General features: G+C 35.7%; 1 protein-coding gene across 2 annotated transcripts; it reads left to right on the top strand.

The window, feature by feature from the left end:
• Nucleotides 1-2,437: 2,437 nt before the first annotated feature.
• Nucleotides 2,438-53,013, top strand: LOC126967581 (clavesin-1-like). 2 transcript variants are annotated; one of them, XM_050812115.1, is made up of 6 exons: nucleotides 2,438-2,601; nucleotides 33,768-33,933; nucleotides 35,704-35,798; nucleotides 46,429-46,573; nucleotides 47,596-47,789; nucleotides 48,658-53,013. In XM_050812115.1, the coding sequence occupies exons 2-6, from the start codon at nucleotides 33,780-33,782 to the stop codon at nucleotides 48,955-48,957; spliced, it is 888 nt and encodes a 295-aa protein (XP_050668072.1). In that variant the 5' UTR covers nucleotides 2,438-2,601; nucleotides 33,768-33,779; the 3' UTR covers nucleotides 48,958-53,013. The 2 variants fall into 2 exon arrangements, with proteins under 2 accessions (XP_050668072.1, XP_050668073.1); XM_050812116.1 differs by lacking the exon at nucleotides 2,438-2,601 and adding an exon at nucleotides 7,181-7,315.
• Nucleotides 53,014-53,883: the final 870 nt, after the last annotated feature.

The following is a 53,883-nucleotide window of genomic DNA, read 5'->3' as shown; positions in this document are numbered from 1 at the left end:
AGCACTTGCACTTGCATCTGCACCTGCACTTGCACCTGCACCTGCACCTCCACCTGCACCTGCACATGCACCTGCACCTGCACCTGCACTTGCTTTTATTTATTAGTTTACTTGATGATTTTGAAGTACTTGTCGAAGAAGTTGTCGAAGTACTTGTCAATAACAATAACAAATACGATGATAACGGCGAAGTACTTGTAAAGTACTTGGCGAACACTTGGCGTAGTACTCGGCAAAGTACTTGGCAAAATACTCGGCGAAGTACTCGGCGAATTACTGAGCGAAGTACTTGGCGAAGTACTTGTCGAAGACTTTCCGATGTACTTATCGAAGAACTTGTCGAAGTACTTGTTGAGGTACTTGTCGAAGTACTTGTCGTAAACAATAACAAATACGAAGAACTCGGTGAAGTGCTTGGCGTAGTACTCGGAAAAGTACTTGGCAAAATACTTGGCAAAGTACTCGGCTAAGTACTTCGCGAAGTACTTATTAAAAATAAATAATATTATTATATTTTTAAGAATTGATTGCATGAAATAAACTAATATCTACAAGTTAGTTATTAAAAATCAAGATCACACATACATTTGCAAAGTATTTCAACTGAAGTTAAAAATGTTAAATAAACTGCAATTATAAGTATAATCTATTATATCATGTTAAATGTTATTTATAACATGCGACGAGTGTAGTACACGGTAAAATCCGAATGGGTTTATATTTGTACTTAAATTTAAGTTAATTTGAAAAATACTTTTTTTTTGTGTGTAAAAAAAATAAAAAAAAATGATGTTAGCCGCTGGTGTAGGCATCGGCTACCGTAATCGTTATTATTTACCGTACGTCAAGGCTAATAGACGCAAACAACACATTAAATGGTTTAACTATAGTTAGCGCAATAGTTAACAGTAACGTGTCTGTAGTAAAAAATTCTATTGCAAATAATTTTTATCACTTTTACAGTGTGTTAGTTTAATATAAAACGAAATATAAAACAATACAAATATCAAAAGCTTATTCGAACTGGTCTCTATTGGATGCAATACAGTCCTTTAAACGTTGAGAATAGTTAACAATAGAAGCACACACTCTTTCCATGGGAAAATTCTTCACTTCCAATCGTACGGATTGTTTTAGGGACTCCAAATTATGATGGCGTTTAGAGCAAGCCGTACTCTCTAAAACTGACCATAAATCATAATCCAGCGGATTAAGATCGGGTATAGTCCCGATCGATCAGAATCTGATCAGTAAAAACCAAGACTGCGTAGACTGAGCTTTATGACCCGGCGCCTAGTCTTGCTGGAAGGACCATTCTTGGTTATTGAACATGGTGTTGTTAAGGGACTACACTACCTTCTCAAGAATGGTATCTTGATACACTTGAGCCCATGTTTTGATACCTTTCACAAAAGTATGGCTCAGTCACTCCTTCATAGCTAATAACCCCACAAAACCATCACTGAAGTTTGATAGTGCCCACGTTGCACTCTGACGACTAATTGAGAAGCTTCCTTAGAGTTATGAGCATAAATACAACCATTTTGTTTGTTAAAATGTTGCTCAGTTGTAAAAAGTTTCTCATCAGTAAACAAAATTTTTCTGCGTCCCTTCTCTTCAGTAGTTGTTTCGATTTTACCACCCTATTCATTTTCAAATTATCAATTAAGAAATGACCAGTACGTCTCTTATAGACTGCAAGTCCTGAGTCATGCGCGACATGGTTCTAGGTGCTGTCTTCATCTCCCGATATAAAATCTTTTGCTTTCGGACAGGATTTCTTCGAATTCTTTCCCTTAATCCTTTGACCACCTTTTTTTCGTACGAACACTACATGGACGGCCAGATCTTTTCTGTCACAAACAAAGGAGGTCTTATTGTACCTATTAATAGCCCGGTACACAAACTTTTTACTAACACCAAGTGTATGGAGAGTTTTAAAAATTGCACTTGGCTCCACACCTACTTCGTGTAATGCAATCACAGCGATTAATCTTTAACACTCCACTCCATTTTAATATCGCAAAATATTGTACAATGTATTGGCGCCAAAATGAGAAACTCAATGAACAATCATATAAAAATGAATAATTCCAAATTCAAATGTAATATTTAGTTTATTTTTAATTGTAACAGTATTTATGGCCAGACTTTTTTTGCAAAGTGATGCAAATTAATAATCAAAAGTTCGAACGTAGTAAGCTTAACAATTATAAATATAAAATGTATAAATCTGCAAGAGTAGATGCAATTAAAGCGGGAATTTAAACGAGCAGCCTCCGAAAGTATTCCTTAAACCTTTAGACCAAGGTTTGTTATTGATTGGATGCAAATAACGAAGACTTAGTTGTCAAATAATATTATATGTATCTCCTCTAAGTATTACCATGTTAACTGTTTTATATTCGCTGTGCGTACAGTGTTCGATGGTGAGCTCTGTTACGCGTACGCTAACATTGTTCTGTGACTAATAATATAAGTGGTCGTGTGATAACTAATCGAATCTTTGGTCATAAATAGTTTTAACAATTATTATTCAGTGTTAGGCCGTGACTATCTGGTATACAGTGTCAGTTACTCTATTTAGTTCCAAAACAACAGGTTTGTAATTTTTTTTTTAATAATTAGTTTTAAAATTGGGGTAGGTATCTAAAAAAATGCTTAGATATATGAAAACAATCACGATAAACAGTTGAACCATGGTTTTATAACGTTTTTGATGTCATTTATTTATTTAAAACATGTTTGAAAAAGTTCTCGTTGACAGGATCGTCCACACCTAATTTAGCTGTACTGGATATTACTATTTTACTATCTACTACTAGTCAGGATTTTTGTTTAATATATAAAAGGTACCTCCATAGACTACCGGTGGGAGGCTCCTTTGCACAGGATGCCGGCTAGGTTATGGGTACCACAACGGCGCCTATTTCTGCCTTGAAGCCGTAATGTGTAAGCCTTATTGTGTTTCGGTCTTAAGGGCGCCGTAGCTAGTGAAATAACTGGGCAAATGAGACCTAATCTTATGTCTCAACGTGATGAGTCCCTTATTGTCATAAAAATATCAATAATAAATTATTACTTTTTGAGTAAAAACGCACATTTTTGCAAAATACACACACACGCACACTCACTCACGCCTTAATCCCGTCAGGGTAGGCAGAGACAACAGAATGCCACTTGCTTCTATCCTTACAAACCTATTCCTATATACATGCTGGCCGATTTCAGGTGCTTCGGACTTTTCCTTTTCTCAAAACGTCTCAAATTTGACGAATGTTCTACGAGATCTGCCGCAACCGTCTTGTCTTATTTTATATTTGAGAAGTCATTCTATTATCACTCATTCGCTTGAAATAATTAATGTTCTATGATAATAGTTGACCTTATATTACAGCAACGGAAACTTAAATCATTGTTATACATTTTGGTTAATATAAAATGATAATTATAATTATATTGAACAAAAAAATTAGGAATATCTAATTTATTTGTTATTTGGACCATATTCAGTATAAGTAAATTTAGCACTTTTTGTCGTACATCAAAACTCACCTACGTTGTTATTAAGGAACAAATGAAATTAGTAAAAACATAATTCTAATAACAATATATATATATATATACCGCACCGCACCGAGTATTCCGTATTAACCCCGCGCGTTCGTAATGGGATTGGCTCCCATCTTAGTGACTTCATACTGACAATTTTTTTTACAATAATAAGAGACGAAACGAGCAGGACGATGATAATTGATACGCCCTGCCCATTACATTGCAGGGCCGCTCAGGATTCTTGAAAAGCCCAAAACATCTGAGCGACACTACAGTAATTACGCTCGTCACCTTGACGCATAATATGTTAAGTTTCATTTGCCCAGTAATTTCACTAGCTACGGCACCCTTCAGACCGAAACACAGTAATGCTTACATATTACTGCTTCACGGCAGAAAAAGGCGCCGTTGTGACAACTGTGTGAAAACAAAAATAAACTTCAAAAATGACCAATCAAAAGTACCGTAAGCAAGCTGACGTTGGCCTGCTGACGTCACGCAGGAGCTAATATGACTTTGTGTGACGCTTATAAGATCGGCAATGGCCTTGTGACTCGATGATGTGTCGTGGGTCTGTATTTCGTAGACAGCAGCAATTGGCTAATTGCAAAACAACTGCGACGTAAATTAAAAAAAAATGTTTCTTGTACAAAAGTACTTATTCAAAAATTACATAGATTGCAATAGAATAGATTACAATTTTTAATCTTATAGATCCACAAGCATCTGATTTTTTTTCATATTATATTATTAATTCCTCTGGTATTGCAAGAGAAAAAGTTGGAACAGCAAAGTCCTCGAATGGCGACCACGTACCGGAAGACGCAGTGTTGGTAAGCAAGATGGAATGATGATCTGGTCCATTTTGCCGGAATAGGTTGGATGAGGGCAGCGTAGGAACGATCGTCATGGAGATCTTTGGGGGAGGCCTTTGTGCAGCGGTGAGCGTCTTCCGACTGATATGATGATGATTTTTGCAAGAGAATCTAGGTGACGGTGATCACTTAACAGCAGGCGTTCCGTACCCTTGTTTGTCCTCACTTCCATAAAAATACTTCGGTAAATAGTAAAAGTATATAATATGTTGAGTTACTTGCGCCCGATCTTGTCAGGTCTGTGGTATAAATTTTCGAATGGGTGGTAGTTTTTGACGTTCATTATGTGATGTTTAATACTGACACGAGAGTGGGTCAGGGTTGCTACGCGACAATACTATTTTGAATTAAAAAATATGAATTTGATTTTGAAAAACGGCCAGCTAGTCTGTTGTTTATTTTATAAAAAAGCAAGTGTAGTGTAACTTATGCGCGGTTCTTATCGAACATCGATTATCCGTAAATCTGGTTAAATATCGTATTTTAAAGATATTATATCGTACAAATTACAATCTTGATATTATTATCATGGTTAATTGTTGAATTCTAATAATAATGTTTCTTGTCGTTGTCACCATATGACTTAAAATTATAATAATGTGTTGTAAATGATATAAAATCAATTACTTCCAGTTGTAAAAAAACAAAACTAATGGGTTTATTATGTGAGGCCGAATTTGCGACTTATAAAAACGCAGACGGTGGCTCTAGAGAAGTGACTAGTCACAATATTGTTTGTTGTTTGTTGTTGGTGAGTCAGCAGTGACATCTGATGTCCAGCGAAAAAGAATCTACCTTCACAGCTACGATGAAAAAAAAATCCGCATCTCATTTAAGTGTACCGACCATAGTGCACATAGGCAGTGGTCCAACGACCCCAAAGGAGGGTCAACGGTGTATGATCTACTGGAAGTAAGGTCCAATAACGACTATGGAACCTATACAGGCATAGGTAGATTCGCGGATGGTCATTAAAGTCTTAACCCAGCCAGAGAATGGATAGATCCTTTCCTTTCAGGATATTCAAGCGTCAAGAGTAGACATCTCCCCTGATATATCCACTGACCAGCCCCGGGTACAACATTTCAGCCAGAGAGGGTATGAAAGCTTTGGTCAAAAAGAGAAAGGCTCGCTTTGTTGTCGCCATGTGGATGTTGACGGCATTTAGATTAAATTCTAGCTCCCTGATATAACAGGTCTTCAGCGATTTATGAAGCGTTGCTGTCACTTTTCTCTGGGGAAAGGGGGTAGGTTACCAGATATTTAATATGAGCTGCTTGTGATAATCGTACGCAGAGTGTACGTAATCGGCGTTCGTATATATCTTTCAGACGTATACTATCGCATTAGTTCACTGCTCAAAATATTCAAATCAAATTAAGAAATCAATAACACGTATTGAGGACTATAATATGAATAAGACGTTATCGACAATCTACTTTTCTTCAATTTCATTAAGTTCTTTATGGAATTTGGAAGATGAACTGATGGTGTATGATATATATATATTTATGACATATGCGTTCGCTAGTTCTCCCTTGCAACACCAAATCGTTGCCGACCTTATACGTCGAATCATCGACCTGCTGCTCGCAAGGCAGACTACCGTCACAGCTCTCGCGATCACCTTGAATTGTCTTGGTCGCACGTGAGCGACGAACGAAACTGTTGTCAAAATATAATAATTTTTAATTACAATAATTAAGCCCATTAGGGCAGCTCAGCACTCTACCCGAGCCGCTTCCTAGCTTGTTGTCCATTCATTATCGAGTCTGTCAGCGATTGGCTCTAGGTATTTTATTGGTGTCCCTTTTGGTCAAGTAGATTAAAGGTAGCCGCCATTAAAAAGACAAATATGGCCACAATTTATTATTATTTAATCAACATATTCTAACAAGGAGCCAAGAAATTTTTGTATATTATTTTTTTGTATTTCGTAACGAAAGAGCTCGATTTTCTCTATATGTAATTTTATTTTCAATATGAAATTGTCATAACCATAATCTTAACAACAGGAACAAACATAAACTTATTATGCATACTACTCGGGTGAACGCCTTTAGAGGCAATATGGCGATGATACATAGTTGAAATACGTACACTTTCAATACGGATTCTTCATCCCATAAATCAGCTAAACTCAAGCGATCATCACGTTAAATGCAAAAAACGGATTAAAAAATACATCTTGAATCACCTATTTCGGATTACGATTGAATATGGTAGTCGGCTTTCAGTGAGCGTATAACTTCATCTAAATAACATTAAGGCTTTGGACCAAGCCGATGGCCTTGAGGAATCGACCGGAGCTAATTTAGCTGTCTGGCACAAGAACGCCATAGTTTTAATTGCGAATTAGAAGAATTTTCATCATGAAATTTCAACATTATACAATTTTCTTAACAATAGTTACAAAACTATGTCATGTTAAATAGTATTGGTGTACAATTAATAAATTTTCGTACAATTGTAAAAGTTAGGGGTACTTTGGTGATTTTTTTTCGTCCTGTCTATAAAAAATGTAAAAAAAATGAATTTTCTTCTCATATTCTGTAGATATATAAATTGGGAAAAATGTGAGCTTTATATAAACTGTCAAGAAATGGTTTCAATTGTGCGCTATTTTGGCGATTTCTGGATAGCGGCCTTAACCGCACGGTTCGAGCGAGTTGATCTAGTGAGGTATGACCTTAAATCATATTAGCACTCGTAGTGCGTACAGTATCGAATGGTGAGCACTGTTGTGACTACACTGTTCTGTGGCTGCTGTGAGTTGTTCCGATAAAGTTTATCATTATTCAATTGTTTGTAAATAGTTAAATATTATTAAGTGTTAAGGCGTGACTTTATGTGAGTCGATTTTAAATGGTGTTTTATAATAACAAGTAAGTTTAAATTTGTTTTTATTTTTAGAGTTTCATAGCAAAAGGGAATTTATTACCAGGATTTCCGTCCGTCCTTCTGTCTGTCCGGCTATGTCATAAGCCGCAGTGTTTTTTTTAATGAAAATAAGGGACGAGACGAGCAGGATGTTTAGCTGATGGTAACTGATACGCTCTGCTCACTGCAAGGCCACTCAAGATTATTGAGAAACCCAAAAATTCTGAGTGGCACTACAACTACGCTCGTCACCTTGAGACATAAGATGTCAAGTCTCATTTGCCCTGTAATTTCACTAGGTACGGCCTACGACGCCCTTCAGCCCAAAACACATTGTATTGCTATTTTCACTGCAATAAAATATAAGATGACAAAAAGGAGTTATATCAGGAACGATCACACGAATCCTTTCTTTTATTGAGTTTAATCTTTGCCACAAAGGAATAGAGTTCTTCTACTATGTTGTAACGCTTCGTTTTAAAGGGTGACATATGCAATGTGATGTGATCGAATTAGTATTGTGATACGCTACGCCTTAGCTTGTCTTGTTAGGCGTTACGACTTATATAAAACCGTATCTGCAAGGCTACAGGCTATTTCTTTCGATCATCTATGTTTGATACTTAAATCCATATAATATTTTATTATTGATAAATAAACTACCAATATCGATACAAATATTCAGTGGGAGGCTCCTTAGCACAGGATGCCGGCTAGATTATGGGTACCACAACGGCGCCTATTTCTGCCGTCAAGCAGTAATGTGTAAACATTACTGTGTTACGGTCTGAAGGGCGCCGTAGCTAGTGAAATTACTAGGCAAATGAGACTTGACATCTTATCTCTCAAGGTGACGAGAGCAGTTGTAGTGCCGCTCAGAATTTTTGGGTCTTTCAATAATCTTGAGCGGCACTGCATTGTAATGGGCAGGGCGTCTCAATTACCATCAGCTGCTCCTGTTCGTCTCGTCCCTTATTTACATTTAAAAAAATATTACAAGTAATTTAAATAACACAACAATCCTTACTGGTATATAAGGCTTTCAATAAATCAATGTAGTCCAATTTTTTGGAAGAGGAAGACAAACGGTTATAAAATATATTAGGTCACCTTCTCATCACCGCAGCCCCGATTATCTTGTAACACCAGAGTTATCAAACCGACAGTATAAATAAATAGAAGACGAAGGTTTTCAACCAATGTGTGTTGAGTGTGACTTACTGTACGCAGACGTGGTCACTAACTATGGGTCTTAAGAGAAAGCTCATGGTCGCTCAGAGGGCAATGGAGAGGGCTATACTCGTTTCCCTGCGAATCTGAAATGAGGAGATCCGTAGGAGAACCAAAGTCACGGAAATAGCCCAAATGATTGCGAAACGGAAGTGGCAGTGGGCAGGGCACATAGTTCGACGGACAGATGGCCGTTGGGGCAGTAAAGACCTCGAATAGCGACCACGTACCGGAAGATGGAATTGTAGTTAGCCTACGCCGGTGGGACTCTATTGTAGTAAATAGGATGAAATTATAGTATATGTAGGAAATAGGATGAAACCGGAGTTCACAGGAAACAAACATTAGGACACTGGATTAATACGTAATTAGATTTTAAGAACTTTTAAAATCGACTAAGTAGATTTTCATTTAATTTTTGACATACAAAACTACAAGCAATATATAATACTAATATCATACGTAAGACCATAATAATAATAAGTATAGGTCTTCTGTTAACTAATTTTTGTTTATGATTTTATTTCTCAATATTTCAATCAGTTGATTATTGTGATTAGAATATGAGGGTATTTGGATAAATAAACGGACACGTATTTGCTCAATTGGTAAAAAATAATTTCATATATTTGTTTATTGTGTAAGAAGTGTTTGAAATGGTTTTTTTTAAAGCGTGTGTGACACATTTAAGGCGACACTAAATACTCGCGACCTTGAGCGATATGAGTAACATGGCTGCCGGCCGGCATCTATGTAACAAAGCCAACATTTTCAAAATTCTTGCGTGGAAATCGTAATATTTTAACAGGCGCAAACAGTTTATATGCTTACAATTTTCATTATTGATTACTAATCTGAATAAATGTACCTACACAAAAAAAAGGACAAGCTATATAAATACCTTTTCTGAGAATAGTACTAAACAAATGCGTCATGCCGAGAAAAAACTTGTTTTACTGCAATGAAAAGTGGTAGTTCAAAATAGCTCTAGAGTGTTAACTTATAACCAACAGCAAACATTAGAAACTTATAAATAAGCCTTAAGGGTATGCGTTATATGATAAAATAGTGTTCATAACTCCAAATGGTGTAATTTCACTAATAAACTTGTCTAAAAATGCCTTGTTTGCGTGTTTTCTGCTTACCCTTCGCCTTAAGTAAACCACCACTTTTTAAACTACTAAAACGCCTGTTATTGTAACCGTTTTTTTATGCAAAATCTAATGTTAAAACATACTCGCGTTGTAATCCTTTAATAAGTGTTTTATTAAAAAAAAAACATTATAGTTAAAGTTGAGCAACACCTTCCTTGATTGTTAGTTTATCTGCAAGGTAAAAAGCAATAATTCGTATTAATTAAAACGTGTTTTATTTATTTTAATAGCTCACGTGTACGTAGATATATTTGATGTAGTCGTGATTCAGTCAAGTATCAATATTATTTTCATGTGACCAATGACGTTCTATGTATAGACGTTCTATACATTGAACTTCAATGATTGTCACACAACAACAACATTGTCTATTGTTAGCTATGCAATTTTAAGCATAATAGTTTATACGTAGCTATACATCTATGGGTTATTTGTTTTAATGCCAGTTTTTCCAGTACTTCTTTTGGCACGTTAGGTAAAAAAAAAATATTGAAGTAGGCGTTACTTTGCGGAAATCCATAATTATATAAATGATTTGAGTTTTCTTTAGTGTTAATTCCGCCAGTATTTGTCTTTAAACAATTCGACACGTGTTTCGCCAGTACACGAGGCACCCTCAGGACGTGTTGTCTCGCCAAAATCTGGCACGAGACTGAGAGAAGAATGAAATATTTCGCCTGTTCGGCTATACCTGCCGATTTAAGAAAATTTATTGAAGTAGGCGTTACTTTGCGGAAATCCATAATTATATAAATGATTTGAGTTTTCTTTAGTGTTAATTCCTCCAATATTTGTCTTTAAACAATTCGTCACGTGTTTCGCCTCTACACAAGGCATCCTCAGGACGTGTTGTCGCGCCAAAATCTGGCACGAGACTGATGTTAGATAAAAAATTTTCAGAGTGCATAGAGGATGTAAATACTAAATACTACGTAATAACAGGCGGGTCTGCCTAGGTAAAAATTGAAAAGTAGCTTAGTATTACGTGTGCTGTCATTTGACATAAGTTTGAAATAGTAGTAACTACAGTATCGCGATTGGCTACGAAGTATAATCCGGCTAAGTTTGAAAGCAAACAGTTTCTTATAACGTAGTGGATTTCAGCTATCTTCTTTTTTTACAAGATTATAAATGGCGTCATCTGTCAATCTATCAATGACTGGACGTTTCACGAGTGAATCGCTTTTTACACGCTTTTTAATAGCTTCACGTTTATGTATGTTTGTTTGTAACCGACTCATTTGGGCGCGAATTTGACTCAAACCAAACGGCCAGATTTTGTTCAAACTTCGTTATTTTATCGAGGACCGATGGCAATAAATTAATTTGATAAAATTATTCCATTTTACAATTTGCAGAATAAGATTTTTGTTACTTTATATAATTTTTTCATCTTTGGTCGATAAGGCAGGAATTGATGTTCACTTTAAATTTCAATTATTATCTTTTCAACCAAAATGTGTTTTTTACATTTTTTTTATACTATTATTTTTCTTAGAGAATTTCGCCAGGCTGTCAGAGTGAATTTTTACGATGCCCGCTCACACCGCACCCATATTGGACACCCTAACGTTAGATGGTCAACTAGACCATTTGTATCATACTTAAGCTAACATAAGCCTCTTGTACCTCTTATCACTCACATTTATTAAACAAAGTCTTCCGCCGCGTCTGTCTGTCTCTCCGTTCACGATAAACTTAAAAAATACTGCACCGATTTTAATGTAAATTTCATTAATGGATAGCGTAGTTCTTGAGGAAGGTTTAAGTATATCCCACCAGTGGGGGGCTCCTTTACACCGGATGCCGGCTAGATTATAGGTACCACAACGGTGCCTATTTCTACCGTGAAGCAGTAATGTGTAAGCATTACTGTGTTTTAGGTCTGAAGGACACCGTAGCTAGTGAAATTACCGGGTAAATGTGATTTAACATCTTATGTCTCAAGGTGACGAACGCAATTGTAGTGCCGCTCAGAATTTTTGGGTCTTTCAATAATCCTGAGCGGCACTGCATTGTAATGGGCAGGATGTGTCAATTACCATCAGCTCAACGTCCTGCTCGTCTCGTCTCTTATTTTCATAAAAAAAATATTTTCATAAATATAGTTTGTTAAGTTATTGTATACATTAACTGTATTTGTTGGAGGTGTCGGAAAATAAGCCGTCTGGAAGCTTTTAACGAAAACGCTGTATAAACCCTTCGTGATATAACAAAATAATGTATGGTGGAATTATGTGTCTTATATAGGTCTACAGAAGAGTCCGCGATGGTATATGTCTATCGTTTAAGGATCGTATACTTTATCCTTTATAATACTTTAAAGAATTGGCATTTATATTGCGGTAATGTAAAGGTTGTTTACACAAACATCTGGATGTGTGGCGGTCCTCCACAGTGCGGTTTTCAAGGAGCTTTCTTCCGCGTACTACAACGCTGTGGAATGAGCTTCCTTGTGCGGTGTTTCTGGGACGATACGACATGGGTACCTTCAAAAAAAGCGCGTACACCTTCCTTAAAGGCCGGCAACGCTCTTGTGATTCCTCTGGTGTTGCAAGAGAATGTGGGCGGCGGTGATCACTTAACACCAGGTGACCCGTACGCTCGTCTGTCCTCCTATTCCATAAAAAAAAAACTTTATTAATCCTCAGATATAATTTTTAATGCCACATATTACAAATCATTTAGAAATATGTTTGTTGTTTAATTTTTATCTCATTAACTTTGATTACACATTTCCGATGACGCAGACTACATTATTCCCGAATATTTGCATGATTTATATTGACAAAACAGCATCTGTCGGGTCAGCTAGTGTATAGGTACTAAATCACAACCAATGGACGAGCATTAAATAAACTTCAATATATGTATAGCTATTAAGTTGTAAAATAAAATATAATTTCTTTCTAATTGTATGAAAATATTTAATGATATTTAAGTAATCGTTATTTAGCTAAATTTTGCGGTATAATAATACTTTCATTGATTGTATTAAATACCTTCTTATTTACTATATTGTTCTTTCTACAAACATAAAATAGCACGAGGAGTTACTTTTTTAAGGATTGTTGTTTTGCTACGCCAAAGAAGTGTAAGTTCTTGATATTTTGATACGGGGAGATAAGGAACTTCCAGCCCATCTCATTATACAATGTTAGGTGGCCTGCGCAGACAAGAACCATACCAACCTTATTTAGTAAGCTTTCTTTGCCAAAGATGCTTTCATATATTTCTTGAATTTGTGCTCAGTGAGTCCTAGTATACTCTTCTCTTCTATACTCTTCGTTTTTGTTACTTCATCAGCACAAGAATCCTTGGTGAGCCAACTGCCTGCCTTTCTATGTATACTCTCTGGTTACATGTGCAGATTCGATGGTACAGGGTGGACCAAAAGTCCGTTTATAATTGGAATGATGATTAAAAAAAAACTAATTACAGTAGATCAAAATTGTTTTCGATAGTAAACAAAAGGGAAATTTTTTTCTTAATAATCGCATCATCGAAATTTTCGATAACAGCTTTACATGTTTCTGTTGAGATGTTTTGGATTTCTGTGCGAATACGATCCTTTAATTCGTCAAGAGTTACTGGGTTGGTGTCGTAAACTTTAGCCTTAAGATATCCCCAAAGAAAAAAATCCATTGGTCATAGATCCGGGCTACGAGGCGGCCAGGCGGCCCCTCTTTTCGATATCACATTTGGGCCAAAAATGTCTCGAGCTGCCCTTAACAAGTCATGAATGACAAGTGGCTCCATCTTGCTGAAACCATGAGCGCTGATTAAAACCAACAAAATCTTGCAGCGGGGGAGCGAAAATGTTTTGTAACATGGTGATATATCGCTCGGAATTCACTGTAACCGCACGTCCCCCAAAAGTCTTCAAAAAAGTATGGACCAATAATGCCTCTTGCTGATAAAGCAGCCCATACTGTGACTTTGGGTGAATGCAGGGGTTTTTGATGCTTTAATTTCGGATTAGTGTCACTCCAATAACGACAATTTTGTCTATTAACATGCCCATTTAGGTGGAAGTGTGCGTCACCTGAGAAAAAAATGTTTGTAAAACTGGTGAATCGCTTTACCATTTCGTTCGCAAACTGCAACCTAGTGGCATGGTCCTGAGGCCTTAATTCCTGCACCATTTGGATTTTATAGGGATGTAGACTTAAATCTTTCTTGAGACTGCGGTTTAATGATGTTCTTGGCACGTTAAGGACAGCAGACCGCTCTCGAGTTGAAAGTCCAGGTTGGTCACGAACAGACGATTTTACTCGCTCCACGTTTTCGGGGTCCCTCGACAGATCGAGGTAAATCCATTGTTGAACCCGTCTTCTCAAACTTGAGCACCTATTTTTTAATAAACACACCTGATGGAGCTAAATTTTTGTGTCGTATCTTGCAATGATTGCAAAACTTTCGTTGGGCTAAGGTCGCAGAATCGTTGTTTCGATAGTACTCGCGTACACAAAACGCACGTTGACTACCGCTGAACGACGCCATTGCTCTAAATTCCCATTGGCCACTCTTGCAATGAGTAATCCCCCCCCCCCCCCCGCCGCCGCTGCTAGACACGGCAACCGATTCAAATGTTAACGGACTTTTGGTCCACCCTGTATTACTTTCATAAGAACACTTTTATATTAAACATTTTTTCCTCCTAAACGAACCTAGTGTTCTTTGCCGAATATAAACGAAAAAATAAATGGAAGCTTCATAATATTTAATGAATTAAGTTTATATGTTACGTAATAAAACCATGAAAAAGAAATAAAAGTCGCAATTAAATTAGTTGATTTTAATAACGAGGTCCGGATTGTGAAACGGCAATATCTTTTATCACACGGTCGTTCTTATCACGGACACAGCGTGGACTTGAGGTCATACTATCAGTTAGTGCACTTGTTTTCATTAGTAAATGATTTGAGATACTTATGTTGATGTAAAACATTATTAGAGTTAGCCGCAGTAAGGCGAAGAGTAAGCAGAAAACTCGCAAACATGGTGTTTTTAGACAAGTTTTGTGGTGAAAGTATAGCATTTCGAGCTACACTACTTAATCCTGTTACACATATCCTTAAGTCTTATTTGTAGGTTGCTAATGCTTGCTGTTGGTTAAAGTTAACACTGCCGACCCTTTTTGAACTACCACATTTCTTTGAAGTTAAACAAGTTTTTTGGCATGGCGTGACGCTTTTTTTGGTACTTCTCTAAGAAAAGTTATTCTTCTAGCTTGTACTTTTATGTGTAGGTTCATTTATTCGGATTAGTAGTGAATAACGAGGATTGTAAGCATATAAACTGTTTTCCACGCAAGAATTTTGAAATTATTGGCTTTGTTACATAGATGGCGGGCCGGCAGCCGTTAACTCATATCGCTCAAGGTCGCTGGCATTTAGTGTCGCCTTAAGTTTTTTTTTTGTGGGAATTGAAAGTGAGCTGGCACGGTCAGCTATTTGACGCTCGTTCGGGTAAAGTCGGCTCAAATAAGAGATTTTTTTGGAGCTCAACCGTGAAGGTAAATGATCACCGTTGCACACATTCTCCTGCAACACCAGAGGAAGCACAGGAGCGTTGCCGGTCTTTTAGAAAAGCAACGCGCTTTTATTGGTGGTTCTGTGCCCTCAGAGAGTGCTAATTTCAACATAGTGACCGTACCAGTGCAAGACGGCAAGATTATGCGCAAGTTATTAATGTTTCTAAATTATATTATTAACTAGCTGACCCGGCAGACGTTGTTTTGCCATATAAAGTATAATTCACGCGATAGTTTTATAAGTAATAAAATATTGCCTATATTATAGCCTGTACATCATTTTGTACCAGAGATTAGCGCGTTCAAACAAACAAACAAACACTGCAGCTTTATATATTAAGTATAGATTATTTACATACAATACAGGGAGCAAAGACAGCTAAACTAGTGTAAACTGTGTTTCAGCTGTCAGTGTATGTGCTATGTCAATGGTGAGGAACTCGAAAATATTTTTGAAGTAAAACTTATTTTTGAAATAACGCTCAGTACTTAAAGCCAGTTGAACAATTTTATTAAACCGTTATATTTTAGCGGTTGTAAAAATATGTTTTAAATTGCTCAGTAATAATTTTTGAAAATCTCCAAGTGTATTTGTTTATTTATTATTACTTTTATAATAAATAAAAGTTTTGAGAAATTTTCGGACGTTTGATATATTTGTTAATTTTTTTTTGGTTTCTTAGTCCATTAGTGCACAGGCAAAGGGTTCGAGCCCGTACAGCCATATTCGGTCTTAATCTATAACAAATTTAAATTGACTTGTGTAAATAATCTCTCCTTCCTTCCTTCCGTTCGTATTTCCAATTATTTTATTTAATGAGTGAAAACTTTAATATGTGAAAGTGGTATTGATGAAGTTTATATATATAGAATATAAAATGAAAATAATAATCAGTTTATTGAAATGGCAGAGTCCCAGGAACATGTGTCTCTTTCATCAATTAATAAAGGAAAAAACAAGAACCTTATAATTATTACTTGACCTCTAAAAAACGTTAGTGTTTATTTTTTAATGAATGTCAATATAACATTACAATTAATTATAAAATTATAATATTTTTTTTAAGTGATATTCCTCACTTCTGGGATTAATTAAATTAAATTTGTAACCAAAATTTACGAACGCCGGGCTAGACTCGTTTCACTTCTACCACGTGTGAAACACATGTTTTTTTTTAATTCTAGGCAGAGAAAATGCCAACCCTGAACAAACGATAGGGTTATAACGTCTGCGTTTGCGAGAAAAAAAATAGCTAACGCGAAATAGCGAATCTAACAATGCTCTTAGCTCCCCAGGAATAATGTGAGGGTTTAGGGTTTGGAAACACGGCTTTTATTAAAAATAATGTAATGAGCCTTACACCAATGTATATATTTATTGATAGATATAAATTAATTCTTCTTATCTTTCAACTATTTATGAATAATTTTAACTAAATATATATATTAATAAATCTACTATCGGAATAAAGTTAATTATTATAAAGTTAAACAATATGTTGTTTTTAAAGTGGTAACCCTCACTTCTAGGATTAATACACAAATAAAATTGAAAAACAACATTTTATGAACGATGCGGTACTCGAACCCGACCTCCGGCGTTCCGTGCCGGTGCTCTAACCAACTGAGCTAACCGTTCGAGTACCGCCTCGTTATAAAATTCTGTTTGCTTTGTTCAACTCTCAGGTTGTGGCTTCATCTACAGGATTATATTATTATTATAAAGTTATACTTCAATCGCGAGTAAAATTTACACGCACACACCCTTTTTGGTGATTTCGTTGTTGTAAAATAAATGAAAGCTATGCTCAAATGAGTCAAGGTCCATGTTCGTCCATTTTTACCTGTTATTGTCGTTGAAATCACACGTGAAATAATAGGTTGAGGGTCTGATATTCTTGGTTAGTGATTTCCAGGATGAATGACAAGAACGTCTTGTTCGTTGTCGTCTTCTTATTTTGTCTTGTGACGACAACTAATATTTTTTGAAGTGAAACTTCTTTAGAATCGTTGTGGTTTGAAACCCGATGAAACGAAAAAGCGAGACGATAGAGACACAATCAGGTAAATGGAGGATTCAGCCGGCGAGAGAATGAGATAAATACTACAAGTTAATTATTATTTTTCATCAAATATATTTTAATATTTATTTTAAGCATTATGCAGTATTTTGTTTTGGTACCAGGCGATCATAGTTGAAGAAGTGATAATAATATATTCTGACGTCATGCGCACTACGACATAGACACCAGGAGGACATAAATATAGCAGCGGTTATAGTAATATCTTTCATAGCGGTTGAAATCACGTGTCATCCTAGCAACATGTATCAGGACTTCATGTGCAGTTTAGAGGTTCAATGTAAATTTTGTTTCGGATACAGCGATTCCGTTGATTGAGTTTTTGGACGCGAAATTTAATTTTAAAATGTACAGCAGTCGCACTGTATCAACAACAAGATCGAAAACAGCAATTGACACAGTATTTCAAAGATATATGAAAAAATATTTTATTAATAATTTAGTTGCCACCTCTTGATTTCCTCCCATTTATCAAATATGTAAGCTCTGAGATATATAATATTACATATACAGATTTATTCAGACAGAACAAAAAAAAATGTAAAATAATTATCAAACTTTGTATCACTACTAAAATCGACAATTATCCTCTTCTCGAAATTTTAAATTCGTCTCAATATCTTGAAGGCAAACTTTGTGAAGGTTTCACTACCACGTGTGAATTACACATATTTTTTTTGCTTTGTTATACAGTCTGCTGTAGCAATAAGAAGAAAAAGTTTGTATATTTATTAATAAATCATGAATTGGAGATTTCCACATAATTTGGTATTCATCCATGAGAAGTCAATGATGAATATTGAACAGCTTAGTTTCGATGCAATAAAAAGTGTTTAGACAAATTTGAAATATATGTCTTTTGTGTCTATTGCTATGATATTAAATCTTAATTTTATATATATATTATTGAATTTATTTAAAGTATCTCTTAGATATCCATTTTGCAATGCGAATGTCGTTCAATGACTTACTCGAGAAGCACTACATATTATAAAACAAAGACCTCCGCCGCGTCTGTCTGTTCGCGATAAACTCAAAAACTACTGCACCGGTAGTCATGTTGTTTCCACCAATACATAGCGTGATTCTTGAGGAAGGTTTAAGTATATATTTTTTTTAGGTTTTGTAGATATTTTTGTATACATTAACGATATTTGTTTGAGATGTCGGAAAAACAAAAGACGTCTGGGAGATTCAACGAAAACACTGTCTAAGCCCTTTAAGATATAATAAAATAATGAATAGTGGAATTGTGTATCTTATACAGTTGTACAGAGAAGTTCGTGATGGCATATGTCAATCTCTTAAGGCTAACATACTAAATCCATTTATATACTTTAAATATTGCCAATTATAAAGCTGTTTATTACAGAACACTGGCTTAGGAAATATGAGCTCATTTTTAACTCCAGTGGTCATCAGATGCCAAGTGTGTTCAGCAGAGAAACTCGGCTACACGTCGGGGCTCTCTTATATTTATAAGTAAATCATATAAAATCAATTACCGTAAAGATATTGTGGGCCTCTCTGAAATAAATGAGTGTAATTTTTGATTAAAAACGTCAAAAACCTCCGACTAAACAGATCTTGATCAGAAAATAGGGAGACTGACAAACGTAAAAACTTATAACAACACTCTTTTTGGTCTGGGCTTAAAAAAAGTGTGTGCGTGTAGTTTTTACGCGCGGTTGAAGTAAAACTTAACAATAATTAACTTTAGGAATAATTAACAGATGCATTAATATATTACATTAAATAAAGCCGTGTTACCAACTAAGTACTCACGTATTACTGAAGAGCTGGAAGCATTGTTAGATTTTTTGCTATTTTTTTTCTCGGAAAAACTGACGATATAACTTCATCTTTTGAGCAAAGTTGGCATTTTCTCTACCAAAAATAAAAAAATGTCTGTATTAATATTATTTTATCAAGTGAGATTTTATATATTTTACAAAGAATGATATAATGTTATATTTTGATATTATTATTCATCAGAATATAAACACTTACACTTTCTACAGGTCATTATCAGGTTCTTGATAAACAATAAAAACACTTGGAGATTTTTAAAAAGTATGGGCACTTTGAAATATTTTCTAAAACCATTAAATTATAACGGCTTAAAAATTCTTTCAATTGACTTTTGTGCTGAGCGTTACTTCTGTCAGAAAAAAAATCTGAGTTACCCCCAAGTCGCGCCTAAAGAAGTTTTTCAAAAATACCTAAATGCTACTCCACTGATGTCACTGTCCAAATAGGGTTCTAAATACAAAATACGCAGTTTTATTAATATTCTAGAAACAATTTATGGTTCGGTCCTAGATCTAGGCGATACTCGATTGCCTTCGCTGTTAGATAACGAGCGCCTACCTTGTAAGGTGCTAATGTCATTGTAGTCTCATGCTGTCCTAGTAATGCTTATGTAATTTAAGTAAGCAAAAATGTATGTAACTGAACTTTAATATAAATATTTCCTCCCAGCACTGTCTTATACAAGCTCTTATATACCTAATCTTGCCATAAATAATGAAATAAAAAAATCTATTGCAAATAACATTTATTGCTTTTACAATGTGTTAGTTTAATACATAAATATAAAACAATTATAAATATAAAAAGCTTATTCGAAGTGGTCTCCATTGGCTGCAATACAGTCCTTTAAATGTTGAGGCTAGTTATCAATAGAAGCACGCGCCCTTTCCATGGAAAAAGTCTTCACTTTCAATTCCTTTAGGGACTCCAAATTATCATTGCGTTAAGAGCAAGCCGTACTCTCTAAAACTGACCATGAATCATTATCTGGGATATACGACAGCCAGACACCTCTGATGAAGTTCGAAACGTTTGTTTCGAACCAAGACTGTGTAGACCGAGCTTTATGACCCGGCGCCGGTCTTGCTGGAAATAACATTCTTGGTTATTGAACATGGTGTGGTTCAGGGGCTTCACCAGCTTCTCAAGAATGGTATATTGATACGCTTGTATTGATGTTTAGATTATCCTTCCTCCTTCATAGCTAATACACAACCAAACCATCACTGAAGTCGGATAGTGCCCACGTTGCACTCCGTCGACTAACTGGGAAGCTTTCTTAGAGCTTTGAGCATAAATACGGTCATTTTGGTTGTTAAAATGTTGCTCCATTGTAAAAAAAATCTCATCTGTAAGTAAAAAAAATCTGTGACCTAACTTTGCGTGCTGCTTCAGTAGTTGTTTTGAATTTACCACCCTCTTCTTTTTTAAATTATCAGTTAAGAAATGACCAGTACGTCTCTTATATGTCCTAAGTCATCTTTTAAAATACGCGACATGGTTCTAGGTGCTATCTAGATCTCCGGTCATCATAAAATCTTTTCCTTTCGGACAGGATTTCATCGAATTCTTTCCCTTACTGCTGTGACTACCTTTTTCATACAAACATTACGTGGAATGCCAGATCTTTTTCTGTCACAAACAGAGGAGATAGCCCGGTACACATTTTACTAATGCCAAGCGTATGGACATTTTTAAGAATTGCATTTGGCTCCATACCTACTTTGCGTAATGCAATCACAGCGATTCGGTTACCTTTATCACCCCACTCCATTTTAATATCGCAAAATATTCTACAATGTATTGGCGCCAAAATGAAAGAAAACTCAACAATCGTATTAAAATGACAGATTCCAAATTCAAATGTAATGTTTTTTTTATTTTTTATTGATGCGCTTGACCGGCGACTGTAAGCCTATATTCGATCTACACGGTGGGCTATAGAGTTAAATTAAGATTAAATTAACAATATTTACACATTTAAATTATACACATTGCCGGTTTAATTATACTTTAAACTCTTTGCCTTGACAGTAACGCGGGATCAGTGCTTTTACACTTAAGAAAACGACAATAGGTTGTAAGAATAATATGCATTGAAAAAGGTCGATGTAAGTTACCCTTGGAGTCGATGCACTCACTACCTTGGCATTTAGCGAAAGGGCAAAGCCCTAATCGGATGAACCGTGCGGGGGCTTAAGTTAACCTGTTATGGTAACATGATACCAACTTTACTATACTTGTGCATTTACACCTTTGCTAGTTCAACAGTCAGGTCAAGGAGATCTTATGAATAAACCTCTTTTAACTGTAAGAAGGCCTATCTCAATACCGAATGGTGTCCAATATATATAAATGTAGTAACGTACACATTAATATATATTATGAAGAGTACAGGGGGCAAAAGAAAAGTCACAAAAACAGATTTTGGTGTAATTAACATTTTAATATTTGAATGTATTTTTTCTTATTTATGAAAATAAATATGATTATTGAAAAACCCAAGCGGCAGTACAACTGCGCTGGTCACCTTGTGACATAAGCTGTAAAGTATTATTTGCCCAGTAATTTTACTAGCTACTGCGCCCTTCAGACCGAAACAGTAATTTTTACACATTACTGCTATATTATATAACATGCCATATAAAAATGTAAACGCCGTTAAAGCTAATTTCAGACCAAATATTTTAATAAAGCTAAATTAATTTTACCAATATTTCATTTTATGACTTTCGTTTTCGTTTTTCTTTGCCGAGGCAAAATCACTAACGGTCGATCGTATTTTTTTTTCCCAAATATAATATTGCGTATCCGAATACAAGGTAATTTTTTATCGCTTTATGAATTTAATTTTAATTATGATAAAGTAGTTAATTAATATTTTATTATAATATACACATAATTTATTTATTTATTGTCCAATAATCACGGCTGTGCACTGACACTAATTAAGTACTCGCCAAGTAGCTAAGTAGTTTAGAAACTAGGGAAGTTCACCCATCATTGAATGGGTCCCATTGAGCATTTTTGTCCCCAAGAGTGATCTAATAATAATAATGAATTACTGATAGATAGATAGTGGAATCTTTCAACAAAAATGGAATATTGCTTATGGATGCCACATATTCAAATAAGGGAAAATTATAATAAACTAGTGGACCCAACAGACGTTGTCCTGCACACACGTCTTAAATTTGAAAAATCGGTCCAGCCGTTAAGGAGGTAGTTTAATTGAGAATCTTAACCATTCTCGAATTCACCTGAAGACACACACCAATCTCAAATTCACTGGAACACACAAAAATATCATCAAAATCGGTCCAGCCGTTTAGGAGGTAGTTCAATTGTGAATCTAAACCATCCTCGAATCCCCTTGAACTCACACAAAAAATTTCATCAAAATCGGTCCAACCGTCTAGGAGGAGTTCAGTGACATACACACGCACACAAGAAATATATATATAAGATTTGTGACATGTGCGACGTCTCTGTGTATTGCCATAATCCCCGACATAATAAAAACCATCACAAAGATCATATGCACGTTTTGCTAACGATCTAGCCACTGCCGCTAGATGTACGGGATGGTGATACGTGGTGCCCTGAAGGTATATAGGTACGTGCCTGTAAGACGAGTTTCTAGTGCGACATTCAATAATGCCAATCTCCCTTTGTTCTCTTGTTCGCAAGTCGGTATTGACGTGTGTTTTGTGAATACATTTTATCTACACCCATGCTTTAGTTCCTCTATTAAAGATTCTGAAACAGTTAGCTTATTGCCAACATTAAAACACCCAATGTTCTAATAACCATTACATCATCCAAACGAGTGTTGTAATGTTGTACAGAATTTCATAACAACACTCCTATTTTTTTTTCAATCCCTTCATGCTCAAAGAGTTTTAACAGACAGCCACATTCTTAATGCTCGATGCGAGGTATCTATATGAATTTCAAAAAAAGAACATTTTCGTTTACGCGCGTTCCACACTACCAGAACGTCGCGCGCCGTAAAAAAAAGTAGGTTATTCGGATCCACGCCATTTTTCTTCGATATTTTTATTGTTTTGTTTACAAAAAATGAGCGATTCATTTTATACGCTGCAAGAGAATGAAATATTCAAGTGAATTTTAATTATTGCACTATACAAAATGTTAATTACTACTAAAATAAACAATTATTTCATTAATAAGTACTTAGTTTATTTGTATATAATCAAAATATTAGGTTACTACTAGGACTGGCTGTTTTAATGTTAGCAGTAAGCTAACAGTTTCAGAATCTTTTAAAGGATTCATATTATGGATGTAGATAAAGTTTTGTATGCAACTGTTGATAATTAGGTATTAAAACACTCATGTGATACTATTATCACACTCTGCTTCGCCTCGTGAGATAAATCCACATTCGTGTTTTAATACCCCTTATGTTGTGTAACAGTTGCATAAAAAACTATTACCTGAGGCCGTCTTCCTTTAACTATGGCCAAAAACGTCATGAATATATCAAGGATATAAACATATACTTCGAGGCCAATCATACCGGTGAACTGTTGAACTCTTTTTCTAATGGCATTCGGTTTATATTAATTAGAAATTTGAATATAAATTGAGATTTTTCACATCTTTCATCATTAGCAGAAAAATCATCAGTATCATTAAAAGAAAAATTTAAAGAAATTAACATTTTAACTGTTGCATCTCAACCAATAAATTTTTGATAATGTTATGTATGTTCATAAGCACGTTAGCGAATTTACTAGAATCTGTGATGTGTGTGTGTGTGTGAATCAATATGAGAACACTAAGAACAAATACAACCTTATTATGACGTAAAGGTAAACTATAAAATAAATCACTTTAGAAACCCAAAGTGGTATCACCACAGATTTGGTATTGAGCCACCGCCTTCAAGCTTTTTAATAATAAATTTTATTGTACGATATTGAATTTGAAACCATAGTTTCTTAGAAAAAAGCCCTCTGAGTTTCTTGTGCACAATCTTCTCGGGTCGTTTTCGAATGGGTGGCAGATTTTTTGGGTTCAATAAATGTTTTTAAATCATATTTAGAATAAAATTATTTGAATTTGAATTTCACACATATTTTACGAGTTCCTGTGGGAGCGTGACGCCTACGCATATTACTATTATGTGTCGATTTTTTTATAATTATACTTGTTATCCGGACAGGCCAAAGCTATGAAATTATTGTATCGTCATCGATCTTTTTGCAGAATATACAAATTTATTAATATTAATAAAAATACCACGTTTAACAGATTAACCGTTTCCATTAACCATTTCCGTACAAGTACGTAACGGTTACGGAATCAGTCAATCGGAATTAGTTTGCGTAATGGCTATATTAATAAAAATATACTCGAAAGGCATAAAAGGCATTTATTTTCTCAAAATTGATTCCTTTAGAATTCTTTTTGATGTCATTTCTAATAACTACTAGATACTACTACCGCTTCGGAAACAAATGGCGCTCTGACAGAGAAGAAGCGGCGCAAGAAACTCTCCCAGCATTTTTTTTATGCGCTCTTTTCAATAAAAATATTCAATATTGTACAGTCGCTATAAAATAATCACAATCTAGTCCCAGGCTGTCCGATCATTTAGATATTCAGCAGTGGAGTAATAGGATTTACGACACAGCCATTTTTTTATACAACATTTAAATTTATTTATAGATAATGCCTGAACAGTGGCTGGGACTTTATTATAATACTGTATACATTTACCCTTAAAGCTATTATGTATCTTATGAAGCCTACTAGAATTAGTTAGAAGCATCCCTTATTTCTAGTGTTATAATAATGAAAATCACTATTAAGAGCAAAAAAATTGGAATTTTCCATCTCAAAGATTTTTACATCTTTCGTAAACAGACATGAGGACATCAACATTTCTTTCGTTATGTAAGCAATGACCTTTGTGCCTTATACTGTGACCTTAGTATTTGATGTCAACTGTAATAATGGACGTATAAATATAACGGGTTTAAGCACCTACATATCGAGAAAAAGGTCGCGAGTTTGATCCCCGTTCGAGTAATTTCATATTCTTTCTGTGTGTGGGTTTTTATAATGTTATGTTTAATGCAGTGAGTATAATTAGTATGTAACATTTAATTGATCAATTTGAACCGGCAATGAACCGCAGTTCACGAATGTTTAAGAGCGTATTCGATTCGCGACGAAAACTACATGTTTATGAGTTTTTGCCAGATTTGTATCATAACGATGTGAGCAGATTATTGAAGATTATTGCGATTTTACAAAGGTTGAGTCTTGAATCAGTGCACTACATAGTCTTACTAATATTATAAATGTGAAAGTGTGTATGTCTGGATGTATGTTTGAACTTCTTTAACGCAAGATCTACTGAATAGATTTTGATGAAACTTTACAATAATATAGCTTACACACCAGAATAACAAATAGGCTATAATTTATAAAACTATAGTGTGAATTATACAAATTATAAAAGAAGTGTGATTGTTACTAATGAATACAACTAGCGCCATCTCTTATCAACTAGCAAGGAAGATATCAATACAATTTATATGGCAAAACAACGTTTGCCGGGTCAGCTAGTAAAAATATAATATCAACACTTGTAATACTAATACCTTATGGAGATGGCTGAAAAACAGTGCAGCGCTTATTTCAAGCAGCATAAGCTGAGCTGAAAGACCTAGAGAGTAAAGCTAGGTCTAGAGCTTTTTACTATAAAATTTATTGAAGTAGGCGTTACTTTGCGGAAATCCATAATTATACAAATGATTCGAGCATTCTTCAGTGTTAATTCTGCCAATATCTGCCCCAAACAATTCGACACGTGCCTCGCTTCTACACGAGGCATCCTCAGGACGTGTTGTCTCGCCAAAATCTGGCATTTGAGTCTCGTGCCAGATTGGGGACAGATATTGGCGGAATTAGCACTGAAGAAAGCTCGAATCATTTGTACTTTTTACTATAGTAACCTTTACCACATAAATATTTTTTAACAATTCTTTTGAATTTCGTAACACCAATTTTACCAGTGGAAGGCTCCTTTGCGCAAGATGTCGGCTAGATTTTGGGTACCACAACGGCACCTATTTCTGAAGCAGTCATGTGTAAGCGTAAGTGTGTTTCGGTCTAAAGGGCACCGTAGCTAGTGAATTTACTAAGCAAATAACACTTAACATCATATTATGTTTCAAGGTGACGAGCGCAATTGTAATGCCGCTCAGATTTTTTTTATGGAATAGGAGGACAAACGAGCGTACGGGTCACCTGTTGTTAAGTGATCACCGCCGCCCACAATCTCTTGCAACACCAGAGGAATCACAGGAGCGTTGCCGGCCTTTAAGGAAGGTGTACGCGCTTGTTTTAAAGGTATCCATGTCGTATCGTCCCGGAAACACCGCACAAGGAAGTTCATTCCACAGCTTTGTAGTACGTGGAAGAAAGCTCATTGGAAACCGCACTGTGGAGGACCGCCACACAGCCAGATGGTGGGGATGATTTGCTAACGAATTTGTGGGTTTTTCAAGAATCCTAAGCGGCAATGCATTGTAATGGGTAGGGAATATCAATTACCATCAGCTGAACGTCCTGCTCGTCTCGTCCCTTATTTTCATTAAAAAAATACTCAATAACTTTTGTATTAATTTACATTTAATTTTTTGACTTAGGTACTCGTGTAAGATATTGACTATTTGACGTTTGAGTGTGTCTGTTGCATCATTTTACATTTTACATAATATTTGGTCCTTACATATGAAATTGGCGTATTTCGTACTAGCCACTTTAATCACGATTTTTTCCTCTTCTTTGGTATGGAATTCCAAATTCAAATTTGTACAGCTATTTACTCATGTATTTGTGCTTCGATGACCGTCATTCATTTGTTTTTTTCTTCTGTTTTTTTCTGTTTGCGTCACTCATTTTACAAAATGGAAAACTTAGAGTATCGCATTATTTACGAGTACGAGTTCCGCAGTGGCACTAGTGCTGCGGAAACGACTCGAAGGGTAAATGATGTGTATGGCGGTCATGTTGCAAAAGAAAACACAGTTCGTTTTTGGTTCCAACGTTTTCGTTCTGGAAATTACGACCTGCAGAACAAGCCCCGTGGACGGCCTGAGACCCAAGTTGATAATGAAGTATTGAAGGCTATTGTGGAAGCGGATCCATCGCAAACCACGTCCGAGTTAGCTGCAGGCTGCGTTGTTAGTGATAAAACTGTTTAGTGTTTTAATTCACTTGAAGCAAATTGGGAAGATTAAAAAGCTTGAAATGTTACCCACATTTCATACCCTCACGAATTGACTGAAGCAAACTGGCAAACGCGCGTCGACTGCTGCGTTACATTACTGAACCAGCACAATAATGAAGGTATTTTAAACCGAATTATTACATGTGATGAAAAATGGTTTCTTTACGATAATCGGAAGTGCTCAGCGCAATGGTTGGATCCTGGCCAGCCAGCCAAATCCTTCCCCAAGCGAAAACTAAACCCCAAAAAAGTTACTTTAAAGCGTTTGGTGGACTAGTGCCGGTATTGTTCATTCCAGTTTTCTCAAATCTGGCCAGACTATTACGGCTGATGTCTATTCTCAGCAATTGCAAACCATGATGGAAAAGCTAACGGCTAAACAACCTAGGCTGGTCAATCGCTCCACGCCACTGCTACTTCACGACAACGCTAGACCACACACTGCACAACAGACGGCTACCAAATTAGAAGAGCTTCAATTGGAATGTCTAAGACATCCTCCGTACTCCCCGGAACTTGCTCCAACAGTTTACCATTTTGTTCGAAATTTGGACAACTTCTTGCAAGGGAAAAATTTAACTCTGATGGGGCAGTCCAAATCGCCTTCACAGATTTTATTGATTCCCGTCCGACTGGTTTTTTTAGTAAAAGGATCAATGAACTACCTATGAGATGGCAAAAGTGCATAGAAAACAATGGTTCATACTTTGATTCATTAAATATATTATATTTAAATATATTCGACTTTTTGTTCCTCCCATACAAAATGCCAATTTCATATGTAAGGACCTAATATTATATTGTAATTTGAAATGATTTGTAAATCTATGTACATAAATGTAAATCTTGATATAAAAGAGTGGCAATGAGTTTCTTGCTACTTCTTCTCATTAGCTCAACCCTTTACGAAGTAGCGGTAGATTCAATAAGAAAAAAATTTTTTTTTTTTTGACATTCATAAGTGTCATATCCGTGACCTACGTGAGTAAACTGATTTTGATTTGATTTTTCTTTATACTCATAATATTTAGTAAAACACGGTCTGGTATATCAATGTGGGAATGGCGGAGAGAATAGTTATTAAGAATAGAATTATTTTTTATTTATTGTTGAGAGTTCTATAAATAAGCACACACTTATGAGTTTTATTCAGACTTCATTAATTCATAAAAAGTGCATTTTTATTTGCCCTGTATATTTGTATATACAGGGCGTCCCAAAGTTATGGGACATGAAGGGAAAGTACCTTAAATATCGTAGATAGGGTATTTTACTGAATGAAGACTTTATATTATTTTTAAAAGTTAATAACTCTGCATTCAAAGATTTTCTAAAAATTACTTGCCTCTTCTGGGAATCGAACCGACTTAAATGTAAAAAAAAACCCCCTACTTTTATGATGCCAATGGAAAGAATAGCCAAAAACTAATAACTCTTCTTAAGTAAAATAGTATTTTAAAAGAATGTTTGTTATAAATGTTTGTCTGTCAGGATATTTTACGCTATACCATGTTTTTGACCATTCTTTCGATAGGTATCATAAAAGTAGGGGTGTTTATTTACATTTAAGTCGGTTCGATTCCGAAACGAGGCAAGTAATTTTTAGAAAATCTTTGAATGCAGAATTACTAACTTTTAAAAATAACATAAAGTCTTCTTTCAGTAAAATACCCTATCTACGATATTTAAGGTACTTTCCCTTCATGTCCCATAACTTTTGGACACCTGTATACATTAGTATTACTTTTCTATCATCCTATTTCCTATTTTTTATTTTCTATTGTATTTACTTACGTTTAAATTGTACACGAATTCAGAACGACACTGCATTGAAATAGGCAGAGCTTATTACTAACTATGGACGGCTTGCAAAAATTCTTAAAACCTGACAGTTGCAACTTTAGCCTTCTCTCAGGTTTTTTATTCCGAGTTTTCCTACTGTTTTAACATATAGTAGAATAAAAAATCTACTATGCAAGTGATAATATATACTAATTTCTATATTTATAGTATGAAGTTTAAAAGAGAAATTAATTGTTAATTGTACCGTCTGATTTTCTTAACATTGTATGACATCATTTTATCAGCACCGAGAAAAAGAATAGCTAATAAATCAAAAAGTTTTGATTTCAATCGCGCGTAAAGAAAAAACACACACATTTTTTGATTTGAATAATCTGATTTGGGGGAAATGTGTGTTGATGTATAGTTTTAGTTCATAGCCATAGATTGATTAGTAGGACATTGAGAATATACACAAATAAATTTTAAAAACAACAAAGTTTTAAGAACGATGTCGTGCCGGTGTCGTGGAACGCCGGTCGCCGGGTTCGAGTCCCGCATCGTTCATAAAATTTTGTTGTTTTTCAAATTTTATTTGTGTATTAATCCTAGAAGTGAGGGTTATCACTTTAAAAACATAACAAATCATTGAGAATATTATTATTATACCTGATACTCATTATGGCCACAAGTTGTCCCACTTTTGGTGTTAATACGATATATCGATACGTATTCTTTGGTTTGATGCAATTTCGCATGTTGTATTGTTTCCGTTCCTGCAATCTATATGTCTGTATGGTTGTGTGGTAAGACGTTAACTTACAAGTTTTATTTAAATAAAATACTTTGTGTACTTACGCGCGTAGGTAAGTGTTTAAGTTCGTAAGTAAATACCTGTAGGTAAGGAGTTATACTTCTTTGTCATATCAAAATAAAATTAAAACCAAAACTTTTGTGTCTGATTGACAAGACAAGATGCTTCTCCAGACTTGTTGCGACAACGCAAATCTTAAAGACTAAGACCCCAACGCATGATTCTGCAGGTAAGTGGTTTTTTGATCACAATAATTTTAAATGAACGTTTGGGGAGTATGCAATGTTTGAGCGATAGGTTACCAGTTAAAAAATGGCCACAAGCAGAGGTTGTCATGATTTCAATAAACGACTCTCGCTCCAATATTTGTTTTTTAATCAACTTTACGTAATTTTAAAGAAAATTATGTAAGGAATTAAAAAAAAGGATAGCCAGGTGTAAACAAGTACATTTTTGTTGATAATTTACAGTCATCTTTTTTTTTTTAATTTTAATACAAAATTGAAGTTTTAAATTTACTATATATGATAAACCATGGTTGCCAGTTAAAAAATGGCCGCAAGCAGAGATTGTCATGATTTCAATAAACAATTCTCGCTCCAGTTAAATGTGAGCAAGTGTATGTTTTTTCATCAATTTTACGTAGTTTTAAAGGAATTTATGTAAGGAATTGAAAAAAGTGGTTGCCAGCTAACAGTTAGCCACAACGTGTCGGGGAACCAGTGCTCTGTGAACGGATCGATCACCTGGCTTTGCATAGAGACGTCGCTTCATTGTGTGTCATCTACCGCATTTATCACGGGGAGTGTTCTTAAGAGCTGTTTCACCTTATTCCTGTCGCCGGATATCACCTTCGCATGACACACCACATACCATGCGGTGATCACTTAACACCAGGTGACCTGTTCGCTCGTTTGTACTCCTTTTGCATAAAAAACACTTACCTGGAGCAAGAATCGTTTATTGAAATAGTGGCAACCGCTCCTTGCGGCCATTTTTTTATTGGCAACCATGGTTTATCGTAAATAGTGAATATAAAACTGTAATGTTGTATTAAAATTAAAAAATAACAGATAACTGTAAATTATCAACAAAAATGTACCTGTTTACACTTGGCAACCCTTATGTTGAGGCTGAATGATAGCTGAGAACTGCAACCATATTTTTTTCAATTCTTTTCATAATTTCCTTTACAATGACGTACAATTTACGAAACGGTCTAGCTGGGCCCATTTTGACGGGACTCTTATTGGCAGGTAGCTGATGTAAAAAGGAGTAAATAAGGCTACGTTTATATTAGAAAAATTATTTTATTTTAGAAAATTAATGTAATGTTGCAATGTCCGAGAAACGGTCTAACTTTAAAAATAATTTATATGACAAAGCAACGTTTGCCGGTTCAGCTAGTCTTGCGTAAATTCATGTATTTCGGTGAAAAATACCGTTTATTAAGTTACTTTACCTTTGAAATCATTGTGTAAAATTGATTTTGAAAACATTATGCATAAATCTAATATTATTTATTTTAAATTATTAATTTACTATTCAAAATTCAAAATGTATTTATTTGACCCATTTTAATTAGATTAAAGTTGTAAGCCTCTCCAAAGAGGATGTAATTATAGTACGTATAAGAGGCGAGACTGCCTAAGAAAAACTTTTAATTTAGTTTAGTATCAAACATGCAGTCATTTGGCATAAGTTTGATATAGTAGTAATTACAGTATGGCGATTAGCGACGCAGTATAATCTGGCTGAGTTTGTAAGTGAATATGCTTTACAAGATTATAGCCGGCATCTGTCAATCTGTCAGTGACTGCACGTTTCATATAATCGAGTGAATTGCTTTTATCTTAGAGAGTTTCAATAGCCTGGGCATGGCGAAGAGTAAGCAGAATACACGCAAACATGGTGTTCTTAGACAAGTTTTGTGGTGAAAGTATAGCCTTTCGAGCTATGAACAGTACTTAATCCTGTTACACATATCCTTAAGTCTTATTTGTAGGTTGCTTATGCTTGCTATTGGTTATAGTTAACACTGTCGAGCCTTTTTGGACTACCACTTTTCTTTGAAGTTAAACAAGTTTTTTGGCATGGCGTGACGCATTTTTTTTTACTTCTCTCAGAAAAGTTATTCTAATAGCTTGTACTATTTTGTGTAGGTTCATTTATTCAGATTAGTAGTTAATAACGAGGATTGTAAGCATATAAAATGTTTCCCACCCAAGAATTTTGAAAATATTGGCTTTGTTACATAGATAGCGGCCGGCAGCCGTGAACTCATATCGCTCAAGGTCGCTGGCATTTAGTGTCGCCTTAAGTTCGCAGAACGTGAGTTAGGGAATGCCGCTTTTTTCATCGGGTAAAAATGCTGATAGACTTGAAAGTAAAATAAACTAAACTTATTAACTATTATTATTAAATTAACTAAGCTCAATAGTATAAATGTAACAACTATACACATATATAACAAAAACAATATTCATGAGGCAATTTCAACACTTGATATATTATATAGTATGTATTAATGCAATTTATAATTATACTTAACTTGGGTAATTAAAAACTCGTTAAAGTAAATACTTAGTGGTATATCTTAATTAATAAATGCTGCCAGTATTCTTGCTGTTCGTCCCCGTAACGATAACATTAATTTAATGTAGTCATACTATTGTAAATATAGTTATGAGATATAATTGTCACACTACGAGGGCTTATTACATGATTAAGATATTGTTAATAGTTATAGTAGGTACTAAAATTAATCACTGCTTATGATATACCAAGGTAGATTTACTAGTAGAAGGCTCCTTTGCACAGGTGCCAGATTATGGGTACCACAACGGCGCCTATTTCTGCCGTGAAGCAGTAATATATACATTATTGTGTTTTGGTCTGAAGGGCGCCGTAGCTAATGAAATTACTGGGAAAATGAGACTTACCATCTTATGTCTCAAGGACACTCAGCGCAATTGTATTGCCGCTCAGTAATTTTGGGTTTTTCAAGAATCCTGAGCGGCAATGCATTGTAATGGACAGGGCGTATAAATACCATGAACGTCCTGTACGTTTCGTCCTTTATTGTCATAAAAAAGGGTGTGTACACCAAGACAGATAGTATATACAGCGTTGGTACATTTTACTGAGTAGTAATATATAGTAATAATAATCCTGTCAGATTTACATGTACTATACATTATCTTAATAATGTATAAAAATTACGTGACACGTTGTTTGTCCTCGATGGAATCCTAAACTAATGAACGGATTTTAATGGGGATTACTCCATGGAGTGCAGTTTGGTCCAACTTGAGAGATAGGATAGTTTTTATTTCGATTTGGGACCCATAATTATTTTCTTTTTCAATATTTGATTTGTATGGACATATTTTCTATGAGAAAATTTATTGACGTACGGTTTGACAGTTCTGCTGTGAAACAATTTCAATAAAACAATATTTTATGAAATAATTTTTGATGTTATGCAATATTATTGACAAATTCACAAAAAAACTGTTTTTAATTTGTTATGTACAGAACAACGAATAAAACATACATCCATCTAAATACCAAAAAGGGACCCAACGCACACTGACTATCAATGACGAAAAAAAAAGATTGATATCTTCTACAAATATTTACAAATCCCTTATTTTCATATCAACACACTCACTGCAAATAACTTGTTGCATGTTTATAATATAATCCTAGTAAATTTATTTATTTATTTAGTTTTGCAGAGATATCAAAAGGGTGAACCTCAAATAATATTTCAGGACTAGGAGATCATGACGATGTACGACTGTTTTCTCGAGATTGCATTCGAAGCAGAGCTGGACACAAAGGAAGATCCGGAGCTACTGGAAATATCTTCAAGAATATGTAACGAGAACTTAAGTACCAGGGCTACAGCTATCACAGAATTGAGGAAGATGATTTTCGGTATGTATTTTATGTAAAAGTATTATTGTTATATCCTAAGAAATGAAACACAGAAAGAGGATCATCTATACGTTGGCCTCTCGGTAGGCCTTAAAGTGTTTTGCAATAAATAATGTTGAAATTTTATTTAGCATAATAAATCAATTTATAGACACTTTTATTTGTGTATATTGTTAACTTTTGCCGGCAACTTCCATAGATATTATAATTAATTTGTGAACCGATTAAAATAAAATAATTATTGTTCTTACAAGCTTACTCAAATACATCGAAATTGCATCCAAATCGACCAAGCCATTTCTGAATATTGCTATAAAATTTGAAAAAGATAAACAGACTAATATTCAAAACATATACGAGTATAAATATTTAATATCTTTTATGAATAGTGATAGTCTATAACTTAATATAATATTGACAAATTTTAGGCAAATAAAGAGAATGATTGAAAATGGCTGTCGTCTACATTGCACGATAACGGTAACGACACGATACCAATATCGTATCAAACACATACGATATCACCATACAACCAGATCCGATACAACGATATCGTACGACTAAGCCGGTATGCGTTGCGCCAACGAAATCTTATACTGCCGTGCGATATTTGAGGTACCGGGATTGCAGCAGTAAACGTAAAAGTCGGATATACTTAATTTTAATTATCTTTATTAAAATAAATTTGATATTAATACTATGTAATTTTTATCAGTGGAACGCTCCTTTCCACATAATGCCGGCTAGTTTATGGGAACCAAAACGGCGCCTATTTCTGCCGTGAAGCAGTAATGTGTAAACATTTCTGTGTTTCGGTCTGAAGGGCACCGTAGCTAGTGAAATTACTAGGCAAATGAGACTTAATATCTTATCTCTCAAGGTGACGAGTGCAATTGTTGGGTTTTTCAAGAATCCTGAGCGGCACTGCGTTGTAATGGGCAATGCGTATCAATTACCCACATTGTATCGTCCGCCCTGCATGATTGCTGTCGGTAAATATTTTCGTGGCGATAACGATGCAGTGTGAAACCGTTCGTTACAAAAATGTAAGAAATAATCAGTCCGACGATATGTTTTCGTTACCATTATCGCCCAATGTGAAAACGCCCAATAGTGACACTTCTATTTAGGGTGACGTTCTAAACAGAGTCTAGACACATTGATCGACGGCTTTTTCACTTTGCCGATTGAAAATTAACACACTAGGTACTTGTACTATTAAAATTAATAACTGGACGACCGAGCCTTACTTGGATTTTCGGAAAACTACATCTGTATTCAAACTGGGGTCTCCAGCTTTCCATCCCATCATCAATTGAAATTTACCTTTTTATTCAGCTTTGAAGTAGTAGAACTTACAACAGAGTCATTTTTAAAAAAACATTTAAATTCATTTATAGATAATGTCTCAGACATTATTATAAAAGTATATAATATATATTTTACCTTATAGCTTAATTATGCGTATCCTATTAAGCCTACTTGAGTTAGATACAAGCAATCCCTTATTTCTAGTGTTATAATAATGAAAATCACTTGCGTATTAAAGTAATATTATGTACAAAGGAGCTAATGTCAAGCGTGGCTGACTGTTTACGACTTGTCAATCAAAATAATTGGTAACAATAGATTCGTTTTCCTTTTCTATCTTTCTGTATCTACGTTAGAGATGTCTCGTCGTCGAAGAGAAGACTCTTGCACGCTTTGTTCGGCTAGTATAAGTGTATGTATGTATGTATTCTCAGATATTTAGTTCTCTATTTGTAACAGATCGCGGCGAGTGTGAGCCGCGTCGAACAGATGACGAGTACTTGTTACGGTTCCTTCGATGTAAAGACTTCATCGTACCGCGGGCGCACAGGCTGGTTAGTATTGATAATAATGTTATCTTTATGTAAACTATAACATTAAGAGGAAACTACTGGACCGATATCAAAGATTCTTTCACCATTAGAAAGCTGCATCTTCACTGATTGACATAGGATATATAACATTTGAAAAAAAAATAGGGATCCACATTAATGACGCAATAATATAACCCAAGGTGTGTAAAAATTTGTCTTAAAAAATCTGTCATTCCGTGCGCTGCGTAAACTATTGATGATAGGACAAAAAACTGTTCTACAGTATTATAGATAGTATACAACCGACTTCAAAAAGGCGGTGTCAGCCAAGATAAGTCTGTAACTACATTCATAGTTATAGGTGAGATGTGCTTGAGTCGTGAGGAGGCGAGAGACGAGAGCGGGTCGCGGCGGAAGGACACCGATTTCAAAAATTACAATAATCGTAACTAGAATTTGATTAATTAATTAGATTGTACAATAATACACAATTATTTTTATACTTTTTAGTGCATATTATCTGTTGTTTTGGAATAGTGTTTTTGAAGTCGGTTGTTTTTTTGTTAAAATTTTTTTTCATATAGATTCTAGGTCAAGGAAATGACACTTGTGAATGGCAATAGTTATTTGTCCAACAAGTGACCAAAGTTATTTTTTGCTGCGAGTGCTGACTTTAAATCACGAATTGGCGAAGTAGTCTAGAATTGAATCACGAGCGTAGCGAGTCATTCTAATATATACTAATGAGGTAGTGAGTGATTTAAAGGAACGAGACAAAAAAAATTTGCTCTCGTGTGAAATATACAACTTTTCACCTCTACTAGTGAGAAAAGTGTTATAGGTTAGGTAAGAGAAACAATTAAGATAATATTTAACAATTATGATAAATAAAGACGGTTTCGGAACGCATCGGATCGCATTGTTTATTTTTTAAACGCGGAGTAATTCCCGGATGTATGGTCACGTGGGGTTCGAAATTTAAATCACTTTGTCTCACGCTCGCTTTTAGTTTTTACGTATCAATAGCGCCCTTTTCGTGCTGGAGAGGTGAAAAAGTATTTTTCTTATTACCAGTTACCACCACCAATTTGAAAATGGTTATGAGTTAATGAGAAGAAAAAGCAATAAACTCACTGCCAGTGTTTTAATTCAGCACTTACAGTTTCATCGTTTTAAAAATTATATTAATTACACTGTAAGTAAAGTGATGCAACAAAAATACTCCAACGTCAAATACTCAATGACGAAAACATTCTAATATTCTATAAAGTACTTTTTCGCATTCGGTATTACTTGCAGGGCCCAGCAAGATAACATTTTTTTTAAAACAAAATCAATATACTTTTTTTACGTTGCTGCGATTTTCAATTCTAATAAGGATCCTGAGCGTCTTTGCATTTTTATAGGCAGGACAAATCACCAACTTTCCGATGAAGGCTAATCACCGTTCTTACCTAAAAAAAAGTACCTTTGCATACGAAATACTAAAAAACATTGTTGATTTAGAATATAATGCACAAGTGCTGACCCGATAAGAAAACGATCGTCATTTTGAAAAAGTCCAAAACCTGTTTCTGTTTTTTGGTCTTGTATTCGGAAATGCAAAGGACTGTTAATTGGATGAGTGTCTGTTAATTCACATCACCTTACACGAAATTCAAAAAATAAATGTAAATTAATAAATAATAACACTAGAGTGCAGGTAGATGCATCAATTCACATATGATATGCATGCATATGCATCAAGCTATCCCCTTGGTTAGTCATAGAAGTGTATAATTTATTTATTATAGATAGATAGATACACTTTTTTGCGTACCGTACAAACTTAAAAATAAAATCTATAATAAAGATAAGCTAATTACAGTCATAGGTACACAATGGGCGGTCTTATCGCTTGGAGCGATTTCTTCCAGCCTGTCTTTCATCTATTTCTTATTATAATTTATTTCAAAATTAGAACTATTGTTATTTTATAGCTTTATGTTTTAGCAGTGCCTATGACTGTCTATTTTTTGTCTGTCTATACAGTACATAACGCTACACTGTTGTATCACAAAAACCGATTAATACCGTAGTCGATGAACTTTGAAACTGCTTTGTTCTTAAGACCGAGATACGTGTGGCAGTGGCACGTTAGTCAGAGTATTTTTCCGTCAATTATTATTATTCGACCTCATAACCTATTCTGCTATCTGTACGTCAAAACTCAAATGTAAATTTATTAGTTTACTAGCTGTTAGCCGCGACTTCGTCCGCATTCACCAATGCTACCTTATTGGTGTTTCAATGCTGCCACATGCATAATAAATAAAACGGCAGCTTTCGTAAGAAACGTTTTAGTTCGATCGTTTTTCTCAGAATTACCTTGCAAATTGGAATACCACGAAAAATTCTTTTCATTTTTCGTGTAAATATATAATATAGCCTATGTGCCTAATATATCTTTACGTAAAGGTTTAATGTAACAATAGATCGAAAATTTAAATATATTTTATACACAATATTCACTCACAAATGATGTGGTTTTCTATTGATAGTAGAATTTACAAAAGTACTTCAGTAGATACTGAATTACCCCTTGCAAACTTTACCTTTTTTATAGTAATAGTATAGATTATTATTTATTAGTAGCTAATCACTATCGTCCTTAAATGTCTTGAGCGCTAGAGAAACAAAAGAGTCCATAATTGCGTTGCCGGCTGTCATGTGAAGTGAACGCACTTTTAAAGAACTATGAAGATGTCATCGACGATCAAGTTCTCTTCGATTGGGTTGACTCTTTGATGTGGCGTAGAGGGGTCATATTTTTATCACATGCTTCAAAACTTACATCATTAATTATACGCCATGGTAGACTGTGGCAGCTCTGAAGACAACGAAATATTAAGGTTGACATTTAACCTCTATTTTGAGCAATGCACGCACTCAAAAGTGATATAGTGACTACATATCGCGAGTGTAAGACGTAGCTTGTCACGCATACTCAAGTAATAAACCTGGCCTGTTTTCATCGGTTGTCTAACAGCAAGAGGATATAGAGCCTAGACTGTAGACGTGTAAATTATCTGAGCTTTACATTTGTTTGAATTAATAACAGCTAATGTGTTCCGCTAGAAAATATAGCGTTAAAAATCGTACATTTCATGCCGGTTTCGTAATAATGACGTATTAATATAAACACACGGTCTTTCTTCTTCCTCCTAGACCTTTTTCCATTTACTTGGGGTCGGCCTTCCTTGTCCTTTTTTCCATTCGGCACGGTTTTGGCCATATCAGCTATTAAATGAGCTTCTTTCAAGTCTTTTTGGACCGTCGTCAACCAGGTGGCAGGGGGTCTTCCACGCGTACGCTTTGTTATTGGCATGTCTAGGGCAAGCTTCACCATATGATTGTCTGGGCGCCTTTGAATGTGACCGAACCACCTTAAGCGTTTCTCTTTGACCTTCTCGACTATTGGGGCAACTTTAAAACTTCCTCTGATGTACTCTTTTCGGATTTTGTCTAGAAGTGTGACACCCGCAGACTTTCTGTCGTGTGCAGTTTATTTAGGTGGTGCTTGTTGGTCGCCCAACACTCTGATCCGTACAAAACAGCAGGTCTTATAGCTGTTTTGTACAACTGCCCTTTGACTTTAAGCGGTATCTTTGTGTCACACATGACGCCTGTGAGTCATCTCCACTTCATTCATCCAGTTGTTGTTCTGAGTGACATGGGGCAGTACCATGCTTCCTATAGAAATGTGTATATTGTCTGCATCTGTAACGTCATCAAAAACGCACGACATGTGTTCTGTCTTGCTTATACTAATTTTGAGGCCGTTTGACTCGAGTGCATCTATCCAGGAGTTGAAATTATTCTGGAGCTCGTTTATATTATCTGAGATCAGAACCACATCGTCTGCATAGAGAATGTTCCAAGGCAGAACCCTTTGACAGTGCTTTGTGACGTAATCTATAGTTGTGTTGAAAAGCAATGGGCTAAGTGTAGATCCCTGATGAACCCCGACTTCAAGTTCAAACGCTTCGCCTTTTCCTGCTGGGCTCAGGACTTGAGTGGTAACAGATTTGTACATGTCTTGTATGAGATAAATATAATATTCTGGTACAGATTGTTGCCTCAGTGATTCCCAGATGAGGTCACGTGGGACATGATCAAATGCCTTTTCAAGGTCAATAAAAACCATATGGAGATTAGATTTATTTGATTTGGCCTTTTCAAGTAGTATGCGAACCGTTTGAATAGCATCTGGGGAGCTTCTCTCTGATACAAAACCACACTGATTTGGCGTTACGTTTATTAAATGTTTCAATCTATTGTACATCACTCTTTCCCAAAGTTTTAGTGTGTGTGACATTAGTTTTATGGCCCGATAGTTACTGCATTCTCTAACATCTCCCTTCCCCTTGTAAAATGGTATGAGATAGCTATTACGCCATGAGTCTGGCATGGGGTATCCCCGAATCAGCTTGGTAAATAGTTGTTGTAGCCAAACTATTCCATCATCTCTTAGCTGCTTCCAGACTTCTGCTGGTATTTCATCTGGCCCAGGAGCTTTGTTATTTTTCATTTGCTGCACTGCCAACTTTACCTCTACGGCTGATATTTCTAGAGGTGGCCCCTGTCATTCTCTTATATTGTACTTTCATATTTTAAGGACAAGGAAAGTGAAGTGGCTATGTAGTTTTACGGCCGGTTGCCGGACGCCAAGACACTAATCCTGCTTAGGACTGTGAGCGCTGCCGTTGGACCCAAGGGTCTTATCCGCTGCCGACTCTTTTAAATTACCGTGCCTGGTGCTGTAACTCCAACATGACCCTTATCACCCCAATATGTGGAGTTGGCTCACTGTTGGGTATGCCTCTTCCACCTGCTTCGCCGTTCCAATGCACTGCAGTTCCGCCTTCGCAGCCGTTGAGGACTTCACCCGTATCCCTGGGCAAGGGTTCCGCGTTATACGTTATAAGTATTTAATGTTTTTTTTTTATGGAATAGGAGGACAAACGAGCGTACGGGTCACCTGGTGTTAAGTGATCACAACATAATTATCAAGTGAGCGTTGCTGGCCTTTAAGGAAGGTGTACGCGCTTTTTTTGAAGGTACCCATGTCATATCGTCCCGGAAACATCGCACAAGGAAGCTCATTCCACATCTTCGTAGTACGAGGAAGAAAGCTCCTTGAAAACCGCACTGAGGAGGACCGCCACACATCCAGATGGTGGTGATGGAATCCTAACTTGTGACATGTCGCGCGAAGGTGAAAATGTGGTGGAATGGGTTGAAAACAAAATGCGTTAGTTATAAATTATAACTAATTAATTTATCTCTAAATAACACGCATAATTAAATCAAGGGAGACTCATGAAAACTAACAATTCGTTTTTTTCCATCCTGTATGTAGCTTGGCGTCATACGCCTGTCATCGGCATGATATGTACGCTCCCTGATCATCAGTCTGTTTGGAATCAGCTTCAAGTGACGGTGTTTCCAAATAATATTATTCAAGCCTCAACTTAAAAGCATTTTCTTAACTGAAAACCCGATTATGTCAGGAGTAATAAAGTGTAATATTTTTTTTGAAGTTATTTAATTTTTAAAAACAAAAAAATTTATGTAGGTACATATTTTCTCTCAAGTGTCAGTAATTAATAAAAAATCATTTGGAATGACCACTTATGGCTTCAATACAAATCTTTATTTTGTTTGGCTAGGATTTTATGGATTCCCTGTTTCTATCGGAAAATTAGTCACTGCTTCTTTCTAAATGTGTTCCAGATTTGAATACGGAACAAAAAAAAAATAAAAACCAAGAAGTTATAAAATTAGTAACAATATTATTACAATGTTCTTGAGAGAAGAACAAGAATTAATTTACATGTAACAAAAAACGAATGAATGATTTATTATTATACTTGATAATTATGTTTTTTAATATATTTAATAACACACAATAATGTGTCCGGTGTATATGATCAAAGATATTTAATATTTACAGTTTTTATTCATTTCAATTTACTTAACTTTTTTGCTTGTAACTTACTTGCATAAAACAACCACTTAATAATATAAATATTATGGAGACTTTATAAAAAAAAATCAAATTACAAATTTCTTTATTTACTCTTAAATAATTACATAAACGCTTACTATTTAATTATATAAGCAATTAACAATTTAGGCTTTATATGTAGGTATCAGGAAACTTATTTCTATAACTTAATCTACGAGTTGGGAGATCAGACTTTGATCAGACAGAATTGTCGGGGACCCAGCGCTCTGTGAACGGCTGGATCACTTGGCGTTGTGTAGAGACGTCGCTTCATTGTGTGTCTCCTACTGCATTTATCATGGGGAGTGTTCCGAAGAGCTGTTTAACCTGATTCCTGCCGCCGAATTCCACCTTCGCACGACACGCCACAAGTTAGGATATCATCCCCACCATCTGGATGTGTGGCGGTCCTTCACAGTGCGGTTTTCAAGGATCTTTCCTCCACGTACTACAAAGCTGTGGAATGAACTTCCTTGTGCGGACAAACGAGCGTACGGGTCACCTGTTGTTAAGTGATCACCGCCGCCAACAATCTCTTGCAACACCAGAGGAATCACAGGCACGTTGCCGGCCTTTAAGGAAGGAGTATGCGCTTTTTTTGTAGGTACCCATGTCGTATCGTCGCGGAAAAACCGCATAAGGAAGCCCATTCCACAGCTTTGTAGTACGTGGAAGAAAGCTCCTTGAAAACCGCACTGTGGAGGACCGCCACACATCCAGATGGTGGGGATGATATCCTAACTTGTGCGAAGGTGGAATTCGGCGGCAGGATTAATGATAAACAGCTCTTCCGAGAGTGTCCCCGTGATAAATGCGGTAGAAGACACACAATGAAGCGACATCTCTACGCAACGCGAATCTCTCTCTCTCTACTTAAATACATAATCATTATGAAAAGTGAGTGAGGGGTGATGTGGGGAAATGGAGGGAGAATGGAGGAAACTTTATGGCACTGGTGGCACCCTAAATAGGTAAAACATGATTCTCACCATGGAGCCTCCAATTCGATACCGCACCCCACTTACCAATGTGTTATCGGTTTTCAAATTCGCATATACGTTTATTTTTATTATGACAATAAGGGACGAGACGAGCACGAAGTTCAGCTGTTGGTAATTGATACGCCCTGCCCATTACAATGCAGTTCTCAGGATTCTTGAAAGACCCAAAAATTCTGAGCGGCACCACAATTGCGCTAGTCACCTTGAGACATAAGATGTTAAGTCTCATTTGCCCAGTAAATTCACTAGCTACGGCGCCCTTCAGACCAAGAACAGTAATATTTATACAATAATGCTTTACGACAGAAATAGGCGCCGTTGTGGTAGCTACCTATAATCTAGCCGGTATCCTGTGCAAAGGAGCCTCCCACTGGTAAGCATTGGACGTCTGGTGTTATAAGTTACCAAACCGCGGTGATAAAATGCCATCAGGTGACCCTTATCATATGTTCGTGTGTCCTACTCTTCTATAAAAATAAAAAAGGTTCCAACAATAGTGATCAGCATTCGATTCGATTTCGTTTATTAAATTAGTGCGCGCAGCAGACGAACCGAGTAACTGACAAAAACTCTAAACACCTTTTTAGCCGCGGTTACATGAATATCATAAAACAATCTTTGCAATCATTTATACCAACGTTTGTTTCCGAGTCATGGATGTTTATATGTATTTATATATGTTTAAGTATATTGTATTAAATATATCGTACCAGTACCGTTTGGGGCAATAATTTGTCTAAAAGTGTGTTAAAATTATAAAAAAAATCTGTATAATTGTTATAAGTAAAAAAATAAAGAATTTCGTTGGAGCGAAAATTTATTCTCGACAATCTGTGTACAAATAAATACGGACAAATTGGCAAAAAAAAAATGTTCGCTGTCACAGAAGTTAATTCTAATTTATTGCTTTAACATAACAGTTATTCGAGCTAGATTCATGAAGATTTGCGGTTATGTTGAGTTATAAAAGTTACAAAGAGGCTTTGTAAATATCTATGTATAAGAATAACAAAGTTATCTAACTAAGTAATTCTAAAGCTGCATATGCTAAGTGCAATAATCTATATATATAAAAATGGATTGCTGTTTTTTAGTCTCGCTAAAACTCGAGAACGGCTGGACCGATTTGGCAAATTTAGGTCTTGAATTATTTGTGGAAGTCCAGAGAAGGTTTAAAAGGTGAATAAATTGGAAAATGCTGCTAAATTAAATAAACACAACAAATTTGTTTTTCCTTTGATGTGTCCATACATAATTTCTATGAGAGAATTTTTTGACGCACGGTTTGACAGTTCTGCTGTGAAACAATTTCATTATGACGGCAGGGTGCATATTATACGAAGTAATTTTTGAATTTATGATATATTATTGACAAATTCATATAAAAACATTATTTTATTTATTATATACAGGACAACGTCTGTCAGGTCAGCTAGTGTATCATAATAAAAATGCAAGCAAAATGCAAGTCGAGGAGGCTCCTTTGCACAGGATGCCGGCTAGATTACCCAACGTCGTCTATTTCTTCCGTGAAGCAGTAATGTGTAAACATTACTGTGTTTCGGTCTGAAGGGCGCCGTAGCTAGTGAAATTACTGGGTAAATGAGACTTAACATATTATGTCTCAAGTTGACGAGTGCAGTTGTAGTGCCGCTCAGAATTTTTGAGGTTTTTCAAGAATCCTGAGCGGCACTGCAATGGGCAGGCGCATCAATTACCATCAGCTGAACGTCCTGCTCGACTGGTTTTCATAAAAAAAATGTTAATTTATTTGAAACCCAGTTTAATGGAACTGAATATTCTTAAAATCTGTTTAGAAAAGTTGAGCTTTAATGAGAAATGGTGGCAAGAAACTTAATGATTATAACTACATAGTTATTGAGTTTTTAGAAAAGACTAATTGATAATAATAATTGACATAACAATAATAATAGGAGACATAGACTATAATATTGATAGGCCTAGCATTACATTACAGAATTTATACATTACAAATTTTTAATAACCAAAATTAATACCGGACAAATAGTTTATATCATTTAAAGAGGACTCATATATTGGATGCAGCACCTTACAAACTAATTTGTTATGTATATTACAGCCATTGTAAATTACTCTATTTGATTGAAATGAGTGGCCGTTGAGTTTCTTATATGTTCTTCTCACAAGATTAACTTTTTACGATCGGGAGAGCTTGGCTCTTGAACTTTGAATAGAACTTGAGAGATCGTAAACATCGACATTGGAGTTGCGTTGCGACGTCGCTTCATTGTGTGCCAGAGTGCGGTTTTCAAGGAACATCCATCTAAGCTGTGGAAAGAGCTTCCTTGTACATTGTTTCCAGAACGATAGGACATGTTACACCACCAAAAAAGCGCATATAGCATTCTAAAAGGGCGGCAACGCTCCTGTAATTCCTCTGGTGATGCAAGAGAATGTGGGCGGCGGTGATCACTTAACATCAGGTGACCCGTACGCTCTATAGAGGTAAACGCGCAAACTTGAGTCTTCTGGGGTTTAAATTGGACAAGGTTCAATTTACCCCATTCCGCGACCTTCTCAAGAGAGGACTCGATAGAAGACACAAGTTTCTCCCGGCACTGGTCGACGATTTCCCGAGAGAGACCTCCATGGCCCGTGTATACGGCATCACCAGTGCTGTCGTCTGCATAGCAATGAATGTTGGAGGTGTCCAATATATCATTGATATGCAGAAGAAACAGCGTAGGAGATAACACACAGCCTTGGGGTACTCCAGCATTCACGGGCTTCGGGTTCGAGCAATGTCCGTCGAAAACGACCTGTATGCTGCGCCCAGTGAGGAAGCTAGAGGTCCACTTCCACAAGCTCTCGGGAAGCCCAAATGATGGAAGTTTTGAGAGGAGCGCCTTGTGCCATACACGATCAAAGGCCATCACTATATCCAGGCTAACTGCCAGGCCTTCCCCCTTTCTTTCAATAGCCGCAGCCCATCTATGTGTTAGGTATACCATAAGATCCATCCGCCGACCGACCATGGCGAATATCAATTTTATCAACGATACGTCACTCGAACGATTAGCTCAGGTGAAAAGAGCGCTCGCACGGAACGTGAGAGGTCGCGGGTGCGAGTACCGCATAGTTCATCTTTTTTTTTTCATTTTTTTTGTGTATCTTTTTAACCGCGTATGCAGCAAAACTAAGTCTATAAGCCCATGCTTCAATATCGAAGTCTCATTGTTATTTGGAATCAAGATAAATTTTATATAATAAATCATAAACAGCGTCCAACATCATATCATTGAGGAAGCAATTGTTTGGTAAAGGTTACTATAGCATAAATGATACCACGCCAGAATGAAGCGATTACCCCAGACTATATCATCACCTCAGTCGAAAGACGTCCACATGTCCACGCTGGACAAAGTCCTCAAAGATCGAAGAACGATCGGTCCTCTGCTACCCTCGTCCAACCTATTCCGGATATCTTGACCAGATCGATCTTTATTTTTTACACTTTCTTACACTGCGTCTTCCGGGACATGGTCACCTTTTGAGGACATAACTACCATATGCCATTAATCCTTCGAATTATGTGTCAGTAAAAAGCGTTTTGTTTCAGTTGGTAAGATACTGCAGGTTCAGGGAGGATCACCCTCATCTCTACCAGGATGTGGATCTGTGGAGCCTCATGAAGGTTGGCAACATATACGAATGCTGTTTGCACGACAAACCTGGAGTTGGGCGGCTCTCCATCGTGAGGCTTGGTGAGGGATTGATTTTTTACGACCATAATGTTAAGTCTCATAAATCCAGTAATTTCATTCGCTATGGCGACCTTCAAACGTTGTCTTTTAGAACGACCAATATAATAACTAAAAGACTTACCCTTACCGCCAGATTGCACTCGAAAAACAAAGAAAAATGGAGGGAAGGACAGGACACAAAACAATTAATATTTGGTTTATAAAGTTCGTATGTATTATTAAGTTGTCGGCTTTGACCTGGTACATGGTTGACGGAAGTATTATACTTTATATGATATTACACTTTCGTCAACTTCCTGAACAGTGAGCAGAGTAGAGCAAGGCTAATCTACCTTGTGGCTATAAAGTTTCATCGAAATGTATTCCTGGAATAGTTCGAATAAGTGAGTATTTTCCCCAGCGGGGATTAAACCGGAGATCCGTTCTTCGACAGATTTGTAGATTTATCTCTATTATTATTTAAAAAATAATTATACTATTAAAATCAATTAATTACAAATATAAATTTCATGAAGATCGTAGTTGGCAGGTAAGGTGCCCATAAAGCTGACAACGTTGCCTCTTTGTATTGCCAAACGTATCGTCTGACAGAGGTACGTACCAGCCCTTGAGCCACCCAACTAATCGGTGAGACCACAGAAGGTTAGATGATCTTACTACAGTAGGTGATATTGATAGATATGTAGAGTTCTCCTTTATGCAGAACTTTCATAGTTCTATTACAAAATACACTTGAACACGGATTACGTATGCAGGCGGCATCTGGAATGCGAAACTAAGATTTACAATATTAACGTGTGTATTTCAAAAGAGGTCTTGAAATTTAAGAATACTCTCCCTGTCCCCAATGCATGACCCGTCTATCTCATCGAATATCTAACTATTAAGTAACAATAAAGCAAAGAAACGCTTTTTATAGCAACCCTAAATGAAAAATGAATAATAATTTAGTAAAAAATTCATTTACGTACTTCTTAGTCCAATTCCATTACGAAGCATAAAGCTGATTGTTCATTTTTTAGGTAAATATGATACCACGGAAATTGCAGTGGAAGATTTATTACGAACAGCTCTTGTGGTCATGGAAATTGGTCTCAGACAACCGAAGAACCAAGTTCTTGGAGGCACAATCATTGTGGACTTAGAAGGGCTTAGTTTAAAACAAATATCAACATTGACACCTTCTATTGCTTACCAGATAGTCTCCATACTTGGGGTATGTACCAAAGAAATAATACATAAAGATCTGTCCATTCTAACTGCGTAGGAAAAATAAAAGAGGCAAAAGACCCCTTAAGACATTCATACATGTAAACTAATGCGGCACGAACTGTTTCACTTCAATCAGTAAAAAATATGGACAACCCTACGTGAAAAGTGAAATAATACGCACATATATATGTTTTTTGTGCAGGAGTGTTTCAGTCACCTGTAGTTAAGTGATTACCGCTGCCCCCAACCCGTAGGAATCACATGAGCGTTGCTGGCCTTTAAGTAAAGTGTACGGGTCATTTTTGTCACCAATGTAGTATCGTCCTGGAAACACGTGGAAGCTTGGTTGTACGTGGCGAAGAGTTCCTTGAAATTGAACGGCAGGAATTAGGTCTAACAGCTCTTCAGAACACTTCCATGTTTATTATGGGGTAGAAGACACACATTGTAACGTCAGATCCACGCAACGCCAATTGATGGATTGACATTGATTTGCCCACAATTCGGGCACCCTTACGTTGCACGCGGTCAAATGGTTCAAGCTGATTCTGGAGTGCATCAGACCTGAGATTAGAGCAGAACTCCAAAATATTGTAGCTGGCTTGAAGCTTTATTGTCTTTAAGGAAATTTGGCCAATTCTAAGCGGAGCCAACAAATAAAGAAAACAAAATGGCGGATTACAAAATGGTGGCCATTTTGTTATTCGCCATTTTGTTTTACGCAGCATTACATACAAAAATATAGATAAAGTTATATCTTGCACGATGGTTTGAAGTTTTTGCGAGTGTGAATGGCACTTAAATGCTTTTTATATCGTTATGGATCCTGAGCATGGATCATAGCTATCATTAATATTAATCTTTATATACAGGGAGCAACACCAGCGAGGCTTAACTCACTCCACCTGATAAATTACACCTGGCTGCTGAACACGTTCTTCTACATCTTCAAGAAGTTCATCCCTCAGAATGCTTGGGACAGAATACATTTCCATGGCAGTGATCTGAAGTCACTGCATAAAATTGTCGACCTCGAATGTCTTCCAGCCAGATACGGAGGCACTTGCAATAGTGTGGTTTCTGTTTCGAAGTGGTTACAGAAGATTAAGAAGTACAGAGATGGAAACTTCGACAGGGAAATGAAAGAACTTGGGTACTTAATAAAGGAATAGAAACTTATGATAAGGTCTGGTGTGTTGAATGAGGTCTAGGAACTTGTAGCGTTTTTAACGGTAAATAGCATTATGGGAAATAATAGACTTAAATGTGCCTTTGAATTTAATGGTAATAATATTTAAATTATTTGTAGATTTTACAATCACTGCGTTTTATGAAGACCGCTTTGTAATGATTGAAAATTTGCTTTATTGTGCACTATAGACTAATTATTATTCATATCAATAAGAAAATATTTCAAAATTAAGTGACTTCAAACGTGATAAATCAGAAACTGTTAATCATGTGTTAATATATGCATGAATATTAAGTTATATGGTCACAAATAAATTATGACAATATCATTAATTATAACTTACACATTATTTATTACTCGCGGTATTTTAAGCCAAATAAATCTAGGTCAAATATCGAATCGATGTATGTAATTTGTAAACTTAGATTAAGGACTAATCTCCGCTGCGCACCCATTAGATACCGCAGGCGTAGCCGCCAAGTGCGGCAAGTACTATTGCGCCCAAGTTGGTGCACTACAACCAGTCTCGTTGTTAATTATTTAAACTAAAATACCGGGTTGCATAGTACAACTTTATAAAATAATACTACAAGATATAAGAAAGACACTGGTATCACATATCATTAGTAAATCGAAGCGTATATAAGTTACAAAGTTTGAAAGATGCCATTGAGTGTCAAGATGCCATGCATACCGTAATAATAAAGCTATTGTTCTTAAGTAGTGCGGTATCTAGTTGGAGCGCATCGGAAACCAATCCTTAATCTTAGATTGTAAGATAGTTTTTAAGAAAAAAACTATTTAAATTTTTTAATCTCATCTTGATATTTTAATATGGTTGTTCAAAATTTAAGAAGAGCAATGTAAGAATTAGTTTTTAGGGAATTACCTTTTCTAATGATTGTAGATTCCCTCTGTATATATTTATATATTATATCTCTGTATATTTAGAACAATAGATTATGGTTTAAGGCGAAGAGTAAGCAGAAAACACGCAAACATGGTGTTTTAGACAAGTTTAGTGGTGAAAATATAGCATTTCGAGCTATGAACACTACTTAATCCTGTTACACATATCTTTAAGTCTTGTTTGTAGGTTGCTAATGCTTGCTGTTGGTTATAGTTAACACTGCCGAGCCTTTTTGAACTACCACATTTCTTTGAAGTTAAACAAGTTTTTTGGCATGGCGTGACGCATTCTCAGAAAAGTTATTCTTATAGCTTGTATTTTTTGCGAACGTTCATTTTTTCAGATTAGTAGTGAATAACGAGGATTGTAAGCATATAAACTGTTTTCCACGCAATAATTTTGAAAATATTGGCTTTGTTACATAGATGGCGGGCCGGCAGCCGTGAACTCATATCGCTCAAGGTCGCTGGCATTTAGTGTCGCCTTAAGTTTTTAAAACGATCAGCTAATTGCGATATCATTAGGAATGTAAGGCCGATTACTTCAAAAAGCAGGGAAGAACGGTACAGATCGGATTTAAAACATCTGTTTTCTTAATCTTCAGTGGGTTTAATGAATTAATACAAATTGCAAGATCAGTATTAGCAAAGACATAAACGCAATTACCTTTAAGATACATGAAAATGTTATTACTGTATATTAATACATGTTACCAATATAAATATAGCATACTAGCTGACCCGGCAGACTTCGTACTGCCTCAACCGATAAATAAAAGACCTAAACTTTTGCATTAAATAAACTTAAAACAACAAAAGGAATCCTTTTTTTAACTGTTACTATACGTGTTTTAAGGAAGTTAATTTTTTACTTCCTTAGAAACGACCGCGACGGGGGACACGTCGAAGGAAAATCAAAATAATTTTTTATTTAATTCCGAGTATTTTACTATTTATTCTACCTTTTAAACCTTCTCTGGACTTCCACAAATAATTCAAGACCAAAATTAGCAAAATCGGTTCAGCCGTTCTCGAGTTTTAGCGAGACTAACGAACAGCAATTAATTTTTATATATATTGAAGATTATGTATTCGCTCAAGCATTCAGTAATTTAAAAAAAATACCATCTCAAAATAAAGTTAAAATAAAGTTATCAAATCGAATATATGTATAAGTTTAAGCGAGGTCAATGAACGATTTAAATTTAGTGTTGCAACAATTGTTAACACTAAAATATTAAATATTGGCATTCAAAAGTAACATTTTTGATGTGGCAACACTTTCAAGGTAAAATTTAATAGCATTGTTTCATTCTTTTCATTTAAAATAAATTTGATAAATCCAAATAAAAGTCTAAGTTATGTGTTAGAGCTAATTAATGATTAAGTATTTATTATTAATAGTTTTTAGTCAAAAGCATAAATAACAAACTGCATGTTATTAATAAGAGAGAATTAAACGTCGCAGCATTTTTTAATAGTAGACATTTGTGTAACAAGAGCTCAAATTGATATTTTATTCGTCAAGAGCGTTATTTTGAATTTAGAGCGAAGTGATGTTAGCTTGTTGAATTATAAAGTAGAATCCTGATAGTAGTCGGCTAATAGCGTGGAAAACAATATTATGCCGCCCTAGTACAAAATATTTTGGACCCCTAGGTAACACTCATCAAAACCTATAAGAAAAAACTTAAGAGTTCCTAGGTAGGCACTCTTGTGATCTAATTTGATATTTAATTTTGGTGCCGTACACTACCAAGGCTAGTCAAACTTTTAATTCGCTGTGATGAGAACTATTTAAATAAAATTAGTAATTTATTATGTTCCTCATAAATTAAGATTAATTACCAGTGGGAGGCTCCTTACCAGTGCGAGCCCCCTTTGCACAGGATGCCGGCTAGATTATGGGCGCGCCTATTTCTGCCGTGAAACAGTAATGTATAAGAATTACTGTCTTTCGGTCTGAAAGGCACCGTAGCTAGTGAAATTACTGGGCAAATGAGACTAAACATCTTATGTCGCAGGGTGACGAGCGCAATTGTAGTGCTGCTCAGAGTTTTTGGGTACTTTAATAATCCTGAGTGGCACTGCATTGTAATTGGCAGGGTGTATCAATTACCATCAGTTGCTCGTCTGACTGATTTTTTTTTACTATCCCGTATGGGCATAGTAAAAAAAATTTAGAATAGATATGCGACAACCGCATGTAACTGCTGTAAATAAGTCACTCGTCCCAACACTGAAGAGAAGGTAACTATTTTTTCGCTCAAGAAACGAGCAACAGATATAGATCCCGTGGAAGCAAAAGAGATAAATATAGTTATAGTCATAGACTTAGTATTTACTAATCTATAGACTACCAGACAGATCGCCTTCTCGAATACAGAGGGAACAAAAGTCTGCGACAGGCAAACAGTGACTTCAGTGGAATATTATCAATATTTTTGTCTTTTTTCTGTGTATATTTTCGATATTTTTTTGTCTTTATGGGATATCTTTTTTAAATTAATACAGCTTGGATATCAGGGCTGCATAACATTAAAGCAGTCATGCATCAATTGTGACTCACTGCTCCTGGTAGTTAGGTGCAAGTTGCATGAAATCTTGCCGCTGCGGTCGAAAACCAAACAAAAATCTTTTATATATTATAGCCGCGACGTTTACTTAAATGTGCTTTAAATGTGCTCTCAAGCAAATTACGAATACATGTAAAATAAAGGCAATGAATATGAGTTTTTTAGTTGTTCAGCATTGTTTGAGTTTTGCATAGAGGCTGCCAGTCACGTGCAACTTCTACTGCGATATCGTCCTATTTCAACATATTACTCAAAATTCTTACATCTCCGCTTCAGTGATCAGGCTGCCTAAATGCATTCTACAGTGGGTTCGATATTCTAAGTTACTTCATTATGTATCGGTCTTGCGAGATAGGAATTGTATTCTCGAAGCAAAAGTGTACTAAGTTTATAATTCTACGATAAGTTCCTACGTACATTATATTGTGGCCTTCTAAGTTCCAGTTTATAAGTGTTGTGTGGATACTTCTAGTCTAATGTGATTATATAATTATTATTGTCAAGGCTTATTGAAATTGTAATGCTGTGAATTTAATAAACTAATTAAAATATATTGTTTCTTATTAAGTACACTTGAATCGCTATTCCACCAGTGGGAGGCTCCTTTGTACATAATGCCCGCTATATTAAGGGTACCACAACGGCACCTATTTCTGCCATGAAGCAGTAATGTGTAAGTGTTACTGTGTTTCGGTCCGAAGGGAAACTAGTGAAATTACTGGGCCAATAAGACTTGACATTTTATGTCTCAAGGTGACGAGCGCAGTTTTGGGTATTTCAAGAATCCTGAGCGGCACTGCATTGGAATGGGCAGAGCGTATCAATTACCATCAGCTGAATATCCTGCTCGTCTCGACCCCTTTTTTCATACAAAAATCATCAAAAGTTTTTTATATCTTTAACAATATATCGATGATTTAACTCATTAAGTATATATAGTCCTTCTGTTAAGGATTCCAAGAATTTTCTTTTATGGTGATGTCAAAACTTCCTTGGACGCTGAGCTAATTTATTATTAGAGTATTGAATTAGACTAAGCTATCACGCTCGGCTTAAATAGCTGATACCGGGTAAAGTCGGCTAGACTCGACTAATGTGGCTGAGTCAATCAGTTTTTGTGTATGTCATCAAAACCAACCAGATACAGATACTATAGCCAAAGAGGTGTTAATACGAAATTATACTTACAATATCCTTAAAACACTTTTCCCCGACCTATTAAATTTATATATTAATCTTACATTTCAATGCATTAAAACGAATTTGTAATTTGTGAATTTCTCTAACTACCCTCCATTTAGAATAATCTCACTGCATGCATGTGCTTCATATATTTTATGGAATAAATTAAGTCTACGTGGAACGCATTACAGATGTGAAAATTTACGTACGTAAATTATAGTTTATTAAATTTTGCATAT

This window comes from Leptidea sinapis, chromosome 13 (genome assembly GCF_905404315.1).
Source record: "Leptidea sinapis chromosome 13, ilLepSina1.1, whole genome shotgun sequence".
In the NCBI taxonomy this organism is placed as follows: domain Eukaryota; kingdom Metazoa; phylum Arthropoda; class Insecta; order Lepidoptera; family Pieridae; genus Leptidea; species Leptidea sinapis.
This window is presented reverse-complemented; position numbering and strand designations above follow the sequence as displayed.

What these genes read in the sequence shown, in the direction of transcription:
- LOC126967581 (XM_050812115.1), top strand. Translation starts at nt 33,780, where the DNA reads ATGACGATGTACGACTGTTTTCTCGAGATTGCATTCGAAGCAGAGCTG. An exon ending in ATTGAGGAAGATGATTTTCG is followed by an intron (nt 33,934 to 35,703) that starts GTATGTATTTTA and finishes TATTTGTAACAG; the next exon opens with ATCGCGGCGAGTGTGAGCCG. An exon ending in AGATAGTCTCCATACTTGGG is followed by an intron (nt 47,790 to 48,657) that starts GTATGTACCAAA and finishes CTTTATATACAG; the next exon opens with GGAGCAACACCAGCGAGGCT.